At 38.8% G+C, this 60,948-nt stretch overlaps 3 protein-coding genes across 3 annotated transcripts; 2 read left to right on the top strand and 1 right to left on the bottom strand.

The window, feature by feature from the left end:
- Positions 1-4,052: 4,052 nt before the first annotated feature.
- LOC145782443 (uncharacterized) lies at positions 4,053-15,485 on the bottom strand. The gene is made up of 14 exons (XM_082594232.1): positions 15,055-15,485; positions 13,354-14,310; positions 11,572-11,739; positions 9,282-10,311; positions 8,765-8,846; positions 8,408-8,517; positions 7,723-7,835; positions 7,107-7,179; positions 6,833-7,023; positions 6,054-6,173; positions 5,886-5,943; positions 5,393-5,500; positions 4,795-4,942; positions 4,053-4,415 (listed from the first exon to the last, which is right to left on the bottom strand). Exons 1-14 carry the CDS (start codon positions 15,403-15,405, stop codon positions 4,214-4,216), a joined length of 3,711 nt encoding a protein of 1,236 aa, XP_082450358.1. The 5' UTR covers positions 15,406-15,485; the 3' UTR covers positions 4,053-4,213.
- A 10,521-nt stretch (positions 15,486-26,006) lies between these two features.
- On the top strand, positions 26,007-37,820 carry LOC145782200 (solute carrier family 52, riboflavin transporter, member 3-B-like). The gene is made up of 6 exons (XM_082593971.1): positions 26,007-26,262; positions 31,548-31,696; positions 32,097-32,333; positions 32,544-33,070; positions 33,211-33,293; positions 34,435-37,820. The coding sequence occupies exons 1-6, from the start codon at positions 26,050-26,052 to the stop codon at positions 34,642-34,644; spliced, it is 1,419 nt and encodes a 472-aa protein (XP_082450097.1). The 5' UTR covers positions 26,007-26,049; the 3' UTR covers positions 34,645-37,820.
- Positions 37,821-51,279: 13,459 nt separating this feature from the next.
- Positions 51,280-56,340, top strand: LOC145781621 (uncharacterized). The gene has a single exon (XM_082593296.1). The coding sequence runs from the start codon at positions 51,280-51,282 to the stop codon at positions 56,338-56,340; it is 5,061 nt and encodes a 1,686-aa protein (XP_082449422.1).
- The last annotated feature ends 4,608 nt before the right edge of the window (positions 56,341-60,948 follow it).

The raw sequence follows: 60,948 nt of genomic DNA, 5'->3' as shown, positions 1-60,948 counted from the left end.
TGAAACTCATCAAAAAGTGCATACCACCCAAGCGCGGATGACATCTGAAAACCTTTCTGGGTAAGCCCACTTCACATGTAATGCAACTTTATATGGTTGTAAGTCACAGGTAAATAACACAAACTTTTGGTCAGCATTATGTGTCACCTTTTGAGCTTCCACCATTGCTGTTATTATTGTATCTGGGTGGGATGGCACAGGATCAATCAAAGGCAGGTATGCCGTCTTATTCTTAGGTTGTTCTGTTTGGCCTTGATTGCGTGTAAGAGCTGTGTTGTAGCCATTGTACTCGGGACAATTCTGTTTCTGAACATCCTGAAAGAAGGCGAAGTCAGTTTCGTCCGCTCTTTGTTTTAGAGTAGCCTGTTGCGCAAGTACCTCTTCTGGGAGGGGAGGGGTATAATCGTTAAATATTTCTTCCATTGAATTTCATGACACTATGGGAAAAACAATAAAAAACGCTAACCCAATAACTAGAAGGAAACTCGGCTTGGTCCCCACTCGCCTGCTACAGGAAGCGTCTGACACTATCACTGAATTTCTTCAAAAACAAACCAACGAGATTCACTTTCTAGAATGCCAAATTCAATCCCTCTTCACCACCTTATATCATCTTATTTCAAAACAATATCCAGGTGAATCACTTTCTGCCCTGTTAGGTGGAACACACGCTGCTATTACCCAGGGAGATTTAATTACAAAAATTTCGTGCATTAGAATAAACGGCACTATTCTTCCTAGCTTGCGATATGGTAATTATTACTCTCAACGTCCCCTAATAGAATTTTTAAACAATGGCTCCAAGGAGACCGGTCAAGTCATGAGAGACGGAAATGCTTACCCTGGAGTCCACCTTCTAGAAAAATACATGCCTGGAAAGATTCTTACGTTCCGCATCGGTGAGGCATTTTACCTTTACGAAAACTATTCACTAACACACATCCACAAAAAGATTAAGTTGCTTCAAGCCCACCTTGCACCGTTAACTCAGCCGGTTGACTCCCCAGATTTTCTTGAAATCGATTTCTGGGGTCGGGGTCTGGAAAATGGGGTCTGGAAATCGATTTCTGGGGTCGGAAGTTAGGCAAAACCCTACACTGGGGGCTCGTCCAAAGGCGAAGTGTAGGCCTAACATGCTTTAAAAGATTTATGAGTTCGTGCATTTTTGAGTTAGAAATAGAAAGTGTGGCAGAGCTTGCTTGCCAAATCTTTCATAGCTGATATTTCTGCTTTTTCTCCAAATCTTTCTGCTTTGGGGAGAATTTTTCTTGAACTTTTTCTTGGGTGTCACCAAAGTGGTGCGCACATTGAGTGAGAGATCTCACTTGAGTGAGAGAACTGTTCTAACAGCAACACTCTCGGGCATTTTTGGTTTCTTGGAACCATTGTATCTCTGTATAGTGACATCATATTCTATTGCCTCCGACATCTCCTCCTTTGAAATTCGTGGGATTGTCTCTATGGTATCGATCAGCATCAGATGGTGATTCAGGATGTGTAACCAGAACAGCTAACGAGTGGGTGGAAAGTTTTCCATTTTGCGACGAGATTTCAGCATCAAAAGTATTGACAACTACTTGTAGCCTACCAAACCGTCTGATGCATCGGATATGCCAAGACAGGATCGTTCCATTGTTGCAGCTTTCACAATTGAACTAAAGCGTAATACTCGTTATAAGAACACTTTCTTACTTCTCTACTTACTTTTCTTATAATTATTTCTTTATACTTATTTTACGATATTTCTTACAAACCTGCTGGGACGCAAGTTCGCGCTCATCAGTCAGAAAGCAAAGTGATTTCGTAGCATAGTGGGAGTTCTAGATTAAGAAATTTACAGTAGGCTAAGTATTTGGCAAATATATCAGCAGCAATTTTGGATTTTGCTGTGATATAAGTTATATGCAAATGTTTTAATCCCTTAAATGGATTCCTTGTCAACGAAACATATAGATAGACACCAAAATTATCATTCTAGACCAAATATAAGTGAATTTGTTTGTAATATGGCAGCCCTATTGGCGGCATTATTGCATTTCTACATGACGCAATCCCCAACCAGTCAAATAAATAGTTTCAATGTATTCCTTGCCCCTCAAAACATATGGTTAGACACCAAAATTATCATCCTAGGTCAAATACTAACTGAGTTATAGGGAGTTATCTGAAACGGCAGCCATTTTAGACGCCATCTTGAATTTCTCAAAACGCTCAAGGATGCGCGGAGTGCACCCGGCAGATTCTGAATAAGTAGACTCTAGGCTACCAAAATCAATAAAAAAAAACTTTGCATAAAATTTCCAGGTTCAGCCAAAAAATTGGATTTTGCAACCGGACTATAACCGCAACAAACTCCTTCTATCGAGATCACATATTCTCGTCTTTGATGACCATGAAATCGAAAAGCAGGAATTGTCTTGTTGCCCCTTGGTATGATTGTACAATGTACATGCACTATTAGGAAAGTTATTCCTCGCATAGACCAACTAGTGAAAAAAAAATACACCCATGTCATCAAAACTATTTGATATTTGTTTTTTATTGGTATACAGTATTTTCGCGTCGAATTTTCCGAATAAGTTGTAGATGGTATTCGAACACTGCACAAAACTTCCAAATGGTTCACAAATAAAAAAAAAAGTTTGGGAATCACTGATAACACCAGGGGTGAAAACTCTCTGGGAATTTTAAAGGACCGAGAATATTGGGATTTTTATTTGGCATTTATTATGTTTAAAACATTTGTAAAATACAGTACAGTAGAATTCGCCTATAGTGACACCTGTTGCAAAGTCCCGTTTACAAACCATATGTTTTGCATAGAAATGACTTCGCCTATAGTGACTTCGTGTATAAGAACACTTTGCTTACAGTGACACCACATTTCTGTCCCTTGGGCTCAAAAATTTCCGTATAAGGACACTTTACGGTGTATTTCCAGTTTAAGTTGGAATCATATTTTGTCCTTATCAGCATTCGCCAGTTCCCAGCCAGCAAATCCATCTTTTTACATTGATTTAACGTATGCAGAGGTTGAACCATAAAGGATTGATTTGCTGACTGGGTTTGAATTAAACCAACATGGGATGCGCAGATACTGCACAAGTGACGTTATCAACGACGTCATCATTCGTTTATAGTGACACTTTTTCCGCGGTCCCTTCAGATGTCACTATAGGCGAATTCTACTGTATTTCATCAATTAGAAAAAAATATCAAAAAACTATCTCAAGCATTTCCCTTTTTTCTTTAATTGGTGTTAATTAAGAATGAGGCTCACCGTAGGCCTATGCATAATTATGCATACTTTTTCAATATTTAAAAAAATACTGATCATATTTGGGAACACTCACACCAAGGTCCACAATAGGCTCGCAAATAAAAAGGTGGAAAAACTATAGTAGCCTATCAATCAGGTCAAACTTGGCATTGTTTGAGCCCTGTAAAGACAAGTCAACTCAAATTGAAGATGACTGTGAAGTCGATGACGCTGCCAGAACAGTCATTATTACATCATCTGAAGAAGCCGAACAGGAGATGCTAACCGGCAGCAACTAGAACAACGACTTTGTAACTGACAGTATTGTTTTTCTTTGTAAAAAAAACAGATTGGTAATGACTCATTTTTGGAGATATTAAACTAAACCATGTGTTTGTACGTTAAGTATTTTAGTTATACATAGTACTTTTATTCTGAACAGTATAAGGCCATTATTTTCCTGTTTCAATATCAAATTAAGATCGTTTTGAAAGTTTCCGAAAATTTTCATGGAAAGTTTCGGCTCTGAAAATTCCCGGATATTTTGCACCCTAGATAATACGCTTGAATCACTCGTCAGTAGACGGTGAGTAGATTTTGTGCATGGGTACTTTCGTCTATCACAGTCCCAGACAGCAAAATCCGTCATTTTTACATTGGTTTAACGTCTGCAGAACGTTGAATCAATGTAAAAATAGAGGATTTTGCTGCCTAGGGTGATTCCCAAACGTCACTGACGAGTGTTGCTTGTGAGTTGTTGTTGTTTCGGAAAAGAGATGCAAGGCAGTATGTATGGACTCGAAACGCGTCGTGATAAATCGTCGTTGTTAAACAGCACGAAACAATACAAAAGAATCTTGAAACAAACGGCAACACAAAAGTAGAAATATAAAGCGTTTGGTTGGTTTCAAAAACGACCAAAATGGACAGCCCGCTACGAAATGACAGGGATTGCTATCTCGTCACAATACGGATGTCGTGGGGATAGTCCTCGTACAAGCAAACAGCGTAAGGCCCTGAATCGTGATCATCGTCCGTGTACTCGACTTCAAACTCGCACCGAGACCCTTTGTTGGACTCCAGCAACCGAAGGATTTTCCCGTTAAACCATCTGCTACCTTTGTCGGTTTGCCAACGATGTAAAATGTGAGTTCCTCTGAAAAATGACAAGACATGAGAAGTAGGATTATTGTAACAGGAATGCTTGCCAACACACCATCTTCATAGCTGGCTTGACAGTCTGTTTTGGTCTGGTCGTCTTATTTGTAGGTGGTAATTGCAGTATTTCCCTGCACAGCACTACCTCGATTAAAAGCCTATGAGAACTGCGGCTGTGAGTAAAAGCCAAACAAACTTCAAAACAGAGAAAAGGCCGCCTATAAAAATTCCTCAATTGGAGCCTACAACAAGCAAGTAATGATTTTCTTAAAAGGTTGTTGCCAGAATCGGCCCATGAGGAAAAATAGTGCCAGAACCGTCATACAAGTTGACGGCAAAAAGTAAAATGTGGAAGACTCAACATCGTCTCTGCCCACCTGCGAAAACATCTTCGTCCGTCAGGCGCTCGAGGGATCAGTTTCATCTGATCCTTTTCGCCATTGTTTGGCTTCGGCTGAGATGTCACAAACGGGGGAACTCCCTTTTCGTCCACCTTCACTGTGACGTCAGGTTCAAAATGAAATCCTGTGTGAAAATGTTTCATTGGTTTGCAAGTGACTGGATAATGGAACTTGAAACTTCCACGAGGTTTCATGACTCTATCCAATAATGAAGGAGACAGACGAACTTGAAACTTTTGTTGCAAACATCAAAGCTGGTATTACTCAAACATGATATTATTACTCTGATTTGATAAATATTTACGATAGGCTATCTTATAACCAGATGTCATTGTTTGGTTTGCATTGTTCCCACAGAATCTCAAACAAAAAAAGGAGTAAAAATACGATAAAGAAACTATCGAAACAATGGTTATCAACCGTGAGATGTACAAAGTGTTAAAATTTTCTAAAAAACGTACAAACAACAATCTTTGTTCAATGAGATACAACAAAAAGGTACGCATCTCTATCACCACACAACCCACTAAATAAACTTCAATCGATTTCCTTCAGCAAAAGAAACTCGGGTTACCTGTCACAGGAACGCCATTGCTCCCGCACACTGTTTTCTGATGCATTCGAAACAAGGACACGTTCTTGAAGACGAGGAAACAGTGAGGACACTTTATTCTAAGCATGGCTGAGAAAATAGAGCCTTTGTTAGCATTGATTGTTCACATTCAACATGTTATTGCAGTCAATTTTACTTGTTATATCAATTAATGGAACTGTCATTTAAATGAAATGTCCAACGGTCCTTTAAAAATGACAAAGAGGTTTTGCTTTTATGATCAACGTTTTTGTTATCAATTATTTCACTTCTAGCCGCTGAAAGCTTGTCTTTTTACAAAGTACAATACTATTGCTGTATAAAGCTGTGAAAGATTTCTGTGAATTTTTTTAGCGCTTTTCTGTGTTTAAAATACTGACAATCGGGAACATATGAGTTGGATCAATCTTTCTTTGTTTTACAGATGTACTAAAAAATTGAAGAACTGTCCTCTAACGGTGAAAAGTAAACTTACGATTGCCGCTGTCGGGAAGGTCGTCAGAGGGCGCAGGAGAGTTTGCTGGAGGTTGTTTCTACAAAATAAACGATGGTGAGTTCACTCAAAATGAAATGTCTTCATAAACGAAGAGTTTAGCTGCACGCGGTATGCTTGCCGGCCAGAAAATCCACATTCTTCACTTACATCTTTCCTTAGCCGGCGGGAACTAGTAGTTTCTGGAATTTTGTGAAGTTCCAACTTCTCGATACGGACTTGAGGAGATTTGGTGGAGTTGATTTTACCTATGATTTCAGGTGTTGCCTGCTGTTGTGTGAGAAAAATGCAAAGATTAATATCGTGCATACCACAGCACTAAAACACATCTCTTTCAAGCTTAAACCACGAACATAAACACTGACAATTTTTCTATATGTCATAGTTTTACAGCAAAAGAACAAGCATACATAATAATGAGTAATGAAAAACATTATAACAGTAGGCTACAATTCGCCTAATCCATCACCATAAGGGAATTAGAAAAAAGTGACGAATTAGGCGAACTGACGATCTATACAAACAGGTCAAAACTATAACGACTTCTGCCAGGACCAAAAAGGATTTAAAAGACGAATTAAAAAGACGAATCAAGCGAACTGACGAATTAAACGAATTCTGATTACATCTCCTCAGGCAATGTCAAAACAACATAGGTACAGTAAACAAAAACAACAACAGATCTAATAAAACGTGATCCCTATAAGATATGATAGAACATAACCCGAATGGCCAAATAATTACAACGAAGAAGGTAAGTTATGTTTTGCCATGGTGGGTTGAAGTACAGTACAGAATTATTTTGAAGCATCGATCATGCATAATGTAAATTCACGTTTTACTTTACTAAATACAAACCTTGAAAAAATACAAATTAAACCCTTGCAAGGTGGCGATAGAGGCCAACCTATTGAAGGGAAAGCACTCACCGATTTATTTTTATTTTTCAAAAACGAAGGTCGGCCAACTTGCTTCCGCTTGGGAGGAGATTCACTAGAAAGTGTTTCGGTGCTTTTCGAGGTGATCCTGGGAACTTTTAAGTTGAAAGAACAGTTGGGTGGAACGGTTGTAGCTTCATCTTTCCGCACCGGCTTATCGACTTTCTTCTCTTTCAAATGCTCTGTACAAAAATAGTCGAATATGAATGTTGTACAGTCTTCAATGAAAACAATTTTTAATCACGTCTAAACATTGAGAAATTACCGAATGTCCTGCCGTCGCAAGTGCTCTGTACGATGGCGTCGTAAAACAATCCGTCGGTGTACTTGGCGGCGACCTAAAAAAAGACGCATGGACTCAGAAGTGAGTTACAGCAGCGTTTGGGCGCAAATATTCGACCAGCGTATCATTGCATGAGTGGCAACGTAAGTCAGAATTTTCAAACGAACAGTAAAATCTTAAGAACGGAACCTTTTTTCAAATATGAAACTGTTAGAATGCAATTTCTTCAGTTGAAAGAGTCTTCACCTCAAAGTCGGTTGTGGGCCTGTGGGGGCCTCAAAGTAATCACTGGTGAAATGCAATAAACGTGTAACTAACAATTCTTGGCTGCAAATCAGAACTTCCAAACACCCAGTTCTTGACCAAATTCTTTAGCAAATTCAATTTAAAATGTTCATTTATTAAATGCATTTTTTTTTTTTTGAAAAGTTAGCGACATACAATAACCGTGTTGGCAAGCGTTGGCTGGGAACATCGACATTTAATACAAAGTAGTATTCTTGACTAAATCAGTTTAAAGTTTTCTTTACAAGAAAAATATAACAGGAAACTATAATGATATATAAATTATAAACCCAGTAAAAATCACTTAACAAACCTCCGTTCCTGGAGTTAATTTCCATGCATTAACAGGCTCGTCATCAAGGTACATTAAATCTCGCAGCCTGTCGATCCATAGTCGTACGCCATCCTCGAACTTGACAAGCACACCTGACAAGGTTTTAGGCAAATAAAATTAAACAAAACTTGAAAAATGAGCAATGCTTTTTAGTTGCACAGTGAGAAAAACTAAAAATGTGTTTAAAAAAATCAATAATGAACAAATGGCCCAACAAAATAAAGAGCCCAAAATGTGGGTCTGCTACTATTCGGTGAGTCCGATTCGGTGAGTCCGATTCGGTGAGTCTGATTCGGTGAGTTCCTAACTTCTAACCCCTAACCCTAACTCCTAACCCCTAACCCTAAAACGGCAATGATAATTAGGCCACGGTACCCAATAATTAAAAAGAAAAATTGAAAAAATCCCCCGTTAAGGGATCGGACTCACCGAATCGGACTCACCGAATCGGACTCACCGAATCGGGCCATTCCGCCAAAATGTAGACAATAAACTTATGTTTAGCACCTGGACTGTCCTCATCTTACAGTTCAGTTTTCGAGACGTTTGCTAAACATGAGTTCAGTATCTACATTTTGGGTCTTATGGTATCATACATTCAGTATCTTACATCTTCATTTTTTGATTAAATGACATCACATTTCGAGAATAGAACTTCACCAACCTGGTTTCTTAGGGTTAGTTGGAATACTACAGTCTGTATTCGACTGATCAAGATAACATTTACTGGGACTAGTTTCCCTGATGTGAATTGGAGCTTTACTGCTTTGAGAACTGCAACAAAAAGTACGTCAGGTTAGGCTCAACCCAGCCAGAAAACCAGACCTTTTTTAGATTGGTTACCGTCTGCAGACGATAAATTAAATGCAAAAAGAGCCGATAATTTGCTAGCTGGGGAAAAAGCAAGATGATTGTGCTGTAGAAACGTCCAGTGCTTTTGTTTTGATTTAAATACCAAACAATCTCTTTAGGTGACTTAAATCAAATAATGACAAACTTATCATAAATCGAAAGGACTTACTTGAGATCCAAATGCATTTTCTTTGCTTCGTTTTGGGAAGAATCTTGATGGTTTGCTGATTCTACTTTGCGCTTCACAGCCTCTTTAATGAAATAAAAATTGATTTGAAAAAGTGACATAGAAAATAATGAAACTTGAAAATTTAAGATGCTAACAATACAGATAGAGGGAGGAGTCGCTAGTACAGACAACTGATCTACACTGATGTTTTAGAATGTAGAACAGGCTTCTTTGAAGCAAAATGGATGATAATGATGACATAGAAATTTCAAACAGCAACGAAACTATTATAATATAGTTGTTTATTTTGGGTGCAGCGCAAAACTTTTCAAATAAAGCATTCAATGTTAAGATTTTTTCGTACAACGATCATTTTGATAATACTCAAAAATAACGTGGACACGAGTGGTAAGTGACACCAGGTGGCGCCATCAAGCCACTAACAAAAATTGTCCGCTTTTATTCGTTTGTTGACTGCCGATATATATTTTCAACGCTTGTTGAAAAGAGTACTTACTTTGGAAAGAATTTGCCAGAGACTGATGTGAGATTATCGGAGTTATTGTGGATGAGATCAGTTTTGCATATGCAGCGCTCTTTGTGGTTCCTATGATAGCTTTCTTCGGAAGTGGCTCATTTGAAGGCTTCACAGAGGACATGGAAAAAACATTTCCGGAACTAGGATTTGACACTTTGACGGTGGAAATTATTGTATTACTTTTCGGAACAAAATGCGGCGTAGGTTTTGTTTTTATAACTGTATGTTTTCCATTGAAACGGCTGAAGTTTTGCGGCTTTGAAGTGAAAGGGACCACATACACACGCTTTGTGAAAGAATCTGAAGTGACGTTGGGAGGGGGTTTGTTGAACTGGTGAACGTGGTTTAAAAATCGTATAGGCTTTGGTGCGTTTATATTGTTATTACCCCATGGAAGCACAGGTTTTGGTCCATTTATATTGTTACTAACCCATGGCTTATAAGGCAGATCAGAAAATATGTTGTAAGGTGCGGCATATCTACCGCCCATGTTATTGATCAGTGGATGTGGTATAATATTGCTGTTGGGTATCACCATAGTGGGACGAGCATTCAGAGCAATGTCATCCAAAGAGGCAAAACGGACATTTGAAGGTTTAGCTTTGATGCATTTCTGAGCTGAATCATTTTCGTCTTCTTGTCCTTTAAAGAAACCGTCCATTGCTTTCTTTAAATCATATTCGCTATCTCTGCTCACGGTCTTGGCATATGATGAATCTAAATCAGAGCGTTGTTGCTGTTTCTTAAGATTATTACTAGCGACAATAACACCTTGGTTTTCGGAACTTGGTGCAATGTATGGTTGGGTGTTGTCCTTTTTGGTATCAGAATGATGATCTTTCGCCTTGTCGCTATCTTCACAGTCTCCTTTCGTCATAGCATCAGACATGAGTTCCTCTCCGTTGAGAATTTTAGAGTTGTCCGAATCAAAGTTGCCAGGACTTGAATTGCATTGAGAAGTTTTAGAAATCGTTTTCGATGCTTCAGAGTTAGTTTCTTTTACGTACGCCTAAAAGAGATTTGTTTCACAAATTAATACGAGGTACCAAATAAACTTATGATAAAGTTAGGTACCAGTAGATCAGTACCGTCATTAAACAACGCAACTGTTCATAAAGTCATCGTTAGACGATATTTTTGAGATAAAATATCTATGTCACATCACTAGATTATGACGCGGTCCAAACGCCGCAGGACTTGGTTATTTCTTGTTTCGGTTCGCATCTGTTGTCATTCGGGTCACGTCACTCGGGCTCGCGTCATTCAGGTTTGTGGCATTTGGACCACGTCATAAACAGTGCATGAGATGGAAGGCAGATTTTGGGATGGAAGATGAAAGATATCAAAGATGAAAGGTTCTGATAATGGGACGGAAGATAGTCTTCTATCACTTTATCCCAATTCCATCATTAACTTTTTAACCCAGTATCAAGAAATACAAAATTTTAAAACAAGTTGAGTAAAGTTTCGTTAAATTACGTTTCTTAAACTGAAGTAATTAGATTTTCGGTTCGTATTGAACCAACGCGACTGTTGCCCTAACGGGTGTTTTAGAGCAAGGAGTAGACACCATTCACACCACACGAGTAGCATAGCTTCAGTTCAGTCATTTATGCACTGCATCGCTCTTCAATGATTCAATTTGTGTGAATACTTGAACAATCAATCAAACCGTCTGAGAAACAATAACATTATATGGCAGCAAGTATGACACCAGATTACGTGATGGTCTGGTGTGCTTCAAATAAAAGAACTTTTGTGATGGATGAATGTGATTAAACGTTCAAGCAAAGTCCAAGTGGCTAAAAAATTGAAGTAAAAAAGTGCTGCTTCTATTCGTTATTTCCTACATGAAAATGTAGGCCAAACAATATAATTGCATGTTGTGATAAAAATACAGAATTCACAAAATTTCACGATGGAATGATGAAAAAAAGTCTTCTTCAGGGTGTCAGAAAATCAATAAAACTCAACAATTAACATATCAATTAGCAATGCTGTAGGTTTAATTTATTTTGAGACACCCTGTATTGTATTCCATCCAACATCCTGGTCATAGACTTCCTCCGATGTTAACAATTGTATTTCAACACTATTTTTATTCATAAAAAGTCAAATAATGAAGTATACAAAACGAACCAACATTTATTTTAGCCTGCCAGCTTGAAGCTGTGTTCACATTTCATAATATATCAGACACACTACAAACTGTCAAAGAAACTTTATTTCAAAAAAGCAAATTCTGCAAACTTATCACCAAAATGCTTACCCTCATATCAGATATATTTGGTGTTCCAATGAAAATTATCGGAAAAGGTCCATTTTCTTTCAACATGGAAGTAACTTTCACATTACCAAAAATAGGTCGAATTTTTGCTTTAGAAGAATTACAACTGGTTGAGGATTCATTTGGTTGAACTGATTTGACATGAAACGTCTGAAAAATGGTTGAAATCAACAAAGATTTAAACCGGTGCCAATGTGTTGACATGACACTTACTGACATGCTTGAAATTGGACAATGACATTTCTGCTTCTTTTCAGCTTAATTTAAGTCTACAAAATATAAAAAGCAAACACTGTATTTCTTAAACTCTACATTAAGAAGCGCATGATGGCCAGAGATGGGCAAGATCACCAGTATTGGTGATCTTGAAGATCAAGATCACCAAGAATAGGTGATCTTGAAGATCAAGATCACCAAACTATGTGATCTTGAAGATTAAGATCACTTTCAAGATCACTTTTTGTGTACTTGAAAAAAATGAAGTTTTTGATCAATGATGTTGCAAAAAATAATTACTATAAGCAACATGGGTAAAGGTATATAATTGGTATTGCTAACTTTTACTTTTAACTACTCGATTGCTGGCCTAAGAATTGTAATAAGTTAGTGACTGTTGCTATTAGGCCTATCAATTGTTGACGTAGTTTGCGTAGAAGCGCAACGTCACACCCAAGGCAGAGTTTAATTACAGCAGTAGGCTAATGAAAAAGTCGCAAAATTTGCAATTAGTTTTATACTTTTTATTTATAATAAATAAATAAAAATAAACTTTGAACTGCATCATTTTTTATCAAACTTTTGTCTGATTCGTAGGAGTTTTTATACGTGTTACTAAGTAGTTTTAACTTTTACTGTATTATGTTAAAGTTTATTGCACCATTTATCCATCTGACAACATTGATACTGTTGTCTGCTATCAAAAAAGTTCAGAGGTTTGCGGTCAGACAAACCGCTCCAAACTCAGACCCTAAACAAGTCTTGGTCTGGTTGATTTGCTGCAATAAACCACTTTACATAACTAAAATCGGCTAGACTCTAAATTTTTTAACACCGCCATTCCAGACTTTTGAAACATCTAAAACTGGGTGAAAGAAAGCAAACATTTCTTTAAAATTCACACATGGAAATTGTGAACAAAGTTAAATCATATTTATTATACGTCAACATAAAATAGTACGCGGAAGTTGACTTCTTTATTATGACCAACACAAAAACTTTTTCAATTTTGAAATTGCAACACTGACCAGATCAAATGGAGACTTTAAATCGTCTTTTGTTGGACACATATCACATCAACAGTGGCTTAATGTAAGTAGTTGCCACTAACTACTTTGTACGGTACAAGTTCTAAAAAAATGCCTCTATCTAGTAAGTAAACTTCAATTTTAAAGTGATCTTGATCTTATTGTTCTTCAAGATCAAGATCACACAAAAAAAAGTGATCTTAGATCAAGATCACCAAAAAAAAATTGATCTTGAAGATCAAGATCACGATCTTGATCTTCAAGGTCACTTGTGATCTTCAAGATCACGCCCATCTCTGATGATGGCTATGTACAACTGTACATAGACCAACCATAAATAAAAGGCAACTTCTTGATTGCATGCTTTGGAAAGTAGAGGGCTCTGCCTCCCACAGTCCCACATACTTTGAAGCAGTGATAATAATGTCTTGGCCCAGATGATCGAGTAGGTATTATGTACAATTTTTTCCCAAAAAATAAAATGGTTAATCAATACCATAAAAACATAAAATATACTTACCTCCCCAGATTGTTTTCTTTTTGTTGGACCGACTGGATGAGAAACAGGAACAACACTTGCATTTATGCTAGTTTTGGAAGGAAGGACAGTTGCCTTGGCAGAATCAAGCATGCCTTCATCAACCAATTTCACATTAGAAGAATTCGAAGGAAGATTGAGTAACTTGCCAGTATCAAGGGGGCTTTCAATTTCATTGTTTTCATCTTTCAATGTTATATAATTTTGCGAAGTGCTATTCACATTGTCAGTGGAATTTGAAGAAGGATCAATTAACTTGGTAGTACCAATGGTGCCCATACAGTTTTCATCATCTGATTTCACATTATTTTTTAAATCACAGTTTTCAGTATCGAAAGAATCATTATCATCTATTTGATCAGAAGAATGTTGTTTTGAAAAATGTTTACATTTTTCTGGCAGTTGTACTAAAGAGCCACTTGTTCCAGCAATTAAATTCGAAAATTCATGCTGACATTGATAATCTTTTGTGGCATCTGATTCTGGTGAATCTCTTACACGAGGATGAAGTGTTTTGCTCATGATGACAGTTTGAGCATGTGTTTTCTTTTCCATTCCAGGATGTTTTTCACCTTTGTTATCTTTAGGTAAATGCTCAAAATTGTCAATGTTTGAAATTGATAAGTTGTTTTTTAAAATAGTTCTTTGTGCATTGTCACTTCCTTCTGAGCATGTTGTTTTTATCTGACTTCCAGATGAATATGTAAAATTCTCTATGCTTGAACTACATTCTTCTAAATCTTTAAGTTCATTATTATCATCATCCTTTTTAAGACTTATTAGACCACTGTCAGATGTGGCGTTAAAAACTTCACAAGAATTTTCATGGTCTTTTAGATCATCGGAACATAGCCCTTTGCAGTCTTCTATGCAGCTTTGCTTTGCAAAGCTTTGATCATTAATGGTTTTATCAGCCGGAACAAGTTCATCCATAATTATCTATAAAAAAAAACTTTGACTAAACATAACTTCCTTCAATGCAAAAGTTATAAAAAGTTGAAACAATATAGATAGAAACAAAAGCGTAATCATTTTCTTAACTTTAAGATTTATAAATTGGCACACTTAAAGGGAGAAAATGTGTAATGCTCAACTCAATTGCTGTTATGGACATGCAACACACAGATTATCTTAAAATTCCATACTTTAAAGTACCCCTGACAGGTTGGATGCAAGTGTAGTAACTTTTTTAAGCATTTCCTAGCGCCGAATTATGCTTAGCGAACTATTTAAACTTAACCTAGAAGCTCGACTGGTTAAGGCAAAATCTATATCATGCGACTGCTCCACAGCGTCACGGACAAAACTCCACATTTCACTGCTCTAGGACGACTTTGGTGGTGTTACGTCATGCTGGGTGAGCATCATTAGCGACGGATAAAACAAATGTTTTCTAGTATCTATGTCATTGCTGGATCCGTACATAGCAGTGGAATGGCCCGTTTCGGTGAGTCCGATTCGGTGAGTCCGATTCGGTTAGTCCAATTCGGTGAGTTTGGCCCCTTAACGGGGGATTTTTTCAATTTTTTTTTAATTATTGGGTACCGTAGCCTAATTATCATTGCCGTTTTAGGGTTAGGAATTAGGGTTAGGGGTTAGGAACTCACCGAATCGGACTCACCGAATAGTAGCAGACCCACATAGCAGAGTCTATTGATTCCAAGATGTAAAAGCCTACTTTACCTGTGCAAGAGTATGTTTTTGCAAACGTTGTTGTTTAGAAGAGCTGGAATCATCATCAGCAACTGGTTGCATCTGTGCTTTTATAGATGGTATGGCAGATTTCTTTAAAACGTAAAGTTTGCTCAAGCCCATTTTTACTTGAGTAGCGTTAACAAAATCATCTTCAGTGAAGTGAAGAGAACATATACGACTAGTTTTGTATGGCCCATCCCACTTTCGAACACTTGAAGAAAACTTTGACCATTTTCTTCTCAGCACCTTGCTTTGTGGAAAAGCGTGAAAAGAAAGCACACGGTCTTTGTCATTGACACTGTCACATAAACAGCAATTTGTAGGCATTACCTCAACCATAAATTAAGGGTACTGTTTGTGAGATATTGTTGTTACACTGCATATGGCTATAGCCAGATTAAGACAAATAAAAAATTATCAAAATTGTAGCCCTACAGGAGTTTAGAAAAACTGCAATTTCAATTGAATTGAGATGTTGTTTGATAAAAATAAACTCAACCTATTTGATCTAAACCTAATAGTAATAATAAGTTGACTTTTTCATTTCGGTAATTCTCATTTTGCACATGCTTTAGAACAACAGAGCCCCACACATTCACGTTTTGCAGTAGTCGTACCATACCTTACCAAGTCACCACAAAGAAAAAATGTATCCTTCTCACCCATGGTGACATCACAGCAGTGTTGCCGTTTTTATTTTCGCAATTGAATGAGTATCAGATTGTCCGAAAGTGAACGAAAGTTTGCAAGCGTGTAACTTAGTAGGCTGTTGATATTTTTTACGATTTGCTGGTCAGGGAAGTTTGTTAGTGTCATCTTTTTGGGACCGGTATCTTAGCTAAATTTAGCAAATTTATTTACCTGTCAGAGGCACTTTAATAGATAATGCTTCGACTACCATTTGCTGATCCAGTAGGCTATCATTGAAAAAAGCAGTTTAATTTGAGGTTTTCACCTGTTGATGTGTGCTTGTTATCGAAAAATTGTGAAAAAACTCAATTCAAAAAAAATCTGGAAATGTGCCAAATTATTTTTTTTTCAAGTTTTTTACAAGCTACTCTCTTTTACCATTACTGCAAAACTAGCTGGAAGTAAACCTCGAGTCAAAGATATAGAAGTTAATAAAAAATGTCTTCATATTTTTTCTCTTTTTCTGCAATGTGTGTCGGACCATTTTTCTCAAGTTCAAACTTGAAAAAGCAACCATGTTCAGAGCACCCTCAGTGCATGATCCTTTCTTGAAAAGTCAATATGGCATGTTCAAGATTGGGGCCTAGTGTAAGCAGCCTAAGTCACAACTTGATTGTATTCCTAAAAAGTCCAGTGGAAATACAAGAAATTCAGTCGAATTATACACAACTTCTATTAAATGGAAATCACAAGTTAGACTTACATGGACTTTGCGTAACTTCTGGATAATTCCATAGGACACATAAAAAAGTGTTATGACTATGGTGATTGGTGAAGGTGTTGCAACCATGTCAAATTGTTTAATGGGGAAATAAAATTTCAAGCTTGACTTTTTTAAATATTGACATATGCTGACACTGACATATACTGATACTGACATAATATTTTTTTTTAAAAGGAATTGTATAGGCCTACTATATACACTATAAACCTTCTGGTTTTGTATTTATGACAAAATAAAAAAAATATCTGAGTCGATTGACAGGTAAACTATGAACCTTGTGACGTAGTTGGTTGGCAGCTTGGTGCATTTACCTTGGAAAAGTTATGTAAAAACGTTATAAAGTAATACATCCACTTTTCATACAACCAATCGTTTGTTACATCCAAATTATTTAGAATGAAATTTCCCTATTTACTTCCCACTGTAAAAACCCAGTTAATGAATCCAGACATCACTTAATACATCCACTTGCAAATCGCGTGAAGGCAAATTGTTCTTCACATTGTGCGAATGATGGGCTACTATGAACAAAAATCTAATCAAGCAGCAGGCCTACTGTTTTTTTTGTCGCATTTAAGCTTACGCCTGGTAGTTGAAGATTTAAATTAAGTAGATGAGAAGGCAGGGAAGCCAATCTACATGTCCACTGACACTCCGACAGGCATGCCTTTAAGTGTCTTAAAGACACAGCCTCTTGAGTGGTGTCAAATAGGCGACCTTTCAAATGCCGGGCCAGGGCTCTCACCAGCCGGCTATGCAGCTGCGGAATGGCCCGTTTTGGTGAGTCCGATTCAGTGAGTTCCCTATTCGGTGAGAGCCTTTTTCGGTGAGAGCCCTATTCGGTGATTTTTTTTTAAATTATTGGGTACCGTGGCCTAATTATCATTGCCGTTATAGGGTTAGGGGTTAAGGTCTTATTTCAACTTTTAGGGATGTTAAAACGATGTAAAAGCGGCAATGATAATTAGGCTACGGTACCCGATAATTTTCAAAAAAAATTTCAAAAAAATCACTGAATAGGGCTCTCACCGAAAAGGCTCTCACCGAATCGGACTCACCGAATAGTAGCAGACCCATGCAGCTGACACTGCAGCTCGGCTATGCAACAGTACTGTGAAGAAACAAAAGTCAATCATTTAATCAGACAGTTTAAAAACATCAGGCATTGCAGTTGAAGCAGTTCATCGCAGACGAATTGGTTTTCTCATTACAGGTGAGGTGTTTTGCTTGTTTTAGCCTCCACTGAAGAATGAAGAGATTAAAGAGGAACTGCACGATTGAATTAACATTGGCTAGAATCCATCGCCAAGACATCCGGTGCCGGTTGAAAAACTCACTTCCTTACAATTGAGGCCCACAGCCAAGAAACTGACCTTTTTCCCATGCTCTCTTGCGCTTCTCTCTCATGCTACCTGGAAGTGGCAAACTCATCAACGCCATCTTGTGATATGACGTCAGTTCTAGTCGAACTTAGTGGAGACTAAACTAGACGAGATAGGCTTGGTTGCTGGTGAATGGGCAAATTTATAAGGCATCTATAATGAAGACGCATCTTTCAGCCAGCATTTATTATAATTATGTACAGTTTTAGTTGTTCATGCCTGTGTGCCAGGAGTGGTCTGCGAAGCTCCTCGCCGAAGGCTAGTTTCGTAGAATGAAACAGCCAAAGTTAGATATCGAAAAGATTTTGTATTGTACAATAATGAGTTGCCCAGTAGGACATTATGAACGCACCACAAGGACATAGTACAATCGGCTATCAATGCAAAATGCGATAACGCTTCAACAATCAACATTCATTGAGGCTGTTTTCTGAACCCACCATAATCTCCATCGTCGCCATCCACTAGCCACAATCTGTAAAAGTTTGGAAAGAAAAAAATTCTGGACAATGGAGTTGGAGTTGTTAATTCCAATTTAGAGGTAAAAGGTGTTATGTCGAAGTAAGTAAGCAACACAGTAAGCCTACTGTTTTGAAAGATGGTGATCTGTTTTAATTAGACTATAGCAGTGGTACCGGTATTACAGGACTCATATCTTCTTAATCGTTCTGAGCAGATGGCACATTCTATGTTCATAAAATTTAAAACAAGTAGGCCTAAAAACGTTAAATAGGATATGCACCATGCAGCCTATAGCTTCTATTGTGTAACTACAAACCTTCCGTATTGTCCGCTTTTGCATTCGATGATCTCTATCCAGTGTAGAAGCAGAAGCATCAGAGGTAGCAGAAGTACATTTTATGGTGGGAACAGCAGATTTCTTCAGAATGTAACGTTTGCAAAATCCCATATTAACTTCAATATGATTTTCAAAATCCTGCTCAAGAAAGTGATTTGAGCAGATAACACTGCTAGGAAAGGGTCCATTCCATTTACGGACTTGATGAGCAAACTTGCACCACTTAATTCGCAAACGTTCATCGTTAGGGAATGCAAAAAATGTCACCTTGGCACCAGAAACAAATTTTGTGTAACAGATAGAGCAAATTACCACCATTTTTAATGTTTGGCTCAGAACTACAATAATCTAAGACACGAAGTTACTAGAGAAATGTTTTGTTTTAAAAGTTCATTTTTCCAAGAGATACATTTGAACGAAAGACTTGAAGCTTACAAGAATGTCACATAACATTGGTTAAACGTACCGTACCTCGCAAGCTTCCCTTATGGGCCTATGACAGCTTTGGTCGGTCCCTTAACCAACAATCTCAATGGATAAGACAACAGACCTGACTTATTTTTTCAAACTCGAGGTTGCAAAGTAGGGTGTTACATTTTTTTACAACTTAGGGCAAAATCTTTCAATATATCATTTATTTGATGGGTTTTTGCACAAAAACTAGTTCGCACAAAAAATAAATTAAAAATATTTATATTTTGAGGTTCCACGCTCTATGGGTAATATTGGATAAAATCTAAAAAATTCAAAAAAATGCAGGATTTTTATGCCTGCTATTTCTTGGATTTATTCATGTGTATTAACTTTTTTTTCAGCAAATAGGCTCTAAAAACATTAGTTTATAAAATCAAGTTGTTGTGTACTTATCTGGCAACCTAGAATATGAAATGATATCTTCACGCGTCACTAGAAATCGGACTAAAATCTTGGATTGCGTTGGGTATCCAACTGAGTTACCGCAGCTTCAACTTCCTACTAATGGTGACGTGGCAAGAGCTTTCTTTTGGTTAAGAAATAAAATAATGCTTGATCAAAATACTGAAAAAATTCCTACATTTGTTGAAGTAAAGACATTGTTAGTACAAAATATCATTCAGTTGTGGGGAAAAGCTGGTCTGCCACATGTTAACATTGATCGTGTAACTCAAATGACGAAAGAACTTTTTGATCAGGTGAAAAAACTTCAAGCTCAGCCATTATCTCGTCTAAACTCCCCAGCATATTTAATGAAAGTAGCTGCATTTCAGAGTAAACTTGAGAACTTATTTGATGTGAGTTCCTGTAAGTGCAAAATAGCAGTTGAACAGCAATGGCACAAGAAAACAGTATGCAAATGTAATTTTGAAAGGCGCAATGGCGCATTCCAGTGATAGAAGCAGGGTTTTTAATTGATCAGAGAAATAGGAGAATACAAGTGATTGGTGGTTTAGATATTCAGGAAACTGACGCTAATATGAGAAGAATTAGCATATACAGCTGTAGAAACAATAGACCAGAACCATGTAGAATTCTTTATGAACAATCAATACAGGCAAGCAGTTCAGCAATTGATGAAACCGAGTCAAATAGTGATGATAATTATGAAATGGAAAGTGCAGAAATCCAAGTTGAAGAAGATGAGGCTAGGCCATCTAAGCGTACAAAAAGGTTAAGTGTTGTTAGCACAGATAACTGTATTATGGCGGATAAAAAACTGGCTTCAAACCGTTTATCATCATCACTATTGAACTCAGCTGCTGAAATATTTGGACATCCAGAAGCAAAACGATCCCATGTTACAGTTTATCGGCATAAGTTGGCACTGAGGAACACGTTGCTTAGTGAAGTAGAAGAAAAAATGACTAATGCTGTATACTATCAGCTATGCTTTGATGGAAAGCGAATATTCAACAGAGAAAGACTAGTATGTTTGGCCAATTTCACTGATGAAGAAATCTTCATAGCTCTTAAAACTTTTAGAAGAAATGAGAGCATTACCGGGGAAGCTTGCTTTTTGGCAAAGGAGTTGATCCAACCCAGCTTTTTCAAGAAGATTGTATGTGTTATGACAGATACAACATCTCTTAACACAGGACACAGGCGTGGAATTTGTGCAAGAATTTCACAGCATGTTAATACAGAGTATGAGCATGATGTGCTGTTATTGAAATGCTTATTTCATATTGTCGAATTGTTTTTGGGAGATGTTATTAAAGCTCTTGATGGCGATACAACACCACCGGAGTTATTGCAGCATGGATCGGTTTTTAACTTTATTTCGAAAATTTCAAAACATCATCTTCTAGCTAATAATTTGACCACCCCCAATTTAAAACCAACTACAAAAAGTCAACAGATTTTATCTGACTTTTTGGATGCTGAGTCCACTAAACCTGCTTGCAAGAAATCAATTCGAGATGATCAAGCAGTTTTACTAGCATTGGCTTGCAATACATTCAGACAAGTTCCAAGTTCTTTCCAAAAATATTTATTTTACAAGCAGGAGACAGTGGGACATGCAAGATGGCTAACAACTGCAAATGGGTATTTGCGCATTTTATCATTTTGTCCATTTCAGTTGAATTCCTCGCAACATGTTGTTCTGAACCAAATTTCCCAATTTATTGTTGATGTCTACACTCCAATGTTTTGTTCCATTTTTAAAAGACCCAGTGCGGTTGAAGGACCAGCCTTAATGCTTCTGGCAAGAGATTTAATGCGAGCATCAGATGCTGATATTGTTAAATATGCGAAATCTTGCTTCATTCGCCATTTGGTTCTTTGGCTTTCTCCTAAAAATGTTGCCATCTCTTGCCATTCAACAAAACCACCACTCACTTTAAATTAAATTAAAGACATATCAGTGCCAGCTGTTGATACAAGAAAACTTGTATGGTCACTGGTCAGCTAGACCCCTCAAAGCTTTCTTTGATCTTTGAAATACAAGGTATCTTTGAAATACAAGGTACAAGATTACAAGGTACAAGATTTCTTTGAAATACAAGAACATTTACTGGTGATCAAAGCAAAGCTTTGAGTAAATGTTCTTCTTGTATTTCATTGGGTGACGGAGGAATATGGCAAAGTTTCAAAAATAACCAAATGCCAAATGAAAGACTGATTGGGAATGTTAAGAAATGCTTGGAGGAAAAGAAAATCAAGGATAGCAATGATGACATGAGTGACGAAAAACTGAAAAAGATTGATACAGCGATCAGAGGATATGTTACTTGCATGACCACCAGTCTCAAATATCTGTAGGACACTTGATTTTTTTGTAATATTTTGTATATTTAAAATATACAGCTAAACTAGTGAATTGTGGACTATGAGAGTTTGATATTATTTAGTAATACAGTGTATGTATTCAAGGGCGTTGACAGGAGCGGGGCAAGGGGGGCCTTGGCCCACCCTGGAATTTGAATAATCAATATGATTGTGAAACGCACTATTCCAATAAGAAATGCCCCAAATTTTCCACTTAGCCATGACCAGAGGTGTAAAGTAACAAAAGTAATTCTACTTATGTAGCTTACTCAAGTGGTGCGGTGGCGCTCCCCTAAAAAATGTCAAAATTACAAAAAAAAATACAAAAACGCCCCCCTCCCCACCTAAAAAAAATTCTGCTGACGTCCTTGCATGTATTAGCCCATGTCTATGTTTCTTACCAGGACAGATTCAATAACTTTACTCATACTGTTACTGTGTTGTTCCTTTGATAAAATCGCCAATATCGGGTGAATCGTTAATGCAAGTGTGGAACCTCAAAATATTATTTTAAGTGAAAAATATTTTGACATAGTTTGTTTGAGTGCATTTCCCACCAAACAAACACTATATTGTAGTTGGTTTGAAAAAATGTAACACCCTATTGCAAAGAGCCTATACTACTTGCCTTCACATAAAAAGCATGAGCAACAAGATCGAAGCAGCGAGAAAAAAACCTCCTTCCTCTAGGACGAAGACAGCGAAAGGACTTGCAAAACCGATAGTCGCTTCGAGATCTGTCTAGAACTGACGTTATAATCAATAAATGTGTTGTGTAACAGTGTACTACAATCCGCCATTGCAGGAGCCTGGCCAAAAATACAAGCGCGTGGAAAACCATGGTTTTGATAATTTTTATTGAGATAAACATAGCATTAAAATGCAACGGCGAGGTTGGTATTTATAGATTTCAGATAAAGTGAAGAAAAAGTCATCGTGCAGTTGCACTTTAAAAAGACAGGATAGTTGAATAGCCTACCATACAACACAATACATTGATTGCATTGTTACTCCCAAAGGCAGTAGTGGTTTCAGGGGAAAAACTTGGTCACATGCCTTCCACATAAAATGTGTTGTGACTTGTTCGTTTTGGGTGCTTTCAACATTGATTTAGCCAAATCCAATAAAGAATTCAGAATTTCTTCTTATTAATTAACAAGCTGTAACTGCTTTGGGATGCTCAAACTTGATTAATGTGCCTACCAGAATTACTGAAAGTTCATCAACATTACTTGATCACATTTATGCCAATAACAGTAAAAATGCACAAATTAATGTATTGACTTATGATATATCTGATCACTTACCAACATTTTTATTAATCAAAACTGTGCCACACAAAATGAGAAAACGTCAGTGTTTAACAAGAAAAATCGAAGAAAATAAAATTGATGTTTTTTGAGTGATTTTTCAGATCAGCTTGAAAACCTAACATTAACCACAAGCTATTACATGTTAATGACAGCAGTAATAAATTGATACTTATTATGTAAACACTAATCAACTCTCATTTCCCATTAAAAAAACTCGGTACCGGTAGGAAAAAGTCTGGATTGTACAACAAACCATGGATCACAAAAGGAATTCTGGTTTCAATCAAATACCAAAATAAATTATTCAAACTTTGCTACAAAAAAAAATTGTCCGAAAAAAATAACTTTTTACAAAAAAATATAGAAACAAATTAACTCACATTAAACAAATGTCTAAACAAAACTACCGTATTTTACGGACCATAAGGCGCACCGGACTATAAGGCGCACTGTCAATAAATTGCTTTGATTAGTTTTTTGTTCATACATAAGGCGCACCGGACTATAAGGCGCACCGGACCATAAGGCGCACCGGACCATATATAATAGTATATCGGTACTGGTTTTGAGTGTAGGCAATAAAGCACTACCGCACTTGATCCATACATAAGGCGCATGATCAATTTATGAGGAAAAAAAAGAATTTAAAGTGCGCCTTATGGTCTGTAAAATACGGTAGCCTACTTCAAGCATCGCTTCAATGAATCGAGACACAATTCATCAAAAACATGGAAATCTATCAATGAACTTCTTCAAAAAACTAAAACGAATATATATATACTCTTCCGGGCAATAAACTTATTGCAGAAAACATTTCATACAAAAATCATGAACAAATATGCAACCAACTTAACTACCACTTTACACATATTGGCGAAAAACTAACTTTACACTTAAAGCAAAGGTCAAACTTTGATTCGTTCATGGGAAAACAAACATATGAAACTGATAAAAGTGAAGTCGAATGCCTAATAAACAAACTAGATGTTAAAAAGTCGGATGAACCAGATGACATCTCTTCTTGAATGTTAAAGTTATCAAAAAGTATTATTGCACCTCATTTAACTAAACTTTTTAATGCATGCTTGAAACAAGGAATATTTCCTAACGCTTTAAAAATTTCAAAAGTTATTCCTGTTTTCAAGAAAAATGCAAAAGCAGATCCAACTAATTATCATCCTATTTCCTTGCTTTCAAATATCAGCAAACTTTTACAAAGAAAATCATTTACAGACGCTTGGTGAGCTTTCTTGACAAATTCAACGTGATTAATGATCAACAATTTAGATTTAGGGAAGGTCATTCTACAACGTTAGCAATAAGTAATCTTTATGAAAGACTAATTGAAATCAAACAAAAAAATCATTACGTTTGCCTGTTATATCTTGATTTAGCAAAAGCGTTTGACAACGTTAACCACCAAATACTTCTAAAAAAGCTGAAGTGTTATGGCTTGAGAGGCTTAATGCTAATGGGAGGCCTTATAAAATCTTACTAAACACAACCGTAAACAATATGTTTCAGCTGGATGGGTTCAAATCAAAGCTGGGTACTTTTTTCGGTCATTGACCAATTTTTTAGCAAAATGTCCGAAAAAATATAGTTGATTAGGTCAAAATGTCCAAAAAAATATATAGTAGGCCTATATTTTTTGATGTTTGAATAGTCTAAAACCAAAGGAATTCACTTGACTGTCGCAGCAGTAAACAACTTTTTGTTTTCATTTTTACGGAACTTAAGCGTATCTTGTTTTCAACATAATGCCGTTGCCGATGCTTTACATTTGTCACATTAAAAGTACGGAAAGCAGCTGACTCGATGACTAATATAGGCCTAGTTTTTTGCTGCTTCCTGTCTGTTGCTGAATTTATTTGTACCGGTTTATATTTGTACCGTATAATATTTTTGCAACAGACATAACAAAAGGTTTCTCTCTCTCTGTACGGTATATGTCAAAAAGACTAGGCAACTAATTTGGCACGTTCACTCCATAAAGCATAGAGTTTGGAAAAGAAAAATAATTTTGGAAGTATAAAACGTAGAAGTCAGTTTTAGTTCAGTTTGTTTTTGTTTCTTACCATCACAACAAAAAGCAATATAAATGCCAAACATAGCAGAGATCTAGAAATAAGTAGAAGCGGCAAAACGTGAATGTTATGATGTGCTTACATAGGGCAGTCAGTTTAAAATATGGCATGGTTGCAACACCTTCAATTTTAAAATATTTATAAAGACCTGGACTAATTTCATCTGGCAGAGGTCCATATTCGCCAATCAATGAAACTACCCTAATGCCTCATAGTGCATGAAAATTGAAAAATCTTAGGTTGTATTTAAAAGAAAACTAGTACCATACGGTATACGGTACCACAAACAGAAAAAATATAGCCTTGTTCATTCACCTCTGCATCTTTGGAGTAATGTCTGCTTTTACTAAACAAATGGTAACAATTTTTAATTCATAGGAAACCAAATTACCAAAACCTTGGTTTGACACTTTTTGCCATATTTTAATGAATCACACCTTCCTTCAGCTTTTTCATCAAGAAGTGATGCATGATGGGAATGGCGAAATGATCGCTGTGGGGCAGTAAAGAGCAGTATTTTTGCAGGAAAGTCTTATGAAATTCGTCTGAGCTGTTGATTAATCCCATTCTCGCAACCCGCTTCATGAACGAAGTGGTGTACAGTTTCGGTAGGTTGCGTCAGAATTATTTGTCCAGTGGTGTGTGACTCAGACAAGACCCACATCACATTGACTTGTTGTTTGTAGATTGTAAGGAGCTTATCCGTGTAGTCACATTGTGGGTTGCTTATGTGAAATCTGTAATGGCTAACTGTAGAGAATGTTTGAAATCTTCCCTCATTGTGCATTTCCTCGTGCTGATGTTCGGTGCTGGAGCATGGATTGCAGTAAATGGTGTTTGGGTTGAATTGCCATTGATAGTGAGTTCAGCACCAGAATCATGGAATCTGCCATCGTATCTGACTGTGATAGCACAAGTGGCAAATGTTGGACCTCTTCTTGTCACATTGATGCAGGTATAAATGAAAACTATTTGCTAACTTGGTAGAGGTTGCTCTATGTAGTCTTGAGAAGACAATACCAGCATATAGTCACAAAAAACTCATACTCAATAAAGGCTAAATGAAAACTTGCAATTTTTGACATTTTTTTGTTATTGTAATAAATGCTGGTTTTTGTCTAGCCTAGGCCTACTCAATGTGTAGGCTATATAACTGAGTTAACAAATAGAATATGATATAGGGCTGTAAATTGTTGGTTTAAATTTAAAAGTTCTTGTGATATGATTTTCCCGGGCATTATTATACAAATCATTGTGTGCTTCTCAACTTTTAAGCTACACTGTGAAACCGTACAACTTTGCCCGGACGGACAACTTTGCCCAAAATTTGTGACTTGTACAGTGGCGTAGCCAGAAAAAAATTTTGGGGGGGGGCCAAATATTTGATGAATTGAAGAGAACGACAAAATGTTTGATTTAAGACATCGCCACCTGATGTGCAGTAGAGTGGTTCAAAAAAACACAATTTTCTCGGAATCTTCCTCCACAAGGCTTAAAATGTGCCATTTCCCCATAGAAGTGCCCTTGCAAAAAATTAAACTGATTGGAAGTCGTTTAAAGGTCAATCAGATTTTCACTTTTTTACCACATTCTGCCTATGTCAAACCCTATCGCACACAGGCCGATATTGTGTGCAAGACTTACAGAGAGGGAAATGCCCCCTATTGTTTTGAAAACCACAGTAGAGAATGAGCTAGACTTCTATATGATGCAGAATTAAACTTAGTGTGTATGTAAACAGATTTATTAGCTTAACACCCAACAAAGCAAAAATCTTATTTTCATACTAAACTATCGGCAATTCGGCATCTACCATTTTTATTGAAAAACACTTGAAACCGGCAGTAGTCTCATCAGTCATCACTTCAATTATTTTGACAGGTTAAATAAGTTTAAGCATAATACAATTTGCTTTTATCACAAAGAGACATCCATATCACGATAAATGAATTAAAATACAATGTTAGCATCAAGGACTGTGGTGTTAAATCAGATATGACATTCGGCCACTGTTTTCGTCACAGTCTCATTTCAGGCTTTGTTGAGATTAAGGGTTGCTTTGGTTGGCACCGGAAACCTTTTCCTGTGGATGCTTACTAACTGCAGTAGGTACTGGTACTGTTTCTGAGTCTCATGAAAATGATTGAAGTGATGACTGATGAGACTACTGCCGGTTTCGAGTGTTTTTCAATAATAATGGTAGATGCCGAATTGCCGATAGTTTAGTATGGAAATAAGATTTTTGCTTTGTTGGGTGTTAAGTTAATAAATCTGTTTACATACACACTAAGTTTAATTCTGCATCATATAGAAGTCTAGCTCATTCTCTGCTGTGGTTTTCAAGGTGATAGCGGGCATTTCCCCCTCTGTAATTCTTGTACACAATATCGGCCTGTGTGCGATGGGGTTTGGCATAGGCAGAATGTGGTAAAAAAGTGAAAATCTGATTGACCTTTAAACGACTTCCAATCAGTCTAATTTTTTGCAAGGGCACTTCTATGGGGAAATGGCACATTTTAAGCCTTGTGGAGGAAGATTCCGAGAAAATTGTATTTTTTTGAACCACTCTAATGTGCAGTGGTGCATCCTGGTGGGTTAAGCAGGGGAAGCAATAAAGCTGGTGGGGGTTAGAGCGTGCCAAAGGCACACGTATTCTACGGGGTTCGGGGGCATGCTCCCCCGGAAAATTTTTGCAAAATTACACTTAAATAATGGATTATAACGCTTTCTGGAAACACTTTCAGGGTAATATTTGTATGAAACTTATTAGCAGATAAACAGCTATTAACTTATTAAAGGTAGCTCTTATCTACACACAAACGGGCAAAAACTGCGGCTAAAATTAGAGAACACAAAAAACTCAGCTACACAAAAACCCTACAGAGTAAGCGATTCTGAAATTGCTTCCACAGATTAGTTAAAAGAAGCGTAAATTGCGTAAACTTTGCGCGATTTACAATTTGCAAAATTTATTGTTGTCTTTCTGTGTGTCTAAAACAAGTCCTGGGGGGTGTTAATAGCCAGATGTCTTGGAAAACAATATAAATTTATATAAATTATATTATATTTTCAACAAAGGGTTCAACTTCGAAATCCAAACTTTGAAAATTTGGAGGGGGGGGCATGGCCCCGTTCGCCCCCCTGGCTACACCTATGGACTTGTATATCCGACCACAATACAGTTTTCATGATTTATTAGTTTTGTTTAATGGATGATATTGTTAAATATGAATATTTTATCAATTGTTTCAGCAGAAAAAAATAACTTTTTAAGATTATTCTCATTAAGTTAATTCCAAATGAAAATACAAGGGAAAAAAATGCAAAAACTATGTGTCGGAAATTTCACATGGGGGTCAAAGGTCATTTACCCATGCAGAGTGTTTTCCATATGCAAAGCTTCTATATTTATTCATGAGTATGTGCAAATGAGTTTTTATTAAATTCAAAAAAGTTTGATATTTTTTGGGCATTTTAGTGGTTGTGACCCCTTATTTTGTGCTTTGGGTACAACTTTGCCCACTCCTCATGATCACTCCAGCGAACACAAACTGCCTATTTCTTGCATATATCTTTTATAAAGTTTGTACCTGAGGACATGAACTTGATTACAGGTCACTAAGAGACACATTGCTGTGATTGGTTAAAATAGCATCATGAATATGAGGTTTTTAGGTGATACCTCATTCAGCTAAATCTCTAATTGCTAGCAGTTTTTAAATCAGCAGAAACAAGCTGGATTGATGGCTATGATTTTTTCTCTGTTGTTTAGTTATAATTTTTAGGATAAGCTTGCACACAGCTCTGGTTCCATAGCTACAGCTTGCTCCATCACTACTGCTGTCTACCAGGTTGACGTTCCAAATCACCACATTTTGGCACTATATGACAATAATTATGACATCTGACGACGTTGTGCAGAAAAAATACGGGAATCTATATCAATGCCACATGGAAACAACAGCAGCTCTTTCAAAACCAAACAAAGATGAATTAATGGTGTCTAATTGGGTAGTGGTGAAATTTAATATTGGTTCAACCTCCCGAAACACAACGGGTGACAATTAGCAAATTGTATGCGGGCCAAATCACAAGAAAAGTTTCCAATTCAGTTTATGAAGTCAAATTCTTAAGGCCCCCATACAATCTGTCTTGTGACAAGTACTCATGGCCCTTGAATGAGGATCAGACCTTTGTGTACTTTGATGCCATATCTCGCATTCTTCCAGAACCAATCGTTGATCGACAAAACAATATTTTCTTTTCTGTGTAATTTGTCACAAACTGTAAAACATGTATTGTAATCGTTCTGCTGTTGGTATCCAAAAATCCATTTTTGCAACATCCACTGTTGCCACTGTGTCACAGAAAGGTGCATGATTGATGATACTGTCGTTCAGTAGTTGTTCATATTTCTTTACTGTTTATGTTAGCAATTTCTATTCAATAAACAAGTTGATTTCAATATACGATCATTAAGCCTGGTGTGGCTAATCGTGACCATAAGGGTAACCAATTGTTTAAAGTCCCTACCAATTGGGCAGAAAGTTATTTTTCTACTGTAAGTTATTTTTAAAAACACTGCTTGTGGGCATATATGTTGTGTACAAACCCGATAGCTCACTTGGTCAGCGTTTAACTTCTGGTACGAAGAAGCTTCCAGATCAAGCGGCGCTGGTTCGACTCTCGGCGTGTGCGCTTGAGCAACGCACATTCCGGACTGCTCTCCATTCAGCGGCATCTAATCGATGGAATAATTCCTGGCAACAAGACTTCAACAATCGGAAACTTCACTTTGTTCATTCTCGGTGACCGGGCCTGTGTCAGTGATTCAAAGCCTCTACAAGTATATGAAAATGCTAGGATTAAGCTCTGCAAGAAGCTTTCCCAGTCCGCGGATAAAGATTCATACAATCAAACAGAAACAATATGTAGTGGCACAACATTCTTTTAAACTGGACAAGTTAACCATGTTAATTGTTAGTTATAGAGCCAACACTTTCTATTCCATTGATACCAGACCCAGGTTATACTCTGAAAATAGCCCTGTTAACAGCACCTTGCTGAACCTACTCAGTACTCAATGAAGGAAAAATAATCACTTGATGAAGAAAATGAAAGCACTGTAGGCAATTTTTTTTGACAATTTTTTTTGACAATTTTTTTTTAGATGAATGTCATGGATAAGAAGTTTGTGGGGTGATGATTGAGTAGCTTAAAGTTTGCTCTCATATCAAGAAAAAACAAAACTTTGTTAAGAAATTTATCAGGCTGAATTATTTTCTGGGGATATTTACCAGTAGCCACTTTAACAAGTCGAAATTCTGCCACTGTGAATGACTACAATGCAACCGCCAACCAATCAGAACATGTTATAAGAGGCTACTGTCCAATTGTGACCCTTCTAGCACTCATTCGGAGAGTTAATGCCTGTTTTGAACTTTATTTGGTAATTAGAGAAGAAAAAGAGCAATAGCAGAGGTGGAAATCGAACCCGCGTCAATGAAATGACTACTTTCTAGCCCTAACCACTAAGGCAACCAGCTGACAAAAAATCCATCACTTAATTTGCTTTCTATCATCTTCTTTTTGCCATTTTTTACGTCACTTAAACTGTAGCTTATGATTGGTTAGCGGTTTCATTCTAGTCATTTTTAGTGGCAGAATTTCGACTTGTTAAAGTGGCTACCATATTTACCAAGATGGGGTTTTTTCAAGGAGTATTTTGGAGTGGATTTTACTGACTGCCATTTTCTTTTTATACCGTACTCTAACAATGAGAAATAAGTTGAACATATTGCAAGTCACAAAGTGCTTTATTTGGATGTTTATTGATTATATAATAATAGTTATTGGTGTTTTGCTGGGGATGAACACCAAATTTTCAACAGGAAGATTTTTATTGCATTTTTATAAGTCTCACAAACTATGAGACAAGATAACACACATATTTAAATAAGAACCTTCTGATTATCCCAAACAAGGGTAAAACACCCTGCACAGGGTTTTAGAGACTAGTAACTGCATTTGATGTAACTCGCTCTACTTGGCATTGAGCACTTTTTTGTAGTTTACCGTATATTAATAATATTAATCGTTTTTACTTAGGTATCAATATTTCTATTTTTAAATTAGTTTCACTTAGCATTTACAACAATCTTGTAGTTTTATAATTGCACATGAAAGTAAATGAAGCAAATCAAACTATTAATCCTAAATAACACGCAAACATTCTTTTAGGCTTTGTGTCCCAAATATTTTCATCAAAATGCAATGATCTATATTATTCTGGTGATTGGGACAGCATCGTGCTTACTGCTTTCCTTTTTCTGGGATACTGTTTCTTCTGTCCAAGGCAACCTACATAGTGTAGCATTATTTGTTCTATGGTAAGTTCATCATTCCAATATGTCATTCTGGTATGTGGAATTATAAGCAATAGGCCATCTGACTACTAATAGCTTTTGGGTGAAAAGTAGCTTTTCCACAAGAAAGTGTTTTGATTCGATATATTATTCTGAAACATACTTTTTTGTGCTAGAAACAAATCTGAATAAATGAACACTTGTTTACATTGTAGTTTATTTGTTTGTTACATTTGTTACATAACTTATATTTACTATTCACATTTAGTGCATAGCTCTGTGCAAATCTACCAATTTGGTTGTTTTCTAACATAAAAGTGTCATCTTTTTTGTGTAAATAGTACAATCAAAAAGAGATTATTTGCAATAACGGTACATCAGTTTGTATATACTTGTCCATTAAATATACTTTCTTTGTTAACAGGTTTGCTTTGGCGTTTGTTGATTGCACCTCTTCAGTGACTTTTCTTCCTTTCATGACCACTTTTCAAACTATTTTTCTCACAACTTACTTTATTGGTGAAGGTTTGAGTGGGTTATTGCCCAGTATCTTTGCACTGATACAGGGAGTGCAATCTGAGGTTTGCAGAAATGTGTCGTATTTCAATGCAACAGCAAACATAACTTTATATCATATTGAAACAGAATATCTTCCTCCAAGGTCAGTATGTTGCGATGCTGTCATAAAATAATTAGGGTAATGGAGTTATGCAGATGCACGTTTTTTTTTATTTACCATGCTTACTATCATTGTAAACTGTTCAGCAATAAATATTAAATATAATAAAAAGATTGTTGTGCATATCAGCTCTATGGTACCTTTACTGTTAATATTTACTAACATTGAATTGTATTTAAATATTTATTTTAGGTATTCCGTTGATGTATTTTTTGTGCTACTGTGCATCATGATGCTGGCATGTGGTATTTCATTTACTCTGCTCAATTACCTCGGTGTAGCAAGGAAGTTTTATGCCCCATTGACCACGCATTCAGATGGGCACGACGAAGAAGATAGCAGGGGGCTAAATAGCAGCCTTGAAATGCGCAGCTCAGGAGAATCTTCTTGTTCCGACAACTATTCTCCTACCGTGGAAGCAGAACGAATTATCAAAACTGTTCCTTCTTCTTCTGATAATCTCATTTCCAAAGCTAGGATCGAAAAACTTTCTAAACAGGAATATATTTATTTACTGGCTATTATATTTTACATCAATGGAGCTTCTAATGGCGTTTTACCATCCGTCTCATCTTATTCCTCCTTGCCATATGGTTCGTTTGTTTATCATTTATCAGCTTGCTTGGGAAATATGGCCAATCCCTTGGCCTGCTTAATCGCTGTTTTCCTTCCAATGCATTCTCTGATTGGACTTGGAGTTTTTACACTGCTCTCTACAGGTAGGTGTCATTATTTTAACCCACTTTATTGTAACTGATGTAAACTTTCAATAATTTTTCAGCATCGCTTTTTCGCTGTTTTAGCGATATAAGTGAAGATGTTATTGCAGTTCTAACGACACAAATGTCTTAATTTTCAGGCTTTGGATGTTATTTGATGATTCTTGCCATCCAAAGTCCATGTCCCATTTTGGTGAACGATGATTCAGGGAAAGCTTTAATGGTAATTCAACAAAAACTAATGTTGGTATTTAGTCGGTTGCGTTGTGTTATTTCCAGGCTAATGCACAAGTTCGTTTTGTTTTTGAAGAGATAGTGAAGAGATCTGTGTAACCTCTTTAAATGGATATTGAAGAGATCTGTGTAACCTTATCAAATTGCAATATTCTTTATTTGATGAAAAAAAATTTGAATGCAGTAATATTAACGACGACCTTTTAAAGTACATGTAGTTCAAACAGAAATAGAAAATGTTGGGTGGAAATTCAATGTTCATGACAAAGTCCAATTTGAAATTCTTCTGACTGTGTTCATGCATTTAAGTATTGTGAATTACTCACAGCAACAAATTGTTGAGAGGGTAAACCTTTATGTACTTACAACAAAAGTAGAATTAACAGCTTAAAAAACGGGACAAACCCGAGCAAACCACCCTTTTTTCATTCTTTATTTGATGCGTTAAAATTACATTAATCATAAAATTTAGTCATGTTAACAATGTAAACATGCTATTATTTTTTTATATAACACACATTCACACAACATTGTCTTTTTTATGTAAGTTAACCATGATTTTAAAGCTGTCATAAAGTCAGGTAGTAATCAACATTAGAAAAAGCTTTTATGTCGTATCCAAGCTTGTGCCTTGGTTGAAGGTTGAAATTGACGAGAAAAGTGTTAATCATCTGTTCGCCTTTTCGCTTGTTATTAAGTGTCTTGCCATTATGCAATCGTGCGTTTTATAACGGGCGACCTTTCAAGCGTTGTGCAAACGATCTCACCACAATTACCTACCCAGACAGAAAATTGGTTGTTTTGTTACATTGATTCAACATTTGCAGAAGTTAAATCAATGTAAAAAACGTGTAATTTTTTCTCTGGGTAGTTGATGTACAAAGAAAGTAGCCAATGAGGAACATTTTTCAAGTCACAACAGTGATACATGGTGAAAGACTGTTTTGTCTGGTAAAATTCCAAAAACTATACAACCGCATTATAAAGGTTAAGTAAAGATTTGTTCAATCATTGTGAGATATAGTAAAACATTCGGACTTTTTCTTAAACCGCCACTTTAACAGTTAAAAAAAAGATGCTGACTCCCAACAGAAGTGGTCAATCTCACTGTTTTCTTGCCTGTTTTGCAGATACTGGCTCAATTGTTTTTCGTTGGTACCGTCTCCTTCATCAAAGTCTCAATCGCCCAAATCTTTCGCACCAGAGGCCACAAGAGGTCGCTTGTCTGGTATGGAGGTGTGGTTCAGGCGGGCTCTCTCGTGGGCGCTTTGACCATGTTTCCTTTAGTTAACATTTATTACTTTTTTGCAAACGGCGATCCTTGTACAACAGTATGTTAACCCTTCAGCAAATGCAAGTTAGACCTTTCTGCTTTTACCTCTTCGCTTTTGTCCGTCTGATTGTGAGCGCAGCGTTTGTGAATATTTATCACTTGCATCTGTGCATCGAGTTTTACTGTGAAAAGTCGCTTGCATCTTGTGAACAGTACGATTTGGTTTGGTTTCAAAGCAAAGTTTTAGTTTTAGACTGATCACAGCTAATACTTAGCGTAGTAAAGATTTGCATCAACCAACCAAAAGAATCTGTGATGTGCTGTCATTAATGGATACTTATCTTTACCTTTGGAATTCGTCAAAATGATGCGTTGAAACTTGATTTATAGCTGTAAAAACTCGATGACGTAAGTTTAGCTTTTAGTTGGACCTTTTTTCGTTTTAAATCATTATAATTCATGCACAAACATAATAAAAAGAGTTCTGGGATGTTAACGGTTTCGATTTTTACGTAGTCGGAGTGACTGCATGTTTGTAGATCTTATCTCACTCTCAAAAATAGAGAAATAAAAACTGTATTTATCATGCAAAATTTGTGTATTTTATGACTTTAACTTATCTTTTTAGTTTAATATCTTGTAAGTTTTTTAAAATGTTTCACCTTTTAGAATTGCATATTTCTCATGTAGCGTTTTAAATCGCAAATTTTGGGAAACAGAAGAAATACAAATAGCCTGTGTTAGTGAATTTGTTAGATCTGTGTCTCATATAGTTTGGCATATTTTTCAGATCGCTTAACTTACTGCACTGTAGGTGGGAAATTTTTGTTTACTAAATTGCCTTTTCTTTTAACATGGTTTGATTTTACTGTGGAAAAGGAAATCGATATAAAAAAACAACACCACCCCCTTTCAAGTTATCAAATTGGCGCCTTTGTGGATCATTTCACTCTTCAATTTGTCGCTGCTGTATTTCCTTCACTTTTCCCTCATTTTTATTTTGAAAGAATGAACAAATTTGAACAATTATTCGCATCCCATTCATTACATGCTCAGCAGAAACCCGATTGAAAGGTATCTAAAGTTATCGTTGTCCCAAAACGTGACTGTTTTCAGCTTTCGCAAAAGGTTGCTTTTGTTTGAGGGAAGATTTTAAATGTCTGTACTGAAGGGTGCTCTGCTAATCTGTACTTTTCAACACGTGTTAACTCTTACCTTTTGCAAAACAAACTAATTCAACTCTTCAGCTATTTACAATGACCTTTCAAAACCAGAATTACATAACAAACATTTCATGGAATAACATTTCCTCTAATAAACATTTAACGCAAACTGAAACGCAGATTTAAATGTCATCTTGTTCTAGCAACATTTCTCAAGAAACGGCCGACTAAGCGTGTGAAAATGATAGGTTTTGAATTTCAGTGATTATAATCATCTTAACGTATTTTGTCACAAAAAATGCCATACCAATGATTGACTGAAATGGCAAAATAGTGTTTATCACCCACGGTAAATTTAATTTTCTAAGCTCTTTCTTTGGTTTTACCAAGCCTTCACAAGTGCACTTGATAATTTTTTTTTGCTTGTTGGTTAAGTCGAAAATAAAACCAATTTCGCCCTTTGAATCATGATCAGACCTTGTTCAAAAAGAGCATCGGCGGCTTAATGTCTTGTTTTGTGGAAGCCACACGAAAGCTCGCTCCCTCTTGTAACACTCATTTCAAATATATCGAACCTCTGCGTTTGCTACCACGGAAGTAGATATGAAAGCAGACCTCTAAAAAGGTTAAAGTCCTTAAAAATTCCGCGTGCTGGTTGTGATTCTGACCGATAACAATCTGCAAAACATGCTTTTATCAAAAGGGCTACGTCATTTCATGTGTAGCTGAACATTTCATTTCCAGAAATTGTCGTTTTCAAACCGAAGAAGGTGTAGTAGGCTACATCCATCAAGCGTATGTGCTTTCACAATGTGTATGGCGCATAATTCTAGTCCAGCCTTTTCCAGGTAATCTACTTTGAGCAGAAACGGGGTACCGTAATTACATTTTCAACGTGATTGAACATGATCACTTCTGCCTCGTGTGAGTCTGGAACGCCAAATTTAAATGTAGTTCTTCAATAAAAGTGGCAAAAAGTTTGGCGCTACTTGAGGTTTCATGCTAAACATTTTAAGACAAAAATGTTCACAGTAAACACCGACAAGAAAAGTTCTGTGATATCTTCAGATAGTACAAAACAATCATCAGAACATGCAAAACAACTAAGTTTGCGTCTGACGATGAAATTGCAGGTGGCGCTGAACTTTTTCTTGTCAATTTTTGCTGTGGCTGTTTTGGCTCTGCTTGCTGCATTGTGCACTTTATTTGCAACAACAGCTGCGTCGTGGAATAATTATTTCATACGTTTTACTTTAAAATGGTCATATCAGATTGCTTTGGCGATAATTTGATTCAGGCTACATGTATTGTACATATTGTTGATTGTTGTGTATGCCATTGATTATATCGATCCTACGTCTGATTTGCAAGTTGATGAATTATTTTAATTGTGAAGCGAGACACGTACTTTTCACCCATCTTGGTGATATGCTTCGCTGCATCGTGTAGTTATTTTATGTAAAAAAGCAAGTTTCCCACTTTTACCTTTGAAGATGTATACCAGGCTATGCAGCAATTTTGCAATTCTCGTCGGAGCCATCATTTATTGCGCAATTGTTTTCATTTGAAACGCACCAAGACACGGTTATTTACAGGAGCGTTTTCGAGAGGAACGCAACCGCAATTTTATTATTGTACCAGAAAAATCATTCTCTTCGTATTCTTTCTCCGTAGTTGACTGAAAATCTTTGACATTGTATTGCAATAAAAACTACAATTTGGAAAAAACATAACGCAAGCTATTAGTTCTCCCAAAAAAATCCATTAGGCTAGGCCATATAAAGACTTTTTTCCTATTGTTCCCTACAATTGGCTTTTATTGCATGGTGACGGAAGTTTGTTGTTTAAACCTAGAGATACCAGATGCCTGTTTGAACCTTTTTGATTTGTGTATGATGTGATATTGAGTCTTTTCGGTTGTTTCATAACGCAATGTTCAAGCCTATGCAGCTGCGGTCAATGCTGATGTGGGCGAGCTTTGTGTTTTGAAAATCGTGATTGCATTTTGCATAAAATGCAGCTCTAACGTTATTCCGTGATGACAATGTTATGAAATGCATTAAAAAGGACATTTGCTGATTTTTTACTTTGGTAACGGTTCAGTTCAGTTGTTTTTTTATTTCTGACCATTATATCAAAACAATACACGTCAACATAGCAAAGGTCAAGAAAAAGGTAGAAGCGACAAAACGCGAACGTTAAAACGTGCTTGTGATCGAAGTAAGTTATTGAGTTGAAAAAAATTTGGCACGGTCGCAACACCTTCAGAAAAATTTAAGATATAAAGGGAAAATAAAAAATGTTACAAAACAAATAAACATACTGTATATAGGCTATAACTTTATTAGCCTACATAACTTTAGCTGATATATTGAAGATTTGTATGGACAGTTGCTATGAAGATCGGCCATGGTGCGTTATCAAGAGTGCTGTAGGGGGAAGTAGTATAAGGAGTGGAGATGGGAAGTTGCATTTCAGTCCGGAAAGCAGAGGAGAAGTGTGGAAGGAACATATGGAAAATGTTATGAATAAGGAGAATGTATGGGATCATATGACAGAGGTTGATCTGGTGGAGGGTCCAGTGGGAAAGGTTACTCGTGATGAAGTGGTGGGGGCAAATGAAACTGCATAAAGCAGCCGGTCCATCAGAAGTGAGCGTAGAGATGATAAAAGCAAGTGGAGAGTTGTGAATTGAAGTAATGCTACAACTTAGCCAAAGGGTATTAGATGGAGAGGGAATGCCGGAGGAGTGGAAGCATAGTACTGTTGTTCCACTGTTCAAGAGAAAGGGGGATGTGAGAAGTTGCAGTGCATATAGAGGTGTAAAACTACTAGAGCATGGAATGAAAATTGTGGAGCGAATACTAGAAAAGAGGTTGAGAACATTGGTGAAATTAAATAATATGCAGTTTGGATTTATGCCAGGAAAAGGTACAGTGGATGCTCTGTTTATATTGAGAAGAATGCAGGAGGAATACCGAGAGAAGCAGAGAAAACTATATATGTGTTTCGTCGACTTAGAAAAGGCATTTGACAGAGTACCAAGGAAAGTGATGGAGTGGGCAATGAAGAAAAGAGGTATAACGGAGGTATTAGTGAGAGCTGTGATGTCTATGTATGAGGATGCAAGAACAAAAGTGAGAGTTGGATTAAATTATTCAAACGAGTTTTTTGTGAAGGTTGGTGTACACCAAGGATCAGTTTTGTCACCTCTGATATTTGCTATTGTGGTTGACGTTGTAACTGAAGGAGTGAGGGAGGGCTTATTGAGTGAAATTTTGTATGCAGACGACCTGGTCTTGACAAGTAATAGTATGGAGGGACTGGAGAGAAAGTTTGAGAAATGGAAAGAAGCATTTGAAACCAAGGGTATGAAGGTGAATCTTGAAAAAACAAAAGTGATGGTGAGTGAAGCAGAAGGAACAGTTGTTGAGAGCAAAGTAGATCCCTGTCCTATGTGGCAAGAGAGTGATGAGAAATTCAATGCAATGCAAGGATTGTGGAAAGTGGGTACATGCAAGATGTGCTAATGTCAAGAGAGCCGCAACAAGATTGGCGAAGTGTTTTGTTTGTGGGAAATGCAGTAAAGGAAGGAATGAAGTGGAAAGTCATGATGATGAGTTCTGCCATGGCATCGAAACAGTGACAGACTTCTGTTATCTGGGTGATCGGATAAATGGAAGTAGTGGATGTGAAGCAGCGGTGACAACAAGGGCAAGATTGGGCTGGGCAAAGTTCAGGGAATGTGGGGAAATGTTGTATGGCAGAAAATTTTCACTAAGGATGAAAGGGAAAGTATATCCCAGTCAGCAAGTGTTCGTGGGGCCCACGTGGGATTTCCATGGGCATTCGTGGGCTTGTGAGCTTAATGTGAGTTTATCTGATGTTTCCGATTAGGCCCCAAGTGCGCGGCCTACTTCATATTTTTTTCTTTACAACCGATTCCCGACATCTTTTATTGAATTTATCTTAATAATGTTATCATATCATGAAAATGTATCTGGGAATTTATTTTCATTTCTTGAAATAAACTTTCTGGGCTTTCTGTGGGCATGAAGTGGGCTACCCACCATGATGAAAAATTATAAAATATACGTTCGCACCGGTCCATTATGCTATATTAAAGTGCAATAATCATAAAAATTGAATATATACAACGATACAATGCGACGGCGGTTTACATTTTAATAATGGTTTCATGGTAGGCTGCCCACCCATTAGACGTAGGTGGGCTGCCCACTTGGGACATTTCTGCAAACCGTGGACACATAGGTAGGCTACTGGGGCCCACGCAATACAATGTGAGTAACCCATATGCAGCCCAAGTGGGCCCCACGAACCTTTGCTGACTGGGATCGGAGCTGTGTGCGGCCTGCAATGCTATATGGTAGCGAGACATGGATATTGAGAGAGAGTGAACTGGCAATCCTGAGAAGAACGGAAAGGTCAATGGTGAGAGCAATGTGTGGGGTGAAAACGAGAAGGGAAAAAAGGACTGAAGAATTGTTGGATATGCTAGAGATGAGAGAGACCATAGACCAACTGGCAAGGGCAAATGGAGTAAGATGATATGGACATGTGATAAGGAGGGAGGAAGGAAGTTTTCTTAGAAAGGCACTAGATCTAAAGGTGGATGGGAAGAGGAAACGCGGTCGTCCAAGAAGAACGTGGAAACAACAAGTGAAGGATGAATTTAAAAAAGTTGGACTGAAGGAGGAAGATGCAAGGGACAGAGTGAAATGGAGAAAAAGGATTGAAACAATTGCTGCGCGGAAACAATCGGCCACCCCCACTAGTGGGGAACAAACCGACGATGGATTATGATGATGATGATGACTTTGCTATTGTAAAACTAAAACCAGACTATTTGTGCATGAAAATATGTAAAGCATAGGCCTATGCAGTTCAAACGAATCTTAAGATCAATTTGAACTGCATATGCTTAACAATGTCATCAACATGGTCCGCCCCGTTAGCTCAGTGGTTACGAGCCCGGCTCAAGATGACGTGGCGCTAGTTCGACTCTTGGGGTGTGCGCTGGAGCAACGCATTTTTAGGACTGCTCTCCATTCAGCGGCACCTAGTGAATGAACTATCTCCGGCAACAACGCTTCAACCAGATTGGAAAAACTTCACTCTGCCAATCTCGGTAACCGGCCCTGTCTCAAGAGCGTCTACAAGTAGGCTGCCGGTATGCAAAACTACCAGGAATAACCTATCAAGGCTTTGTCAGTCCGAGAATGAAGATTCAAAACCAACCAGCATTAATACTTTCACTAAATGGATATCATGTTGCCTATAGGTTATAAAAGCCTAGCTGGCTTCAATAGGGAGATGGTTGTAAAGTCAGTAAAACGTCTTTCAAAATCAAATACCGTAACATGCCCTAAGCGTGCACTGTCAAGCTGTGTCAGACCCAGTGACGATCGGTGAGGGAAAGCAGTGCTTACCTGAGCGAAAACTATGCAAAATATAATGACTGAATTCTAGGTTTAACTTCTTAGTTCTTATTATTTTTATCACGTCTATTTTAACTTGAAAATTACTGTGTTCGTGACTAGAATTACTCGTAACGCTTGTGAGTAGCCTAGTCTAAGTCCTCGCCAAACCGCATGTCTTGCCTATAAATGCCAATTAACGCAAACGCTCCTGTCAGAAACAACCACTGAGGTTTCAGGGAAATCAACTTGCAAAGTTGCTTTCCCCACGTCAAAAAACGCCTTCGTTTTATCCAATCTTCACTCGTTTTGCAAAACGTCACCAGCTGCTTAGCCAATCAGATGTGTTATGGTTAGAATTGCTTTCCCAGTGACGTCAATGCGTTCAATCGCTAGACTAACTGGTCATACGCACAGAATGGTCTCTCGTCACGGTACACAGCATCATAATGGCGAAAAGATTGTTGCTGTTTTTTTATGTCTCCTCGCCATGTACTTTAGCCTACTAGCTTTCATAGTCATGCCTTTGCCCTTTTTACAGCGTTGATATAACGTTACTTCGCCAATGAACGTTCAGGTGCGGGTGCAATATTTAGTTCGTTAAGCTTCTATACGCAGGAGGCAAACTTATCCAGCTTTTTGTACAAATTGCTTGCGGTTGTAATGTTTAGGCCTAAGTGTTAGTTTTTGTAGTGTAGGCAGGGCCCATGAGAGGGGGGTACGGAGGGTACGGCGTACCCTTGAGGGCCCAGGCCTGTGTTTGTTGGGGACCCGAAATTGTGGTTGTATAGTCTAAGCTCAAAAATGTTTGGTTAAAACCATCTTAAACGACTGATTTCAAGCATAAAAGTTGTTATTCTTTAGTCCTGGAGGGCCCGTAATCTAGCAAAAGGGCCCAGAAAGGTAATCGAGTGCCTTTCGAGAAAATTAGGGGGCCAAAGTGGTAATTTAATGCTTTACGTGCAAAAATGTTGTGTTAAAAGCACCCTAAATTAAATCATAAAAGTTGGTTATTCTCCTGTCCTGGGGAGGGCATAGTGTAGCAAAAGCAGGTTTGAGAAAAACCTGGGCAAAAAGCCCGGGTGTTTTTTTTAAAACTATTTGACAAAGGTAGGTTCACGCTTATTTCACTTCAAAATGAAATTCGGAGTTAGAGCAGGAGCCGGAGAATACTTTCGGAGCAGGACCGGAGTCAAAAAAAGTGACTTCTCTCGTTCACCTCTGCTAGTGCTGGGCATGTGGTGAATGCAAAAGTTAATGAAGAAAGGTTACGATTGGTCAGATGATTAACTTGATTATGTAGTTGAATGAGTTTCGCTTTTAGCAGCACGATCGTTGCTTACTTCACAGTGTAGATTCAAACGATCTGTTATAGCCTGATGCTGCGGGTTCTTTTTGGCAATATCAAATTACACTAGCTTTCGGAACACAGTTCCCTGGTCATGTGCTATGACGAATGGTGTTGAAGTCAGTAAGTGGTTTTTTAAAATGGCTCTTTGTTTTAGCTTGAGACTGCCGGCTGTTGAGTTTCTGTTGAGGCTGCTGGCTGTTGAGTTTCAAGCTAAAACAAAGAGCCATTTTAAAAAACCACTCACTGACTTCAACACCATTCGTCATAGCACATGACTAGGGAACTGTGTTCCGAAAGCTAGTGTAATTTGATATTGCCAAAAAGAACCCGCAGCATCAGGCTATAACAGATCGTTTGAATCTACACTGTGAAGTAAACTTGATTATGTTTTAACAAGATGTTATGTTTGAGCCTTGGTAAAGAGCTTGGCTTGTACCAGTTACATATAACACTCAGTAACGTTAATGGATTTAACATTAAACACACAAAAACCAGGGATATCTATAACTACGGGATTGGAAACTCTGTGGAACTGAAAACCATGTTATACACCAGTAGGGTCATTTTTCTTTGTGCGCTGCTGTGATAAATAATCACATAAATTGACCTCAAAGGGTAGCAAGTAGTAGGCTAAACGAACAACCAAAAGTGTAATCATTAATTCACCTGTAAATTGTAAGGTCTATGCTTGCCTGGTTTGTTTATTTGTTTGTATTCCATTAGTGCAGTTTTGTTGTATTTTGTTTGCTGCTTAAAAAATTTCCAGAATGACTATTGGTTTTAGTTCTGATGACGTCGTAAACGGATTGGTTTCGCACTGGATCGATCAGTGAACAAATTGATGATACAACAGCATATTTCACTGATTGCTGAACACTCCTCATTTACTTCTGATCCGATTTGCAGTACGCACAATGCTACAGAACAACAGTAGGCTGTTTTTGGACTCGTTGCATTCATTCATTTTTTGGATTCATCGTTTTTTTTTCTAGCAGCGTAAATGTACTTTTATACATCAATTAAGTTTATGTGAGTGTACATTTTGTATTATTATTGCAAAATCTAACTTTGTATATCTTTTAGTCGGTATTTTATTTTGTTAATTTTTCTGTAGTCCTAGTAATGTGATGACCCTACTGATGTATAGCACTGGATAGAGTTTCCAATCCCGTAGTTATAGATATCCCTGACAAAAACACATGAAAAAACTACTAAATCCAACATTTTCGACATGACATACCGGTAGTGTCCTCTTCAGAAATAATTATAAGCTACATCTAAGAGAAATAAAAAATGAGTTTAAAAATTTTACATTAAAGATGTACAATAAGCGACACCTCTCAGCAGCAGTAGGCCTACAGCACCATCAATAACTGACACACGAATTCAATGCAGGATACAGAAATTGGCGAGGGTCAGATCACATGATATGCACAACACAAAATAATAGTTTTATTGCAGCCTGATACTATTATTGCGCACAGATGTCCAATTCTGCAGTAAAATGTTGTGTGGTGTGCAATACGTCTAAGCAAACTTCACACTTTTTGCCCAAGACAAAGGGGGCCCGGAGTGAGAGGGGGGCCCGGAATGACTCTTCGTACCCCTAGTGAAAATTTCTCTCAGAGGCCCTGAGTGTAGGCCTAACTGAATATCTGAGAATGAACATTCATGACGAATTAAATATTTAGACAACTATTATTCCATGTCTAACACTGGATTTTGGACTTTGGTCCTGCAACGTTAAAATTAAGATTGTTCATGACTTCTAAACATTAAATGGATGTATGATCACGACATAGGCAAAGCACAATTTGACAGATTTTTATTTTTGATTTGTTTTGAAAATGCTCTCAGAGCGCACCAAATTGGAAGTGTTTTTCAAAAATTTCTGGGGGAGCCCCCCCAGACCTCCCGCTGGAAGTGTTGCCTTCGGAAACACGCCTTCGGGCTTCGCCCGACGGTTACGCTCTTCGTGCCTACTACTTTGCTGCAGAATATTTCTAAGTTGCTTTCCCAACGGTTTAAGCCACCGAACGTCACTGGTCAGACCTTTGCCTTGACTTTGTATTTCTGCTGGCATGTGAGAAAAGTTGCGTAGCTACAGCCTGCTTGACATCAGCTGCAGGTTAGACTCACAGACATTTTTAAAGGAAACTAGGGATGGTAGAAGTAGGGGATTGCTCACTCAAAAGTAAGGTGAACAACTGGAGGGTCGCAATGTTATGACAAAATTTGATGCAACTACAGCTTGAGGTCTACAGCCATATGTCGCATACTCATGTGCAGTTTATATGACCTGCCCACGTGTGTACAAAGTGTGTATCGCCAAAATAAATGTAGGAAATATGTGATATCATGTTTATGTCATAGTATTCAAGTCATGATAATGCAGGGGTAGATTTCACGCAACACCGGTTGGTGACAGCGGTAAACCATAATCTCTTCGTGGGAAAATTGTAACATAAAGTTCCCGGATCCGTTTGTCTGCATGTAGTGACCGAAAAAGAAACACTCCTCGAAACGTCTATTCTTAAAGTGTATTCCTGTAAAATTAGCCCGCGGCTATCGAAATCGAGATGCAAAGCCGTACACCTCTAAAACTGTCACTACGATACAGATTACTTGGATAAAAGACGGAGAATTTGTCCAGCTAGCAAGCACCAAATAAACCAGTTAAATGTGCGACCGACTTCCAACAAACAACTTCGAGAATGAATCAGAAAAATTTGTGATAACTCAAAGGCACGCCAGCAGTAGCGCGACGCAACATTTCATGTCCATACAGGTTTCAACTAAAACAGGTTTAAACAGGTTTGACACGAGTCTTACGGACGATGGTGCAATTTTGGCTCATGTTTTAGGAATTTCCATGACGTAATATTCAGTAGACTTGAACGGTTTTTATATGACGTTTGACCAGGCGAACAACCGTCTGGAACATAGCGGCCCCTAGTTATGACAGTCTGACATGGCATAACTAAAAAAGAATTGACGACAATTGTGAGCCAATGAATAAAACACATGATACACAAATTGTTTGAATCACTCACGTTTAAGTTAATACGCAAATACAAAGGGCATGCAAAGAATGAACAGCAATAAGAATAAACACGACGATACATGAAATTGGTAGCCTACCATAGGTATTAGGTACACGCAAAAAATGACGCTATATACAATGGTTGCGATAATAACCGACTGTTTTGGGCTCAGACAAGTGTCGGCCACCGCAGACAAAACCAGGCTCAAACCCTAACACTTAGGTGTTCTTTACAGGGGCGAGGCACGAAATATCCCTCAACACATAGTCTACTTTCACTTTCCCCGTACTCTCATCATAGTTGCAGACGGCAACTTTAGCTCTACGAACCACAGGCTTCCCTTTCCTAATTTGTGGAACTACCTCATGCACCCTCCCAAGTTGATACTTCCCACGTTTACCAATGTCCTGGAGAGAACCTACCACTACAAGTTGACCAGGCTCCAAATTCTCGGCCATTTTTAGCCATTTTTTCCGGCCCTGAAGACCTGGCAAGTAAAAATCGATCCATTTACTCCAAAACTGCTGAGAAAGTGACAAATTGAACCGATAATCCCTTCTTAATTGGTCACGATCATGTGGTTGCCCAACAGCACAGTATGGGTCTAAGTATGGGGTCAAAAGTGAGGCAGGGGTGATGACAGTAAAATCCCTAGGGTCGTCACTCAAAGGTACCAAAGGGCGTTCGTTCACGATCCGAACGGCACTGCCAGAGTTTGCAAAATACCATCTCGGTAACGAAAAATCCTTAAGCAGGTCCAAAGAGCGAAGCCACGACTCCCACTCTTTAACAAAGCTATCAGGGACCTCGGTGTCCCAATCAAACTTGTCTATCGCCAATTGCTGAAGTATAAGGCGTGCTTTTAGAAAAAATGGCGCTCCAAAGCCTAGCGGATCAAAATTTTGTCCAAGCTGACTGAGCATACTTCGGCGCGTGTGTTTAGCTAAGGGCTTTAAGGAACATGCGATACGCATCTCGTCAGACTCGGTTTGCCACACACAACCCAATGTCTTCGCTGATGGCAAAGTCATATTTTCAGTCTGAAAGTCAATGTCACGAATCAAAGGTGAAAGCATCTCATTATCCAAATTTGACAAGACAATCATAGCCTCCTTGTTAGCACTCCACTTACCAAGTTTAAACCCACGGCTATCAAACAAAGCAATTGATTCATGAGTGATTTGCTGAGCTTCCTCTAAGCTATCAGCCGAAAATATAAAATCATCCATGTACATATTATTTGCAATATTGCAGAGAGTCAATTCACCAGCACTGCTGGGATTCTGCTCGATCATTTTCTTTATAGCCAAGCAAGCGATATACGGGCTACTCTTTATTCCCCAAGGGTGTACACAAAAACGAAATGGTACCATCCTACCATTTTCAAGGTCATCACCTTCAAACCACAATATACGAAACAAATCCCTTTGCGACTCAGGTAACTTTATTTGAAAGAAGCATTTAGTCACATCAGCCATGAGACCAAATCTACCAAGCCGAAATCTAGCCAAGACATCTACCAGAGGGTTTAACAAGTCAGGACCCGAAAACATTACATCATTAACACAAGTTCCTCGAAATTCAGACTTGCCATCGTAAACAATGCGCTTTTTTAATTGTGACGTAAAAAAGTATGATAAATACCATTCAAATCCCTTGACATTTCCTGCTTCACCAGTACGCTCAATATAGCCATTTGATTTAAGATCTTTCATGGTGTCAGTAAGGAAATCACGAAGTTCAGGTTGTTTTAAAGCCTTCTTCCTTAAAGCAGCAACTCTATCTGACACCAACACAAAATTGTTAGGTAGATCAATATCTTCCTTCAACGGAACAGGTATCTCAAATCGACCATCTTTCAACTCAATATTCGGTTCAACAAGTTCTCTAGCCAACTTATCATTGCGAGACAATTCACAGGTTTCATTTTGCAAAGTCAAATCCTGAATGACTTTATTCAGGTCTGCTATTTCCATATCACGAGACTCAATTTTACGCTGAAAGCCAGAGATGACATCCGACTCTGAAGACGTCTGCACTCTGCACACTTTAGCAACGCTTTCCTCTAAGGGTGACTTACCATCACAAGCCAACCAACCGAGAGGAGTGAGCAAAGCATGTGGTTCACTACGATTTTCACCAACACGCTCTTTTTTTGCACACATCAAATAAGCGTTGTCGTTGCCAATCAGTACATCTACAGTACTACAATCATTCAAATGAAACATATTCACGTCATGAAAATGACGGAAACCGTTTAAATCTTGTTTATGCGGTAAAGTTTTAACATCATCAGCCCAAGCTGGGTTAACCACCGAGGTTATATCACAAAACAGTTCATCTGTCTCTAACGACTGGATGTTGAGTTTGACAAGGTCAGCACAAGTAGCTTTCTGACCAGCCAGGGTATCCATTTTAAACGACGCTTTATCGTACGGTTTAAGATCAAGTTCACACACCAAATCACTCGAAACAAACGTCAACTGCGAACCAGGATCATGCTGACAATACACCAACTTCGATTTGCCAGTCATTGGATTCAAAACACGAGCAGCAGTAACGCGGTTAAAGGCTGCTTTAACATTTCCAATCTTAACATTACGCACAGGAACTCTGGCACGAGCATCATCTTTCCCAACCGAATCCAGAGAATCACGTGACGTCACATAAAAATCATGCAGAAGAAAATAGTATTTCCTATCGTTGTTAGGCCCACACTTACGACAGTTATTTGCATGAACGCAATCCCTAACCATATGCTGGCGCAAACAATTCAAGCATTTGCCAGCTTTCACAATGACATCTCTCCGATCTTTAGGTGTCAAGCGCAAAAATTCTTTACAATTAGACAAAAAATGATATTCAACTTGACCACGTGACGAACAACAAATGCATGCCGGTAGGTTTTTACGTCTGGCTTCACCACCGCGCGGTGCGCCAACAACAGTCGAGTACTGCGAACTCCCTGACATCACATCATCGTGGGGTTTTATGGACGTCTGCCTAACCGGACATGAAGGCAATTTTCCTTTGCCAAACTTTTTAAAATGCTGCGACTCACCAGAATCGCCCATTAGCATAATGCTAAAATCAGTCGACTTACGCGTTTCCTCTCGTACAACAAAATCGAACAAACTCTGAAAAGTAGGCTCATTAGTGCCACCATACTGATCACCTAAAAAGTCAAGATAACGCTGCTTAGCGTCAAACGGGAGTCGCTTAGCCAAATCCAAAACAAAACGTCCTTCCAATTTGTCACGCTGACCATAAGCTTGCGCGTAAAGCAGACACTGCGACAATTCATCTTTAAACTCTTTCAGATCACTGGAAGAGGTCGAAGTCAATTTGCTACCATAGCGATACTTTCTAATTTCTGGTTCTGCAAAAAGACCTCCACGAACCCCAAAACGCTGGGACAAGCCAGCTAACGACATTTCTATCCTGTCTTCCTCTGAAAAGCCAGGGGTGTCAGAAACCAAATTAGCAATCGTTTGCGCAGCTGTTCTAACACAAGCTGCTTGTAACAAAGTCAAACAAGTCCCCTTAAAGGGCGAAGCTGCCATTAAGGCCGTAACACGATTTTTAAAGAAGATAAATGGCATATTATTACCATCGTAACCAATCAAGGCCGCCTTATCGAAAAACGTCCTACTATTTTGGTATTCAAAAAAGCAATCCTGCTGTTGAGAACTCGATTTAGCGGGAGAAGACAAGCTATATCCCTTAAGGGGCTGAGTGGGCTCAGTCACATGCACAGCCCGATCACGATCCTCACACACGTTAAAATCAGGAGACGCAATACGCCTCTCACAACCACCCAAATTACGTGTAGCTGGGCGATCAAAACCTAGCGGCGCAGAAAACTGTGAAGGGGGCAAAGCATTACTACTAATGGCGGCCCCGTGACCTGTACGCTCTGGGGGAGGAGTTCGGTTGTAATTCGCAGACCTTGGCTCTACAGCATTCGGAAGACCCTTAGCCGCGGCCCCGAGACCTCCTGAAACAGCTGGAAAACGTGTCGATTGCCCTGGTCCACTCACAGGTTGAACGGGCGTTTGGAAAAGGTTATGTAAATTAAACTGCGATTGATGTTCATTTCTGGAATGCCTAGAAGAGCCCTTGTTAGAGCTACGCCGAGAGCCCACCTCTGATCGATATTCAGCTAAAACTACCTCTTTACGTTGTTCATCCCTCAACTGAGCGTCTTTGAGTGCGAACTCAGCAGCTCTCGCTTCGGCTCTCGCGGCGGCCTCAGCTGCTCTCGCTTCGGCCTCAGCTCTCGCGGCAGCCTCAGCTCGAATGGCCTCAGCAGCTCTCGCTTCGGCCTCAGCTCTCGCGGCAGCCTCAGCAGCTCTCGCTTCGGCCTCAGCTTGTATCTGGAGCACCTCTCGTCTTAGCTGCAGGTTAATTTGTGCCACTATCCGAGACGAAGTCCTAGACATCCTAGTGCTTACATTTGAGGCGCTATCCTCAGGATGTATGTCAGCATCCAACATATCTGAGAACTCACTTTCTTTTTGTTCAAAGTTATTTTTTAACGAGTTAAATTCGGGATCTACCCTATCACGAAGTTCTGCCAAGATTGCAGAGTTAAAGATTTTAGTCAAAAGAGCATGGAAATGCCGTAATTCCTCTTCTAAAGTAGATAACTTAGATCTAAAAATTAACAGTTCCTGCTTATCACTCAAAGAACCTAGGGCTACAGAAAGTTCCCCAATTTGAGTCAAAATATCCCGTCTAAGATGCCGGGCCTCTCGAACTAACTTAGTGTTACGTCGTATTTGTCCGCCTCCTTTTCTATGTGTAACAACTAAATTCGGATTCCCTAAGTAGCACCTGGCAACCCCTGCTGTCTTACCTCGAGGTGTGATGGTTACGTCATAATTGCATTTGCGAGTTTGCGTTCGTTACTACGTTTCTTTGTTCTTTGAGTTTTGTCAAGTGGCAGTACATGTAAAGATCAGCTTAACGTTTACAGCAACTAGTTAGCGACTGACAGTTATTCGAGCTATTAACGGTGCTGCTGTTTTTTAGTTGAATCAAAATAAGTGTTACAGCATACTGTATTGTTGAAGCCTGTGCAGCAATTTCATTTGTCGTTGCCGTTAGCCTATGTGGCCAAATCAGTGATTATCACAGTTCACGGTAAGCTTAACATCCTACTGCAACCTTTGTGATAGAATAGGCCAATGTGAATTTTAGTGTCAATGGTTAAGTGTAATAAGTACCTCGTCTTATTTCCCGATGTTTAAATCAAGTACGGGACTCGCCTATGATGTGAATTTTATAGCATAATATTTTACTGTTTACTGTTTATATGTTCAGTTTCGATCTACAACGGTAGAATTTTCAATTGTTGGGTTTCTCCCTGTGCTGTTCCGTGCGCCACAAATTAGTCGGTAAGAATTCATTAGGCCTATAATTCGTCATCTGTAATTCCGCATTAGGCCTAATTCGTAAGTTTTGTTTGCTAATCGTTGTTTTGCTGTGTTGTCACAGAAACCTTCTTCTTCACTTCACCGTCGCTTGTTCGTTGTCGTAGCTGTCGTTGTCGTCGACAGCTGAATACAATAACCGTCACTCTGTGTGCGTGTTCGTACGTTACATAGAAGCGTTTCGACTATTGTGGACAGTCCTCGGAGTTGCAGCACTCAAGTCCCGAAGGTTTGCCGTAGGCTTAATTGTTTCTACATTTGTTTATTTATGATGAGCGTCCAAGGCAGTAGTCCACTCGAGGATGCTTCTGCAGCCAAGCAAGCTGAGTTCGATGGGGCCGCAAAAAATTTGCAGCAGTCCTATCTGCATGGAGAGCGGCTAATGCTTCATCCTAGTACTAAGTTGGAGGCATTCCGTTCCTACTGCTCCGAAGTGGACCGAAAATATCAGGAAGTTGTCAATATGATTGGAGATGATAGGGAAACCGAACGCTCCCTAATAAAAGAAAATAAGGTCGAGTTTGACACTCGTTGCAAGGAGTGGCTGGAAAGAACAGCCAACTTGCCTTTGCCATCTACGTCTTACAAGAAGCCTAGTTCCTCACATCGTTCCGTGAGCCTACGCTCTGGAAGCACCAGCTCGCGAGCAAGCTCAAAGCAACGTGAAGTACTGATCCAACTGAAACTGGCTCAGCGGGAAAAGCTTCATATTCAAGAAGAAGCTCGGATAGAAGCAGAGAGGAAGAAAGAAGAAGCTGAGAGGAAGAAAGAAGAAGCTCGGATAGAAGCTGAGAGGAAGAAAGAAGAAGCTGAGAGGAAGAAAGAAGAAGCTCGGATAGAAGCTGAGAGGAAGAGCAGGCAAGCTGACCACAAGATTGAAATGTTACAATTGGAATTGCAATCTCGGGCAGAGGCGATGAGTGACGCTGATCCATCTTACGTTACTGTCGATGAAACTGGATTCACGTCACCTGGTCTACCAAACAGCAAGGCGAATGTTTCCCCCCGTTTGACAAAGAGATCCTCTGTGCAATTTCAAGAGACATCTTCTCCTGTCCTTTCATCTCCTTATGCTACTCATGATACTAAAGCTAACAAGCCTAATTCTACGTTCCCTGCAGCACGCTCGACTCCTCAAGTAAATATTAGTTCGCCAAGTTTGGCTTGGCAACCGAAAACAATTAAACGTGACTCGTATGGACCAGATTACCAACCTGTGTCCCATGTCGGTGAACAACCAGGGTGCTCCTATCAGCAGCCCCAACTACCAAGTAGACATTTCTCTTATAGTGACGAACGTTTCTTACCACGACCAGAAATACTTTCATTTAAGGGTGACCCCTTAACTTACCAAAATTTTGTGCGGACGTTTGACGCACAGATCGTTCCGCTGGTACATAACGATCAAAGGAAGTTGGTCTATTTGTTACAACATTGTCATAGTGACGTAAAGCGTTCAATAGAACACCTTGTGAAGAAACCCGATGGCTATGAGCTGGCAAGGAAGAAGTTGTACCTGGAGTATGGCCAGCCCCATATCATCGCAAATGCAGCAGAGCAAAAACTGAAGAGGATGCCAAAGGTTGGGCATAACGATCCTCAAGGCTTAAAGGATCTAGCCAATGCCATGGATGTGTGTCTCTCAACCCTGGATGACATTAATGAGTTTGCTGGACTGAATTCTCTGGACACAATGATGGTAATGATTGAGAAGTTGCCATTCCGTATGCAAGAGGCATGGGCAGAGAGATCGGTTATGGTTCTGCACAACACAAGCCGTGAAGCAGGATTCAGAGATCTTGCAGAATTTGTTGGCATGCGAGCAGAGATCCAGAACTCCCTGTACGGAAGTAGGATTCATAAGGCGAAGGAAACTCACCAGACCCTGGCAAAGAAACCCAGTCGGAAGGATCGAGTCTCAGCATTTAACACGGACGTTCCTCCGCTCAAAGGTATATCAAAGCCACCTTTCAGCAATGTTTGTCTATGTTGTAAACGCAAGTCGCACAAGCTTGTTGATTGTGACGAGTTTAAAAACATGATGTACAAACAGCGTAGACAACTCGTTTACGATGCACACTTATGTTATAAGTGCCTGACTAGCACAAAGCATCAAACTCGCGACTGTAAAGTTGACAGCACATGTACCATTGAAGGGTGCAAGGGACGTTTCCATCATACCTTGCTCCACAACCCTAATCCAACTAATTCATCTCAGCCACGCAGTGATGAAGAACAAAGGGGAGTTCTTTCCTGTTCAGTAACGGAACCGCGGCCGCCAGATAAAGACGTGGGTGTCTGCAAGGCCTACCTGTGCATTGTGCCAGTAAAGGTTAGATACAATGGCAATGAAGTTTTGACTTACGCGTTCCTCGATCAAGGTTCTACAGCAACCTTTTGCGCTAACAAATTGATAGACGTTTTGAATATCACTGGAGATAAAAGAGAGATCTCACTACAGACTCTTTCTAACACGTCTAAAATATATGATGGAATATCTGTAAGCTTGTCTGTGTCCTCCCTAGATGACAGACGAAAGTTTGAGCTGTCTGGAGTCCTGTCAATTGATGAAATTCCGACTACTCCAAATGCCATTCCGAGTCAAGAGGAACTGTCTGGACTACCCCACCTAGATGATCTGGAATTTCCCTGTGTGAAGGGTGGAAGTGTGACACTGTTGATCGGTGTCGACAACCCAGAAGTGTTTTGCATTCAACGTTCACGGAAGGGATCACGTGATCAGCCGATCGCTATAAAAACCCCGTTGGGTTGGTCCTTGTTGGGCCCATCTCTGTCACCAACTTCCTCTTCGTCTTTTCAAGTTAACTTTGCTCAATCGAGAGACATTGCCATTGAGCAACAAATCGAGTGTTTATGGAAAATGGACTTTGGAGATGAAAAAGCAGTACTTGACATGCCCAACTCACGTGAAGATAGAATGGCATATGGCATGATGACAAAATCAGTCAAGCAGATTGATGGAAAGTATCAACTCCCATTACCTGAGAGACCCCTGACCCGCAGAAGTATTTTGTCTGCGACGAGCTCGCTATATGACCCCCTGGGGTTTGTTGCTCCAGTGACCTTGAAACCAAAGTTGTTGTTGCAAGATTTGTGCAAGCAAGGTCTCGGTTGGGATGACCCAATTTCGGCGTCTGAAGTGGACACTTGGAATGAATGGATAAATCAGCTACACCAGCTTCACGACATACGTCTGCCTCGTTGTTTCAAACCTCCCCACTTTGGCGTGGTAACGGAGCATGAACTTCACTATTTTGCCGACGCTTCGTCTGTGGCATATGGAGCTGTGTCCTACCTCCGTCTTGTTGATGATGAAGGAAGGATTCACTGTGCATTTCTGATGGGAAAGTCCCGCTTAGCCCCACTGAAAACAGTTTCCATTCCAAGGCTGGAACTCACTGCTGCTGTTATGGCCGTGAGGTTAGATAAAATAGTGAGAAAAGAATTGAACCTACCCAATTGCACATCAAGATTTTGGACAGACTCGAGCGCTGTCTTACAAAGTATTTGTAATGCAAGGAAAAGATTCCCTACATTTGTTGCCAATCGATTGTCCACGATTGAACAAAATACAGACCTTTTGAAGTGGAGACACGTGCCTTCAAAGTTAAACCCTGCCGATTGCGCGTCCCGTGGCATGAATGCGAGCACGCTGATTAGCTCCAGCTTCTGGTTGTCTGGCCCAACGTTTTTGTGGGAAGCCGAAGAAAAATGGCCAGAGTCTCCAATAAAACTACCTGATCTTCCAGCAGAGTTTGCGCCCGTCAAGAAACAACGAGTTTACGTGAGTGCCGCTTCAGAGACTTCTTGTTCAACTGACCGATTGATTCAACGATATTCCAAGCTGATACGCTTGAAGAAAGCAACAGCGTGGTTGATGCGCTACAAAGAGTTCCTCATGATGAAGACTCGACCCTCGGTTTGCCAAGCTCCACTTAATCGATCTCCCATCACAGTCCGCGAATTGAAGCTTGCTGAAGTGGAACTGATTAAATATGTGCAAAGAAGTCGCTTTGGACAGGTGCTAAACGTATTATCTGGAGGTGCCATGCTAACTAAAAGGACATTCTCACGATCCATGGTTAAATTGAACCCTATATTGGTTGATGGGGTCATTCGGGTTGGCGGCCGTTTGGAGCGAGCACCAATCGAAGAAGACGCCAAGCACCCGATCGTGTTACCTTATGACTCTCACCTTACAGATCTTGTGATTACAAGTCACCATGCTCAAGTGGGCCATTCTGGTATGACCCATACATGGGCATCTCTTCGACAAACATACTGGATTCTGAAGGGAGGCGTCGCCGTTAGACGTGTCCTCGGGAAGTGCTTGCTCTGTAAAAAAAGGAATGCACAAGTTGGCAAACAATTTATGGCTGATTTGCCATCTGGAAGACTCCAACCCGATAAGCCTCCGTTTTCTCATGTCGGTGTCGACTATTTTGGACCCTTTATGGTGAAGCAAGGCCGCAGTTCACTCAAACGTTATGGCTGCGTATTCACGTGCATGTCAATTAGAGCTATCCACATTGAAGTTACCCACACCATGTCTACTGACTCGTTTATTGATGCCCTTCGACGATTCATTGGTCGTCGAGGTCTCCCAACCGACATTTATAGTGACAACGGATCGAATTTTGTCGGTGCTGAAAGAATATTGCGTGAGTCCTTACAACTGTGGAACCAACAGAAGATTAATGAATATCTGTGCCAACAAAATGTGACCTGGCATTGGAATCCGCCTACCGGCTCCCACTTCGGTGGAGCATGGGAGCGCATGATCCGTTCCATTCGAAGAATCCTAACTGCTCTAATGAAGGAGCAAACCGTTTCAGATGAAGCTCTCATTACTCTGATGGTCGAAGTGGAGTCAATCATAAATTCGCGACCCATCGTCCCTATCACCTTTGACCCACAAGATGATGTACCGTTGTCTCCCAATCACCTATTGCTGTTGAGAGAAGCACCAAACCTGCCCCCTGGACTGTTTGATAGAAAGGACTGTTATGTTCGACGCCGATGGGCCCAGGTGCAATACCTAGCCAATCAATTTTGGTTGCGCTGGACCCGTGAGTTCCTCCCATTCATCATTCAGAGACAGAAGTGGTTTCAAAGAGAGAAGAACTTTGAAAAAGATGATGTTGTCCTCCTCGTCGACGATTCCCAACCTCGTTCGAAGTGGCTGTTGGGGCGAGTGGTTGACACATACCCGGACAATAAAGGGACTGTACGCACAGTTTCGGTGAAAACTCGATACAATGTGGTCAAGAGACCAATTTCGAAACTGTGCTTGATTTTGGAAACTGCTTAATGCAGAACAAAATGGACTGTTTACCTGTCGCCGGGTTAAAGGCATTGATCAATGTGTATTATGAACTATTGAACGAATTTCTGTTGGCTAATACAGCCAACAACGAACATTTCTGGTTGAGAATAGTGAAAACACACTACCTGCTTCAAAAATGTGCCTTTTAATTGTAAATATGTAACTGCATTTTTAATTTCTTGTTCGTATAAAAGGCCTTCTTAGAGGCTGATTGGATTGTGAAACATATCGTTCCAAACACGACTTGGTTTGATCGTAAAAAATGTTCACTCAGTTCTCATTTTTGTGTGGGGGTGTTACGTCGTATTTGTCCGCCTCCTTTTCTATGTGTAACAACTAAATTCGGATTCCCTAAGTAGCACCTGGCAACCCCTGCTGTCTTACCTCGAGGTGTGATGGTTACGTCATAATTGCATTTGCGAGTTTGCGTTCGTTACTACGTTTCTTTGTTCTTTGAGTTTTGTCAAGTGGCAGTACATGTAAAGATCAGCTTAACGTTTACAGCAACTAGTTAGCGACTGACAGTTATTCGAGCTATTAACGGTGCTGCTGTATTTTAGTTGAATCAAAATAAGTGTTACAGCATACTGTATTGTTGAAGCCTGTGCAGCAATTTCATCTGTCGTTGCCGTTAGCCTATGTGGCCAAATCAGTGATTATCACAGTTCACGGTAAGCTTAACATCCTACTGCAACCTTTGTGATAGAATAGGCCAATGTGAATTTTAGTGTCAATGGTTAAGTGTAATAAGTACCTCGTCTTATTTCCCGATGTTTAAATCAAGTACGGGACTCACCTATAATGTGAATTTTATAGCATAATATTTTACTGTTTACTGTTTATATGTTCAGTTTCGATCTACAACGGTAGAATTTTCAATTGTTGGGTTTCTCCCTGTGCTGTTCCGTGCGCCACAAATTAGTCGGTAAGAATTCATTAGGCCTATAATTCGTCATCTGTAATTCCGCATTAGGCCTAATTCGTAAGTTTTGTTTGCTAATCGTTGTTTTGCTGTGTTGTCACAGAAACCTTCTTCTTCACTTCACCGTCGCTTGTTCGTTGTCGTAGCTGTCGTTGTCGTCGACAGCTGAATACAATAACCGTCACTCTGTGTGCGTGTTCGTACGTTACACTTAGCCTCATCGTTACTGGGTCCCTCCCCAGAATGGCCTGCCCGACCGCAAAGAACATCATCAGGCTTAAACTCAGTCGAGTCTACGGCGGTCGAGTCCTTGTCGCCACCGAGTGTAGACATATTAAATGTTGGGGCTAAATTAACAATTAAAAAAATTAAGTTACACAAACACACAAAATTATTAGGCTACAGTAGTTATAAAAAACTTAACTGCAAAGACCGTAAAAATACAAAAAAGAATTTAAATGCACGATACCGTAGCTGTACGAGTATGAAGTCCTAAAGTCCACAAAACTTGCTTGGATTCTTCCACTTGAATCTACAAGCACAGATGGATTGTCTTTTAATCTTCTTTCTTGCCAATGATTGTCAAAGTTATTTTTCTTCTGTACCAAACTGAGAAGAAACGTTTTTACTTGTCTTTGCTTCTGTAAGAGTGTAGACTACCAACCAACAAATCTTCTTTTATTATTTCTTGTACTTCTAAGTAGTTCTTCTGCACTAGCTGACAACAAACACGTCGTTTATTTTTATGCCTTCAAGTGCTTCTTGGCCTACCAGCTAACAAAAATCGTCTTTTATTTTTCTTGCTTTAATTTCTTCTTGACCTACCAACTGACAAGAACTCGTCTTTTATTTTTATTTTTTGCTTTAATTTCTTCTTGACCTACCAACTGACAAGAACTCGTCTTTTATTTTTTATGGTCACAGCGGTAAACCATAATCTCTTCGTGGGAAAATTGTAACATAAAGTTCCCGGATCCGTTTGTCTGCATGTAGTGACCGAAAAAGAAACACTCCTCGAAACGTCTATTCTTAAAGTGTATTTCTGTAAAATTAGCCCGCGGCTATCGAAATCGAGATGCAAAGCCGTACACCTCTAAAACTATCACTACGATACAGATTACTTGGATAAAAGACGGAGAATTTGTCCAGCTAGCAAGCACCAAATAAACCAGTTAAATGTGCGACCGACTTCCAACATACAACTTCGAGAATGAATCAGAAAAATTTGTGATAACTCAAAGGCACGCCAGCAGTAGCGCGACGCAACATTTCATGTCCAAACAGGTTTCAACTGAAACAGGTTTAAACAGGTTTGACACGAGTCTTACGGACGATGGTGCAATTTTGGCTCATGTTTTAGGAATTTCCATGACGTAATATTCAGTAGACTTGAACGGTTTTTATATGACGTTTGACCAGGCGAACAACCGTCTGGAACACCGGTAACGGTAGGTAGCCAGCACACACTGCTGCAGTAAGGTTTTGCAGATTTTCTAGCACCCAAAATTTTAACCAAATATAGCAATTCATTTGATGAGAATGAATTTACCTAAAAGCAAAGAAAACGTTGCACAGCTTTGCTAATTTTTGAACTTCTAAGTAACCCTCCAGTTGTCCATTTCGCAAAAAAAATCAATAAAGTGAGTGGTCCCGGTATTCCACTGTCCTTAAAGGAAACTCGCCCTATTATTGCTGCACCCTTACCCAACTCTACACTCAATAGGCCTACATTGAGCTCAGCGGTTTATTCGATATGCCAGACCCAGACAATTAGGCCTAATTGGAGGCTGCTGTAAAAAAAAAACACTTTTGACTTCTGTAGCCAGGCTACGGTACTGTAGAAAATCGGTGTACGCCTTCCGACATACACCTGACCCCTGCTGCAGCCGACGGCAATGTCTGTTTCCGGTTGTCTACTCTACTTATGACTTAAATTTGGTACTACCCATTACTCGAAATCGATCACTGGGTGGAGGCAATTATCGTAAAGTTTCTTGCCCAGAGAAACAACAGCAAGTGCGGGTGGCTGGAGTCGAACACGCAGGCTCTCGACTGCGAGCCTAACGCGCTAACCACTCGGCCACTATTATTTTATAGGTCCAGCATCTCTATTTTTTTGCGGAATGCAAAAGAAAGAAACAATGTAGCGTAAAAACAAAGCATGTTAAAACTAGGGCTATAGGCTACGAGACAAAAAGAATTTTGAAAAAATTTTGTCTTGAGGCAAAATTCTTCATTTTATTTTCGTTTCAAAAAATTTTTTTGTGAAGAATTGTGTTTCAAATTATAAAAAAATTAACCAATTGATACGAAATGCACATAAATGTTAAAAAGCAGTTAAAATTTACACCTCAAACTGCTTTCGCGCCTTGTTTTTGAACAATTTTAATTTGCATATTTTTAAATTGCTGGGGCAACCCCGAACATTTTTTTCTGATCTTCAGCTTTATATTGGGTACAGCATGGTTTCAACCGTGGTTCCACGTTGCTAGCAGACAACTGGTACTTTAATTTCGAATTTATTGAATGAAAAAAAATTCTTAGCAATTTTATTTTGGATTAGCTCTGCGAACCGATAAATTAGCCCATCATCACAAATCTGTACTTCCCTAAATTTATTTCTATATTTTTGTTCAATTAAATTAAAAATTGGCAACTCTAAATAGTGACAAAGCAAAAGAATTGCTCAAAAAAGCCGACTTTCAAAAAATGTAAAATATGTTTAGGCTAGGTGTAAATAACCTGCCAAAGATAAGAATGAAGACACTTTACTGCATGATAGGTTTAGTATAAGTCTGGATTTTTGCATTTAGTTTATCTTGCTGTTTCATGAACAACACAGGGGGTCAGTTAAATTTTTCTGTGAAGATCAGACAAGAAAATTTTCAACAAATGTTACCAAGTTAATTTAATGGAAGTGGCTACATTTACGGCGCCGTAAATACAGCCGTTTCATGCCTTTTTTCTAATCTTTACGTCGCTTTTAGTGCGCATCCACGCTGTTGCTGAAAAAAGCTGCATATATTACTAAATTCAACTGTTTATGCCAGGTGATTCAGTGGCGCGTGCGGTCTGCGTATGACTCGTACTCCCAAGGATATGAGTTCGATACTTCCAAGAGGTGTGTTTTTTCCTTAAGCTAAATTCTCACCTGAAGTGACTCAATCGTTAGGCTACACATTTTTGTGGCCGTTTAGTTGGTTTTCAATTCTGAACATCACAACAAAAAAACAGTATATGACAAACATAGCAGAGATCTAGAAAAAGGTACAAGTGACAAAACGCGGACGTTATACCGTGCATGATACCAGATAGCCGAGTGGTGAGAATGTCTGCGCGGCGTTCGAAAGGACGCGGCTGTGTCTCAATAAAGACACTTAATGGCAAGCCAAAATAAGGCGAACAGCTGACTCGAAGACTAAATGTCACTTTGCTGCTTCCTGTTGTCTGTTGTATCGCATTTGTGATCGCAGTGTTACTGTATGTTATCGCAATAGGTGCAAATAAAAACACGATTATTATTATAAAGCAGGACAATCAGTTTGAAATATGGTGTCGTCGTCGTGTGAGCCTTTGGGGCCGAGGGTCTATCCTTTTACCACCCCAGATTCACGATGTTCCTGGACTACACTGGAAGGCTACTAGAGAGCAGCCAGTCTTTGGTTTCGTCA

This window comes from Aplidium turbinatum, chromosome 13 (genome assembly GCF_918807975.1).
Source record: "Aplidium turbinatum chromosome 13, kaAplTurb1.1, whole genome shotgun sequence".
Classification (NCBI taxonomy): Eukaryota; Metazoa; Chordata; class Ascidiacea; order Aplousobranchia; family Polyclinidae; genus Aplidium; species Aplidium turbinatum.
This window is presented reverse-complemented; position numbering and strand designations above follow the sequence as displayed.

Bases quoted from the DNA above. Each gene is read 5' to 3' on its own strand.
- LOC145781621 (XM_082593296.1), top strand. From the start codon at position 51,280: ATGAGCGTCCAAGGCAGTAGTCCACTCGAGGATGCTTCTGCAGCCAAG.
- LOC145782200 (XM_082593971.1), top strand. From the start codon at position 26,050: ATGGCTAACTGTAGAGAATGTTTGAAATCTTCCCTCATTGTGCATTTC. The intron at 26,263-31,547 runs GTATAAATGAAA...ACATTCTTTTAG, and splicing joins TTCTTGTCACATTGATGCAG to GCTTTGTGTCCCAAATATTT. The intron at 33,294-34,434 runs GTAATTCAACAA...CCTGTTTTGCAG, and splicing joins ATTCAGGGAAAGCTTTAATG to ATACTGGCTCAATTGTTTTT.
- LOC145782443 (XM_082594232.1), bottom strand. From the start codon at position 15,405: ATGGTTGAGGTAATGCCTACAAATTGCTGTTTATGTGACAGTGTCAAT. The intron at 8,847-9,281 runs GTAAGTACTCTT...ATTTCATTAAAG, and splicing joins TCTGGCAAATTCTTTCCAAA to AGGCTGTGAAGCGCAAAGTA. The intron at 4,416-4,794 runs GTGGGCAGAGAC...GTCATTTTTCAG, and splicing joins GGACGAAGATGTTTTCGCAG to AGGAACTCACATTTTACATC.